Source organism: Saccostrea echinata, unplaced genomic scaffold, assembly GCF_033153115.1.
Source record: "Saccostrea echinata isolate AGI-Se365-2 ecotype Australia unplaced genomic scaffold, CSIRO_AGI_Sech_v1 ptg000049l, whole genome shotgun sequence".
In the NCBI taxonomy this organism is placed as follows: Eukaryota; Metazoa; Mollusca; class Bivalvia; order Ostreida; family Ostreidae; genus Saccostrea; species Saccostrea echinata.
In genome coordinates this window covers 2064065-2136153 of record NW_026889798.1, presented here as the reverse complement: position 1 = coordinate 2136153, position 72089 = coordinate 2064065, and the positions used below count along the sequence as shown (strand labels likewise).

General features: G+C 32.2%; 3 protein-coding genes across 4 annotated transcripts; 1 reads left to right on the top strand and 2 right to left on the bottom strand.

The window, feature by feature from the left end:
• Positions 1 to 22134: 22134 nt before the first annotated feature.
• LOC133203214 (cholecystokinin receptor type A-like) lies at positions 22135 to 23585 on the bottom strand. Its single transcript, XM_061339044.1, has one exon. The coding sequence runs from the start codon at positions 23532 to 23534 to the stop codon at positions 22194 to 22196; it is 1341 nt and encodes a 446-aa protein (XP_061195028.1). The 5' UTR covers positions 23535 to 23585; the 3' UTR covers positions 22135 to 22193.
• A 4908-nt stretch (positions 23586 to 28493) lies between these two features.
• On the bottom strand, positions 28494 to 59263 carry LOC133203285 (inositol polyphosphate 5-phosphatase OCRL-like). The gene is made up of 26 exons (XM_061339102.1): positions 59052 to 59263; positions 56878 to 56957; positions 56163 to 56263; positions 52169 to 52219; positions 51791 to 51898; positions 50340 to 50579; positions 48509 to 48608; positions 47886 to 48071; positions 47267 to 47368; positions 45714 to 45828; positions 44817 to 44939; positions 43955 to 44062; positions 43567 to 43637; positions 43048 to 43159; positions 42438 to 42547; positions 41043 to 41178; positions 38208 to 38318; positions 37444 to 37512; positions 35417 to 35513; positions 34475 to 34599; positions 33842 to 33952; positions 33030 to 33143; positions 32032 to 32116; positions 30997 to 31124; positions 29781 to 29892; positions 28494 to 29037 (listed from the first exon to the last, which is right to left on the bottom strand). Exons 1-26 carry the CDS (start codon positions 59106 to 59108, stop codon positions 28886 to 28888), a joined length of 2904 nt encoding a protein of 967 aa, XP_061195086.1. The 5' UTR covers positions 59109 to 59263; the 3' UTR covers positions 28494 to 28885.
• Positions 59264 to 59468: 205 nt separating this feature from the next.
• On the top strand, positions 59469 to 70706 carry LOC133203275 (CAAX prenyl protease 1 homolog). 2 transcript variants are annotated; one of them, XM_061339093.1, is made up of 11 exons: positions 59469 to 59605; positions 60337 to 60457; positions 60562 to 60587; positions 62130 to 62216; positions 62595 to 62711; positions 63458 to 63610; positions 63922 to 64063; positions 64759 to 64874; positions 67632 to 67808; positions 69339 to 69479; positions 70399 to 70706. In XM_061339093.1, the coding sequence occupies exons 1-11, from the start codon at positions 59519 to 59521 to the stop codon at positions 70615 to 70617; spliced, it is 1386 nt and encodes a 461-aa protein (XP_061195077.1). In that variant the 5' UTR covers positions 59469 to 59518; the 3' UTR covers positions 70618 to 70706. The 2 variants fall into 2 exon arrangements, with proteins under 2 accessions (XP_061195077.1, XP_061195076.1); XM_061339092.1 differs by lacking the exon at positions 60562 to 60587 and having other exon boundaries at positions 59470 to 59605; positions 60337 to 60483.
• Positions 70707 to 72089: the final 1383 nt, after the last annotated feature.

Here is a 72089-nt window from a genome sequence, read left to right as displayed (position 1 = left end):
AAATCTACTGATGAAGAACAATAAAGCAAAATTGACCGAAGTGAGCGTTTTGACCCATGGACTTCTTGTTTAACTAGCACAGACTGTCACTTCTTCGCAAATTCGGTTGCGAAAAGACCGCCAATATTACATCGCCTAGGTCTGCACCACAGTAAAATTTGAAAATTTGAAATGATGGAGAACCCAGAAAGTGCAGTTTTTTCGCCGATGATTAATTAAAAAAGAGAAAAAAAAGGCCAGATGTGAATCTTTGAGTTACGTAAATTGTTTATACATGTAATACCAGTATTCAAAGCAAAAGACAATTTTCTATCGATATACCTGCATCAAAAACAAAAATAAAGTCCTATACTGACAACTGGTTTTCTATTTTAAATAAATCTTGACTGTGTTCGTAAATGATACAAAGATAAAAACGAGGAGCAATAAAAGGGGGAGGGGGGCTGTGGACAGCCTCAGACAGATAAAAATAAAAAAAATGACTTAATTGACAAAACCTGTACATAGATATGAGATCTTGATAAAAAAAAAGTACATACATCTAAAAACAGCTTAACAGAAGAATGATTGCACAAGATGAGTACATTGAATTGCAGATAAAAAATATACAGTAACTTTCCTAAATGTTATTTGACGATGCCTTGATTTCTAACTTTTATGTGTTACAAAAAGTTTGAATGACAGTTTCATCAGCTCTAACCCAATGGCAAAGTCTGCTAAGATTGTATAATTTTGTAAAGGGCTTCAAAGTTGCAAGATTGTTTTCCTTTATTTATAAATGCTTTCTGCAGATTCCGAGTACTCTTGGGCAAATCAACAGAAACACATTGATGAATATTAAATTTGATGCATAAAACATCTTTCTGCGCAGAAATGCATGTTTCCAAAATTTTTTGATATTTTTGATAAAAAAAAAAATAAAATCGTAGAAACGCACATTTATATAATTGCGTATGTTCACAGGAACGTGTGATTATCACCTTAAATGACAGCTAATTAATACTAATTGTTAAAAATTGTTAAGTCATTGGTGTGATGTCATTCGTAAGTTTGCACAGTCCAATCCTACAACAATAAGCTATATATTACGGGTCCGTGAGCTGAATTACATTAAATTCCATTTGTTCATGATTTTTCAAACATTATGAAATATGAAACAGAAATTCACACACAATTACTTCATTTACATCACTACTTAAGTTTCACAATTTGTTCACACATTCCATTAGTTAACCGTTTATATTAGTTAAGTATTGCATAAAAATTGCCCCTCTGTGTACTGAAGTACAATTTAATGTCGTAACATTTGTACTTTTCGTGATTTATAAGAAATTCCGCAACTAGTATGAAATATAAAGATAACGAAGAGTAACCAGGCTCAAAAGTACATTGAACAATACAAATAGTAAGCAGAGCAGACCTGGACCGCTAAAACATCAGAGATGGGATCAGGTGTCATGGAAGAGTAAGCATCTCCTAACAACACGTCGCACCAACTCCACACACTTTGTCATGATTGGGGAAAATCTGCACCGATAGCAAACGAAATATTGCTTTTAAACGAAATTGTTGACATCACTGTATCATCGTATCATCAACTTATTTGTCAATAGCCCACTTCACTTCGAAAACCGTTCGTGCGTAGAAAATATCTGAGAGTCATGTCAGAAACCATTTATATTAAAATCAAAATAATATCATAACACTAACATTAATTACATGTATGCAGATAAGTGATTAAAGTGCTAATTATTTGTAAAATTATTATATGGTTTCAATCTTTGCACAAAAGTCATCATTTTTATTTTCATTTTTTATCTTAAGTTGTTTTTTCCAGAATAAATGCCAGGTTCGGTACAATTATATGCTCCATGATGTTGAATGATTAAGCAGGTACTAAATTACAAAGTTTAAAAATCAATTAGTGAAAGACATGACCAATTCCAAGTCATTATGCATCAATTTTTGTAATGAAAATAACTCATTGTATTTGTGATTTGTGTTATAAACAGGTAAACACACGTAGAACTCTAGCAAATCTCACAAACGAGCCAATGTTAATTATTATCAAACCACAATTCACACCCATTGTTCTTCATTAGATTAAAAATGTATAAAAACAGGAAAATGCTTCTCATTTGTGGTATGTTATTGTTTTTCATGAATCTAATAATCAAATATGTAAGAATATGTGTAAATTATGTTTGGAAGGTAATTATAATAATGTTTCTCTTCGAATTCACATTTATTTTACGTATGTTTACCTATCATTTAAAAATTGATTCATTAAATAACCCATCCTTACAAAATAACTGCCAAAGTTTCTCCAAATTGCTATTAAAATCCTTATTTACAATTTTCAATCTACAATAGCTTAGCTACGAGTCTCAACAGCTCATCCATGACGTCAAAACCTATACATGACACTACGTTACTATAATAAAAGACAGAGTCTAGAAAATGAAAGAAAATATTGTTGGCGTATTCATGCTAAAACTGTCTTATATGTATCAATACTATGAATGAATTACGGAAACTGACACAACTTAAAAAGGTCATTATCTCAATCACTAAAGGATCGGCATAACCCTGTGGCTAAAATTGGAAGGAATATGTTTTTTTTTACATACATGGATTCGGGGATTATAGAAAATCTTATATGTAATAAAATTAAGATTTGGTGTAATAGAAGAGTCTTACTAACAATAATAATTGTGATTTTAAAAATCCAGACAAAAATGAAGAAGAATGTGTTATCTACTATTGCAATGAATTCATTTATTAGTAAACAAATGACTTATTTTGATTTGCATGTATTATATTTAGATTTTCTATTCCTTAATTATTACCTTTTATAATGCTTACTCCTCCATGGCACCGGATTCCAGGTCTGATGTTTTTAGGGGTCCCTATTTGCTCTGCTTCCACTTGGTATTGTTCCAGTGGACCTTTGAGTTTGTTTACTGTTCCTTATCTTTATATGTAATGAGTTAACAGTAATTGGGGGAAAACCCAAACAAACCAAACAAACAAACATACAAACAAAAAAGAAAAAAGGATAAAAAAAAAAACACAAAAAGACAAAACATAGAAATAAAAAAGTTGCAAAAATGATTCATGGCTCAATTTTTTTTTACTTAATTAACTCTTTTTCCTAATGTATAGTTATGGTGACCAAATACATGTTTGTTTGTTTTTTGACCGGTAACCATGTACAGGAAAGGTTGTTAAAGGTCATCATCATTAGTAATATAGTTCATGGCAAGGGTGACATCTAGAACTCCGTGACACAGGGTGAATAAATTTTAGTCACATTGAACAAACCATGTAAATACAGATGTAAAAATGCAAAATTAAATTTCTCTTGGTTTATCAATAACCCACAATGTATTATTTTCCGCTGCAAGTTCAAATTGTCAAAACAGTACTTCCGGGTTTAATTGTTAAAATTCCACAGAAACCGTCTATTTCTTGTCTTGCACTGATATCAATAATGTATCATATCCGACTCATATCAATAATGTTGTTACATGTACTTATTGGTGTTCAAAACTGTTTTGTGAAATTAATTATGATCGTAATGAATAAACAAAGGTTTCCTAGTTTAAATGTCCCTGATAGTTGGTTGTAAAATTAGACTGCAGGGATTGGTTTGTCGATTTACTAATTTGTAACCCGTTTTTTTTTTTTTGGTTTGGAAATGAATGATATGGTTTCTGCAACCCCAATGCAAACTTTTTCTTTTCATGAACAACACCTACCACCTGACAAGACATCTAAGATAAAGTAGAGTTTTTTAAAAAAAAAATGTCCAGGCAAGTTTAAAAAAGGATAAAAATGATATAAATATAGTAAAAGTACACTATTAAGGTACAACAATACTGTATGTGTTACAGCATTTTCACCATATTGAGAAATCTCTCCGGTTATGACTTATCTGTCAAAGAAATCTTAAAATGTTGAATAATTTTCATAAAATGTTATTTGAAATCTAAATTCTAAATTTTAATATCAATGTGTATAATAATAAGACATTGGGTGATTTTTTTTTCTGTTCTCCCTCAGTTCAGAGTTATAAATGGCATATTAGGAGTACGATATGCAGTTTTATTGCCATTTGTAGTAATATCATCGGTTTGAATCAATGATAAACTATTCAATTCAATTCAATTTTATTCACTCAAAAACCATGTAAATGGTACATGAGGTACATAAACATATAAAACATATATACATATAATACAGTGGGTCAAGCAAAAGGTGAGATTAATTCAGCTAGCTAGGGAGAACAGACCATACTATTAATCTTAGTAATAAATGTACATAATTTTTTCAAAGAATGAACGTCATTTTGGCACAAAACTTCATAGTGTTTGGCTTAGATCAAAATTTTTGGTTCCAAAAAATTTTCCTCGGTTGGTTTAAAGCGTTACATTCTAAAATATAACGATATTCATCTCCTATCTGATTACTATCACATAAGCTACAAAATCTTTCATTTCTTTGAGTACCATTCTATCTACCTATTTCAATTGGAAGATAGTGGTTTGTGGTTCTAAATTTAACTTAAGTTTTTCTAAATTTACATGATAACAGTGTTAAATATATTTCGCTCTCAAAATTGGTTTTAAAAATTCTATAATTTAAACTTTTTGAAGATTCTTGAACTTCACTATTCCACTTTTGAATAAACTGATCTTTTAATCTTTGTGTTACTGTAGCAGTTATCCATTTCACATTATAGAAATATTGCTCATACCATATATTTGATAAACCACATCTGTCAAAAATATTTTGTACAAATGAAATCCAGGAGTTTGTCATTTCTCCTTTATCAAATTGTTTACGTAAATACATATATACAATTCTACACAATTTGTTTTCTTTTCCATACACAAGTTTTGCCCAGTATTTTACCATTCTTGAGTAAATATTTATATATAATGGAAACCGTCCAGTTTCTCCATAAATCATATAACATGGAGTAGTACTTTTTAAATTCAATATATGTTTCAGAAAACGCAAATGTACTCGTTCAATAATATCAATATTTTCATAACCCCATATTTCACAGCCATATAACAATACTGGTAAAACTACTTTATCAAACAGATCCAATTGACATTCGAAGGGTAGATTAATTGTCTAATTTTACGTATCACACTATACATTGCCTTTTGTGCTTGTTCACATAGGTGTTTTCTTGCTTTACATAATGAGCCTGTACGAGAAAATACAATTCCCAAATAATTAAAATCTTTGACTACTTCTATGACACTGCCATTATATGTAAAAATATTTTTTGGTTGTCTACCCTTTGAGAAAATAGGTATCTTTGTTTTCTTAATATTCACACACAACTTCCATTTTTCACAATATATGTAAAATTCATTTAATGCTCTTTGAAGATCGTCAGCAGTTTCCGCAAGTATTACAGTATCGTCGGCATAAAATGAGATAAACAACTTCATAAACAAAAACAGCTCATCCTCTATACCTTTGCTAATGCTAGACAAACCGACAATATTCTTTTTTATCAAAAAATCTTCCAAGTCATTGATATACAGTGAGAATAAGAAGGGCGATAAGTTTTCACCTTGTCGTACACCAACGTTACAGTTAAAAAATTCTGAAGACACACCATTCATCTGTATTCTAGATTTGATACCATTATACATATTTCCAATAAAAGTAAAACATTTATCGTTAACCCCACTTCTGAAAAGTTTACACCAAAGACCATTTCGCCATACTGTATCGAATGCTTGTTTGAAATCTATAAATGCACAAAACAATTTTCTTCTGCTGTTAATTAGTGTCTGCGATAAGAATTGTAATTATAAAATATTGTTCAAAGTAGAGTAACCTTTTCTGAACCCAGTCTGGCTTTCTTTAATGAGTGTGACATCTTCTGCATAATTCTCTAGCCGATTACTTAAGATTCTCGTAAAAAGTTTACCCAGACAGCTTAAAAGAGTAATCGGGCGATAATTCTCAGGATGAGTTGGGTCACCCTTATTTTTGTAGATTGGTTTCAGAATACCAATTAACCAATTTTCTGGTACAATACCAGTTTCGAAAATAAGATTGAAAAGGTTTTCATAAATTGGTAAAAGGTTTGGTAAGGTTGTTCTTATATGCTCATTTAGAATATTGTCCAGGCCCGGGGCCTTACTGTTCTTCAAATCATTAACAGACGAGGAAATTTCTTCTCTAGTAATTGGGTAGTCTAGCAACTCATTACTGTTGTTATCATCTACATGTAAATAGTTCGTCCAGTTAACCTCATTATATTCAGTATTACTAGTTTCATTCATGTCTCTAAAAAAATTAAACATCGAGTCTATATCCGCAGAGCATTTATCTGATCTCTTAGTACTATTAAGAATGTCCCAATATTCTTTTGTATTTGTTGTACGTAATTTCTTTAGTTTCTGCGATATATCTTTTCGATACTGTTTTATTGATTTATCCATTATCTTTTTGTAATTTTTACTCGCTTTCTTCAGAATTTCTTTATTTTCACTTGTTTTGTTTCCATTATTTGCGCGCTTTGCTAAATGAATTTTTTTTCTTTGCTGTTCTACAGTTATTGTTAATTTTTTTTTCTTCCAAATGATTTCTCAACAGCATTGAAAAATATCACACATTCTTAACATTATTGATACTTTCTTTATTAACGTTGTTTGAAGTTCTTAAATTTAACAGTTCCTGTTCAATAAAATGGTCAATGGTCAATGTTCTCACGAAAATCTCGTCTGCTTTGTCATTCGACCAAAGCGTCACACGTGATTGGTTACATGTATACAGGTCTGTTACTAACGGTAGATATATTTTGCTCGGTGGCACTAAATGAAACAGGGTTATGTACATCGGAATACATTTCACAAAAATCTAGGATATCAAACTTTCTGAACAATTTGAACATTTCCATACTTGATAGAACATAATCGACTGTACTAGTATTTTTACAAGTGAGTGCTCCTACATGTCTATCGCTACCTACGCGACTATTAACAATATACACATTATTATTTATACAAAAATCTATCATCTTATAATCAAAGTTATCATTCGAAAAATCTTGAACAATCCTGTCAAGAGGAATGTTTACATTCTCAAAAAAAAGTTTCAATATCGTTATTTTCACATTCAGCAACAGCATTACATTGTTTAACATTTGTTAAGCATTCGTCTGTTATAATAAAATCATTCAATTTGCCCACTCTGGAGTTAAAATCTCCCAACAAACAAACATATTTACAATCTTTGGTGATCGATATAAGATCTTGTTCTATTTCAGTAAAACAATCTGGGGATGAATATTTACTATTTTCTGGAGGAATGTATACAACCCCAAAATAGATGTCGTCTTCAAACTTAAATAGCGATTTGTTACACCTGAACCATAATACATATATACAATCTGTTTTAATTATTTTAATATATTTGACAATGGAATCTCTGATTAATAAAGCAATACCACCTGACTTTACTCTAGATAATTTACATCTGTTTTTTAAAAATATTGAAAATCCAGGTATTTGCAACTTATCGGTGTCATAGTAACAAATGAAAAAGTGATAATATCTAATCCATTTTGAGAAATGATAGCAACAATTATGATTCTAATTAACCTGTTAACCTGCATTGTACAAACAAATAAACTTAATTCTACTCTTGCTTGTTACACTTAGATCAAATGATTTAATTTAGGGATGACTCTAATTCTTGGCCAAATTATTCGAGTATAACCTGGTTTGGGTCAGTTTACGCTTTATAATCCGCGAAGCGGATTATAAAACAGCGTAAACTGACCCAAACCAGGTTATACTCGAATAATTTGGCCAAGAATTAGAGTCATTCCTTATAATTTAATTTTAAAATCATTAAACAACTGTGGTTGTAAAATTTCGTTGCTTTTTATTAGTTCAAATTTGCCGCTCAATAATACAACCGTAGTAACGAAAGTGATGGGAAGCGAGGGGAGGTAAAAACTGATACATAGTCCTAGCAGCCATGTTGGTTGATTACATGTCGTAAGATCCGAGTTACTGTTCGAAGTATAAGGTACATTTATTAAATCTGGAATTTTCCATGAATCCCGAGGACTAGAAATGAGATGATTGCATGGATACAGACGATTCAACTGGTTGTCAGGGGGGGGGGGGTGTCCCCATACCAAACCAGGTTATACAGAAATAATTTGTGTTCCTTTTTGGATATTAACCAATCAGAGGCTAGAATACAAACAAAATTAAATTATTTGATAGTATTTGGCTCCAGTCTTTGGCATCCCCTTTTCTCATGCAGCTCTCTAAAGTTCTTCTTCCTTTTTTTCATTTAATTAAGTATTTCGGATTTCCAACGCTTCGGCATGAGCATTACTGAAGAGATATAATTTGTCGAAATGCGCATCTGGTGCATCAAAATTGGTAAGACTTACACAGATATAACGTACATACCGGACTTAGAGTTAATGGAAAACAGAAATGGAATTATCTGCAATGACGACAATTTTCTGAAGGATGATGAAAACGAAAGTAGAATTTACATGAATCGACATTTGAGATAAATTATGTCTGAATTTTATTTTTTAAAGGGAAGTTAATGATTTTATTATCAATTATAGAAATGCCTTTTTAAGTAGATAGTCATTGTTAATGAAATTTAAAAGAATATCAAAAATAAATGAATGAAATAATAAATAAATAGTTAAGAATGAATAATAGACATGAATGAAGATATAAATGAATATATAAATAATTTTATGAATATAACTAAATGAATAATAATCTTCATAGTACATTCCGTATATTGAGTTCAAATGTTGAGACTTTATTTATTTTATCATACATTAACTTATTAATATGTTAATTAAGACCCGATCTTGCTATAGTATATTAAATTAGGCCTGACTTTAGATGATATATAAAATTATATTTGAAATGACATTTGAGGATACGTTATTATGGACCTAATTACTTATATATTAAATTAATTTTAAAATCTACTTTTCACATTCATTACCTGTATTCCGGATCTTTAAATACATTATACTAGTGTATAAAAGCTATTGAGGAACGCGTCATTTGAGAAATATTATTTTCAGCAAATTCAATGCAAACTAACATTAAAATTGACTTCTTACTATATCATAGAAAACGCAATGCTAAATTACTGAAGAAAAAATACGCAATGCAAAGATAAATGTCAGATTTGTTTTAATGCATTTAATAATGGACACATGTCGAGTAAAAACAGATCAAACGTATGGATTTTTTCATTGATTTCCTTAACAATATGAACTTTAGATAGAAAAATGACGTCACATTGGCGTTGATCCTAATGTTTTGGGATCGAATCCCACTATGGAATGCAAAGACATGTCGATGAGAACTAGTAAACCAATTCAAGGCCTCATATAGCAATAGATGCAGGCATGAAAAAATATCTCTAGCTAAAACAGAAGAAGTACAGTTATATGGGGTTCTGTAAATTTGCTACATTATGTGTATATTCTGTAACCCTTTTGCTAATAGAATTGTATGTCCCACTGTTTCAATTCTAATTATTCTAAATGGATGTATAATAGTATAGCAAACGGGTTACAGACTATACACATAAATTTAGCAAATTTACAGACAAGGAAGACGTATTAATGTAAAAATATAATGTGACTACAAACATAACAATACAGACCACAGAAGCAAGACTGTAGTTGAAAATGTAAAATGTCAGACATTTTATATTTAATTACAGTGGTATTTGTATTTTAAAAACATTGCCTTTGTTCAAATAAACAATGTCATATTATTGTATTATAGCAATTGTATCGATAATGTATGTGATTTTTTCTGGATATCATAATATTAGGGGAACGAACTATACAGGGCTACGGACACCAATCATTCATCTATAACTTCTTTTGGTGATAGCATAAAAACTAGATTTATTACTGTTGATAACTTTACTGACAACTGTTAAAATATTAAACAAGAGCATGGTTATTTATATATTCTTTTGTTTAACACATTCTATAATGAAATATATAGGGCTATGGACTATTACAAAATAATGGACCAGTATGTAAAAAATATTAATTACAAAGTGAGCACACATTTAATAGCCATATAACTATTCAATTTTTCTCATCGAACTTTTTCCTTATGTAAAATAGATTTATTAGATAAATGTTCTTTGCTCTTTATTTAAGCAGGAATAGTACATTTATTCCAACATCGATAAATCTTAAATTATATTACAAAGGTACATTCGCATATATTTTTAATCATAATTTGAACATTTCTTAAAATCATTTTCCTTCCGGTAAAAAAAAAAACAAACTAAATTTGAGCTGAATGAGTTCTCTAGCGTAAAGTATTTTTTAATTAGAATGTATGGTTAAAAAGTAATTTTGATAAACTTTTTATCTAATGTGAAAATAGCAAGTGCAAAGTGCAACAGCATAAATCCTAGAAAGTGGTTAGATCGTAGAGTGGAAGTGTAAGGAGTTGATCCTTACGTAGCAGGTTCGAATCCACTGTGTGACGTGAAGACCGTACGTCCTTCGGATGAGACCGTATAAACCGAGGTCCCTTGTTGCAGTAGTTGCTGGCAGAGATCCCTAACAGCTCAATGGTCATAAGTGCCGAGTACAGGTCTAAATATGCAGCCTTCCATCGGCAGGTGGTGGCGTCTCAATATGAGTGAAAAATTCTCGAAAGGACGTTAACAAGGAAACGAACAAGCATAATATTCATTGCTTTACAACGCAACATAAGACATTAAGATAAGATACTACATTACATAACATCATTGACACCTGATCTTGGCTAAGATGATTCGTTAGTTTTCACAGCCCAATCCTAAATGTCGGCTAAATATTAGAATAATGTGAGAAGCACTATCTTAAAATCCATTTCTTCCTGCCTTTCATTTGAAAGACATTCACACATGATTATTTTATTTACATCAGATCTTTACTTTAACCCCTTGTTCAACACATTCCTTCAATTAACTATAGACTGAGGAAATACGTTTGAATGTACCTTATATAATGCTAAGGTCGCCCGCGCGGCGCAGTGGTTATAGCGTTTGATCTAAAGTCGGGGACTAAGGATTTGATCCTTACGTCGCGGGTTCGAATCCTACTAAGGGACATGCAGACCGGTCCTTCGGATGAGACCGTATAAACCGTGCCGAGTATAGGTCTAAAATTTGCAGCCCTCCGCCGGCAAGTGGTGGCGTCTCAATGTGAATGAAAAATTCTCGAAAGGGACGTAAACAAACAAAATATATAAAGCTAAGTATTGCAAAAAAGAAAAAAAGAAAAAAAAAAACTGGACCCATTATATATTGAGTACAATTTTGTGTTATAAATTTTGTATTTTTAGTGTTTTATATGGAGGTTTGGTTCTTTTATCAGAGAGTCATATCAAAAACAATTTATGTTGGTTATATTAAAAAAAAATTATATCATAACGCTAGTAAGATTTACATAGATTAGTGGTTAAAGTTCCAGTTGTTTGTATGAATTTTTGCTGTGTAGTTCAATCCTAGAAAAAACAGCCAACGTACTTTCATTTTTATTTTTACCTTAAATAATTTTCAGCATTAATGTTACGTATTGGCAGTCAATATTTGCTTAAGATAATGCTCGAGTTTTGCTAAACATTAAATAAAGAGAAAAAGGAAAAAAGAAAAAAAGAGAATAAGGGAGAATAAAAAAGAATATAGATCAAAGGAAAGAGAGGTTGAATAGGAGCTAGAACGATAAAATGTGAAGACTAGAAGACATAACATGCAAAGAAAATGCAGCAAAACACAAATTACCTGACCGAAGTATATCAATTGGAAAAGATCACTAATTGTAAAAAATACGAAATAAATGGAGCCTAATAACTATATGTGACAACTACATACAAAGGGTATAGTGGCTCACATGATTTCCATGTGTTTTTCGACAGAACTAAATGTGGAAGTCAGCACAGTAGAATAAAAGAACCAAATTTAGAATCTTCAATACAAATGTCACACATGTGTTGCTGTATTGTTCTGATCAACCGGGAAAGATGAAGAAAGGCTTGATATATTCAACACCAATGTCTTTGGAGAAACCTGAAGATACATCGGCCAGGTGAAATCTCAAATCCACACTACTAAGTATATGAACGAACAAGAATCATCCCACTATCTACAACAAAGAACCATGACGATGGAAACGGAGAGGACTAATTCTCGGAAGAGATATCAACTCAAGCTTAAAATCGACCCTGAAGAATTAAAAAAGAAAAAGAGAGTAAGACCGAAGAAAACCGTTAGACAATGAAGAGTGAGAAAAAGAAGAATTTGGATGGATCGGTTGAATTGAAAGTCGAAGGTGGTGCCATGTGTTTAATGGTCTATTGCGTCCTTAGGAGCACGGAGAGAATGGTAAGTAAGTAAGATCTTTGCAATTCCAAAACATTCCCCATCCATTTTTTATGAGAATAAAAACGTTTTTTTTCTGTTATATGTAATATACAGGTAAATACACGTAATACTACTGTAAATTGCACTATAATGATTATCAAACCTCATTTCCCTCCACCTTTTCTTTATTAAATTAAAATTTATGCAAAACAGGGAAATGCATACTTTTCTTGGTTTGTTCTCCCTTTGCAAAATTTTCATATAAGATACACAAAAATTGTATTTATGTGAATTATTTTTATAGTAATTGTTCGAATTTACTTGTGTTTCACCTGTCACTCATAAATTGATTCCATTGATCATACCTAGGTTTATTTTTAATCATAGTCAAAATTTTAAAGTTTTATTTTGATGACATTTCTTTGATACAGATAACAGCCCTATCAGTAGTTTATCATCAAAATCAGAAGGGGGATAAATGTTAATAAAGATAACTTATTAATTCCACTTTAAAATTTTATAATCTACGCACAAGTTTACCGATGAATAGCAATTTATATAACAGGTTTATAAAGATTATAAATTTTATAAAAGGAGGTATATAAAGAAAATGCTGACTCTGCAATACTATAAATCAAATATGGAGATAACGAACAGTAATCAAGCTCAAAGGTCCAAAGAAAAAATACAAATCTGAAGCAGAGCAAACACGGATCTCTAAAAACATCAGAGGTAGGATTAGGTGTCATGAAGGAGTAAGTATCCCCTGCCGACCGGTCACTCCCGCCGTGTGCTCCTTGTCATGATCGTGAAAACAGAAAAATCCGTGAACAATTCAATATGTAGATAATGGCCTAACAATTGGTATGAAAAACGTCAGTCAACATTTGACTTAATGATAAATTGAATTTGCTGACAAGGCCATTGTAACGTACTTGCGAAATGATGACTTTAAACGAGTCTGTTGATATTCTTGTTTCATCAACTTGTTTGTCAATAGCTTGCCTCGTTTTAGAAATTTTTCTTATGTAGTGTATGTCTTGCATATCCAATCAGCTGGAAGACATAAACCCCACATGCAGGTGGTAAGGGTATACATGATTTATTTAAGGATTAATGACCCTCTGCTCTTTATTTCACAATAGCTTTGAACTTCCGAACAATGATTTTCATTAATGGCTATAACATAAGATTCAAATGAAAAATAGTATGAGGTATGAAGCTCTGCTTATAATTTTTTTTTTTTAGAAATGATTTTTATGTCAGATCATGATATGAAGAAATTTTAACACAGAGAATAGGAAGAGTATTAATTTATTATCACAACATCGAATTGGAAATATGAGGTGGATATGAAAATAATATTTAATGTCATACCTACTAGTATTAAATTCATATCAGAAACATAATAAAGCGCTGCTTCCTAAGTCAGAATATCATAAAGTAAAAAATGGTGCAGGATGGGGAAAAAGTCGTAAGTCCTCGAGTGTAAGTGAAGTGCTTCATGCGTGGTTGTAAGAAAAGAATACGTCCATTAGCAAGAGTTATCTTTCTTATAATCTTTTTTTTAATGGAAAAATTAATACTAAAACAATTCTTCATATGGCAGTTGATACATTAAAGCATTTCTAAAATGGTCCATTAAAAGTTAGAACTTATTTAAATTGTAAGGGCTGGAAAACAGGATTTAAATGTTTTTTGGTAAATATTATGATAAAACAATGTGAAAAGTATAGGGAATAGGAAATAGAAGTTAATTTATGATGAGTCATAAGCCAGGTTTGATCTAACTGACTATTCAAAAGATCTCAAGTTTTAAACTCTGTTGAAGTAAACTTTGAGTAATATTAGGACTTTTTTAATTGGAAAGTTATAATTATTTCTCTTAACAGAGGGTCGGCCCCCCTTAAACTTAGAAAATAATCATCTCAATTATAGAAAGATCGGCATAACCCAGTACTTAAAGTTGGTAAAAATATATAGTTTTAGGATTGCAGACTATAATAGAAAGTTGATATATCATAGTAACACCGTGTATAATTGATGTAACAGAAGGGTCTCACTTCAGATATTAAATGTGGAAAAACGCAGAAAATAAAAGGAGAAGGATGTATTTTTTTTTAACTATTGAGGTGAATTCATTTATGATTAAACAAATGGCATATTTTAATTTCCTGTATTAAGTTTTTTGTTATTATTCCTCGGTCATAACCTTTTTTTTTTTTATATATAATAATTCAATTTATTGAAACAAACAAACAAAAAATACATGTATTACACAAAATGAAAATTAACTTGCCAAAAAAAATAAATAAATGAATTGTGATCCACTTTTAAACCTACTTAACCTCTTTTCCTAATCTGTAGTTGATCGGTGACCAAGTAAAAGGTACTCAAACCAGAGAAAAACAAGTATAGTTCTATGAATATGTATAAATGCTATGTATTACTGGAAGTCATACACTAGACAAAATTGCTAACGCGCCACTTATTATTCTAATTTGTGAATTGATCATTTTCCAGATTGGTACTAGTATATAAATTATACCATCTTTTCCATAACAGTTGGATTGACAAATGTCTTGGTGTCCTTCTTGTGCGAAAACCAATGTCCCGACGTGCACTGCGCACCGTTTTTGCCAAGATATGAAGTTGCGGATTACCGATGGTGGTCCGTGACGCTGCGACGGGAGCAGTCTCCCACTTAAAAATCAAATGATATACCCTGATTGACTACCATATCGCTTAGTAGTCATTCAGTGCCTTGATGTCCCTACCAAATCCATCCAACTTCCGGTTGCCCCAATTTTGTGGAACAATCTTGAAGTTATTGTGTGGTGCTTACTTAACGCGGTCGATATCTATTGTAAACATTTTTATGATCGTTAATTCATTTTCAACAATTTTTCACCAGAGAAATGCATAATCTTTGAATTGTTTAAATTTTTCACAAATTTCTTCAAAGGAACCCCCTGCAGATACCATACTGGCTGCCTTAGCAAGCTCTTCTAGAGTCAAACGCCGCATACGGTGTAACTTTTTTTCTGAGTTTTTAATTAGTACAAACATAAAGAACACAACCACAAAGAAAAAATTAGAAATTTATTCCAGCAAAAAAGTATGGATATGGTTTTAATTTTTTTCTATGAAGTGGTTACGCTTCAGTAAACATTGCTGTTATTTATCGGTTAAAACATTTAAATGTCTCATTTTTTATTAAAGTAACATAATTATATATCAAAAACATCATAAACAAGTTTTGAAAAGAAAAATGTTAATTTATTTAGGTGGTGCGTTAGCAATTTTGTCTAGTGTACTGCTACAGTAACTGCATTTAAAACATATTGAACAATCAATTGAATAATTACGGAAATACGAATGTATATATGGAAAAAATACACTTTTATCTACTGACTTCCTTTGTTAGATGTTCAAATTGTCACCAATAGGTATTGTGTCAATTGATTGTCAAAATTCCACTTAAGGTCAGACGACACGTCCCTCAAAAATATATAATTTTCCCCAACAATTTGTCATTGAACTATAGCTACTTAAACAAGTTTCCTCACCAAAAATTGAAGTACCTTATAAGGCATTTGGGCAAGATAGCAGAGGAGGATATTTCTTACATAATCCTTATGGGTAATCTTTTGAATTACCAATGTCACAATTTTTGGTGTACTAATTTTCTAAAAGCATACTAAAAACAACCTAGAAATCACAAGAGAATGACAATTATGAATAATTATTGGTGTAATACCAAGGTATAAAAACATGTATTTGAGGAACGTGTCGCCTGACCTTAAACTGGCCATTTGTTGTCTTGCACTCAGTGACATATCAATAATGTATCATATCCGATTTGGTTCAGTTTCATTTTAAATTGACGTACATGTATTTGACTGTGATCATAATGAACAAACAGAGATGTACAAGTTCTATATGCCCCTGATACATTAAACCGATTGATAAGTTAGATCACAGGGATTCGTTTGTAGATTTTTTTTTTGGGGGGGGGGGGGTTGGGGGTTGGGGGTTGGGTTATAAACACGAACAACTTGGTTTCAGCTCACCTGAGCCAAAGACTCAAGTGAGCTTTTCTGATCGAAGGGTGTTCGTCATCCGTCTGTTGTCTGTTGTGTACTGTCTGTAAACTTTCACATTTTCGATTTCTTCCAAAGAACCACTAAGCCATTTCAACCAAACTTGCCACAAATCATGCATTCTTGAGTAAAGGGGATTCAGGTTTGTTCGAATGAATGGTCACGCCCTATTTCAAGAAGAGTTATTAAGAATTAGAGAAGGTGAAACTAACATAAAAGTTTCATTTCATAGTGAAGATTCAAGTTTGTTCAGATCATGACCCACGGGGCTAGGGCGGGGCTACATTTGGCATAAAATTTTACATAAGAATATATAGGAAATTATCTTGAAAATTTTTCCTCTCAAGAACAACAGATCCATGATTTGTCATATTTATATGGAAGGTTCCTCAGATAGTGTGAATTCAGTCTTGTTCAAATCATGACCCCCTGGGCTTGGCGCGACTTTGTAAAACGATCAAAGCTTAATATAGATTATATGACAAATAAATCTTTAAAAGCCTTGTTCTGAAAAAGAAAATAGCCCTGGTTAGTCATTTATATATGGATGTGTCAACAGCTAGTGTAGATTCAAGTTTGTTCAAATCATGAGCCCCTGGGGAAGAAAATTAAAAATTTTCCTTATAAGAACGACAAAGTCATGATTAGTTATATTTATACGGAAAAATCCTCAGGTAGAATGGATTTTACTTTATTCAGATCATTGGAGTTAGGGTGGGGCTACATATGAAAAACAAAGTCCTACAAGGGAATACATAGGAAAAAAAATCTTTTTTGCAAACTTCTTCTCAAGAAGAATAGAGAGGGAGATTGAGCAAAATTGACTTAGTTCCAAGATATTTTAATGAATAAATAAAAGTGAAATTAGGTTAAAATATAAAAGCAACAGAAGCCATCGAAGAATACAAAAAAAAACCAGGTGTTAAGTGCAGTCATCTTTAGCATGAAGATGAAAGTGAAAATAAAATTTACAAGAAGCAAACATTGCTGAAGATGAAAACTATATTCTTATAGGGAAATCATTTATAGAGTTATCTTTTTAAGCAGAGGGTCATTGTCCATCAATTGTACAGAATATCAACAACAACAACAACAACAACAAAAAAAAAAAAAAAAAAAAAAAAAAAAAAAAAAAAAATTGGGAATAAATAAGTAATCATCTTTGTATTGTATATTATTTATCAAATCATGAAATTTTATGAACCTATTATTACATTTGTTTAGTTCTGATAAAGTGACCCTAATGACGTACCTTGCGCCAGTGACCTTCATGATGTACTAGTATCATGAACTAGATACTGTCATGACGTATCATGATCAAGTACTATCATGACGTGACATGACTTAGTGACCATCATGACGTATCATGACTTAGTGACCATCATGACGTATCATAACTTAGTGACCATCATGACGTATCATGACTTAGTGACCATCATGACGTATCATGACTCAGTGACCATCGTGACGTATCTTGACTAAGTGACCAACATGACGTATCAGGACTTAGTGACCATCATGACGTATCATTTTTTTTTCACCAAGGATAGCAAAGGTAATGGTCAAAATAATTTGCAATATACTTTCAGTATCTGCGTTATCCTGGTCTTGGCAATTTGAAATATGATTAAGTGCTGTTCATTCCAATAACGATTATTAAGTTATAGACATAATAAAATTCAAGCAAAAACAGACAAACTATTTTATGAGCAGAAACAAGGAACAAACCAATCCATGTGCAGCAAAGAATTTAGAAGAAAAGTATTTATAAAGTATGATGACTTTTAAAGACGTCATAAGAAAAGGATCTATTTTAAAGACATTACAAAGTCTTTTTTTAAATTATATTTCTTACTTAATTCTTATACTTTTTAATCAAAGATTTCAAAATAAGATCGTTAAGATAAATAAATAATATTATTGTGTATTTCCTTATTCTATTAATTATTACTCAAGACAGATAGAAAACAATATACAGGCATGAAATACTAGTAATGGTCCTAAATTGTTGTCAGATACGGTAGAACGTATATTTTTGTTACGTCACCATTTTCATTCCTTCTTTGTACCTGTGCTGTATACCTTGATTACTTGTAAATGACGTCATACGGAGCGTTCAAAATCACCAGAACCACCACACTATAGGTAGCATACGTGCTAAAGGAAAACACATGAACCGAGATGGTGTGTTTTAGAATATAATAACATAATCTCTTTAGCTATTCAAGTTCTACCAATGTTTTGTTTGTATATTTTCACTACTTTTTAAGATTTAAAGTTATGAAAATGTTGTAGTACCATAGGCCTTTATAAATTTTGAAGTGGAATAAATCACTGCACACTCAATGGAAGAATTATTTCTCTTAAAAGTGTACTTGCATAATGTTCAAGTGAAGGGAAGTGGATACTTCCTTATAATGCATGCTCAAGTTATCATGACTTTATCATCTAAGTCATCTAGAGAGAAACGATCGCGATTTCCTTCAAGAAATAAACGGAAGAGGACTAAAGTGTTAATGTATCGTATCTAAATTTTTCCTGATGTGTTTAAACGATTTTAAATTGTGTAAATACATTTATTTTTCCCCCCTCCGAATTCTTATTGTTGTCTAAAATCGTCTGAAAGATAGTTATAAATTCGTTGATTTACAGAACAACTTGAAGTAAGAATCACATATGTATAGCAAAAACTAGATGTTATCATAAGACAGTAAAACTAGCTCGTAAGTACATTAAATTATTTGACTCTGGAAGTATATTTTCTCATACCTGGGTATCTATAGCAAAAAGCCTCAACACCTTCTAAAATTAGAAATGTAATGATTCTCAGAAGTCCATTTAAACAATACAAATTATGATGCAGAGCCAACACGAACCTTTCAAAAACAGAGGCGGGATCAGGTGCCATGGTCGAGAAAGCGTTCTCTGTCGACCGGTCACAACCGCCATGTGCTCCTTGGGCAAACGGAAAAAATCCGTAGACAATTCATGGTGAAGAAAGTAAAATGGTAGAATACTCCAAAAATCATTTAAAGTCTTCCTCGCCCCAAACATTGACTATTTCATTATTTGTGTTAAAACAAAGTAATGACCGATATACATGTGAAAATCCCAGGAGTAATCTCATAGTTAATTGTTCAAAAATCCTATCTGCCAATTTAAACCCAAATCGATAACCACTATACAGTGCAAATACACCTGTATGTATAACTATTGCCCCTGACACCACACATATTAGTCAATTATAGATTGTAATAATATCTGGGGATCACTTTAGGGGGTAGAAAAACGTCGTTTTAATTTTCAACCCCCAACTGTTCGCTTAATTCGTGATGGGAAGGTCCGGGTTTGAGCAGTATCATACCTAAGACGTAAAACATAGATAGTGATTATTCTTTCTCCAAGCGTCCGGCATTAGAATTGAAAGTCATGAGACCCATGAGTCGAATGAGACCGTAAAATCCGAGCTCCCGAGGTATGGTACAGGCGTTGGCACGCTAAAGAACCCTCATTGCTGAATGGCCCTAAGTGCCGAGTATCGGTCTAAATTTAAAGGCCTGCACAGACTTACAGTGACACTTTGTTATGAGTGCAATATTCTCGAATGAGACATAACAACAAAAACTCAATAAATCAATCCACAACAGACACCCAGGATGAAAAAAAACCCCATAAAGTTATCAATAGGTCACCACCAAAAGATAAACTGGCTACTGGTTAAAATGTAAGAGGAGTCTACGAATGAAGAAAGTATGATAGAATAATGGACGGACCAATATAACAAAATTATACCCAAACTTTCTGTACGAAATGCCCTGATCGAAACAATGAAATGCTTTCTTTGGTTGTAAGTATGGGAATTAATGTTGCAGCTGTTGCAGAAAAAATACATAACCCGCCTAAGCGGGTTATATGTATTTATTTTCTAAAATAGCAGCAACGTTAATTTCCTTAATAACAGGCAAGGAAAGCTTTTTATTCAGTGTAATTCCATTATGAATAATCATTTGAAGTAGGATTAAGTCGGTTAAATATTGTATTATTGATATGTACATCATAGTACTTTTCATTAATGGAAGAGACACTGTTCATGAAATCTATTTAGGTGGTATGCTTAGTGGCGTGCAACTGATTGATAAACGACCATGGTTTTCCTAAGATATAAACTTAAGGAGATTTTATTCATTGGACATAAATGTAATGATATTAAAAAAATCACAGTGAAATGTTGGTTATATCCCAAAATTACGCTAAATCTTACTTTGGTTTTATAATTAAATTTTATTTTAAGGATAACCGCTCCTCGACCAGGAAGGAAAACGTAAAATTATTATTTATTTAAAAAAGAGTCAAAAATATATAAGCTTGAAATTCAAATCATATTCATTTCATGCATCTCAATATGATTCAAGGTTCAAAAATGAATATATCTTGAGAAAAATCAAATTTTATTTAATCTAGCCTTAGATACCAATGCTTAATAGCCACGATATGAAATTAGAAGTGATCTGTAATGGTTTGTAATGATGGCACAAGCTTTTATACCATGTTTTATATAATAATTGAAGAAAATATAAAAACTAATATACCATGTAGGTATAAAAAACGCAGTTTTCCCCGAATGCATAGATACCTATAATTCTTTTTATTCTAAAATATATTTGTTGATCAATTTACAATTAGAAAATGCATAGATGGTGCTTTCATTCACGTTTCCTGTATATATATTTTAGATTTGATAATTTTCCCTATATGATATGATTAACTATATTGATGAACTTAGAAGAAATACCATGGGAAAATACATATTACTTTGTGAATATTCAGAGACGTTTTTGTTAGCATTTTCAATTACTTAACTGCTGATGGATCGGGCTACCTTAATGGACCTTATATCCAATGCAAAGAAAGTGCATGAACATTTTTCAATGTACTTCATTAGAACTCGAAATGGGCTTAACATAAAAACAAATCTGTCTAACGTTATATCTAATAAATGACAATTTCATACACTAAACAATACACATGACAGCAAGTAAAGAAACTAAGTAAACAAAAATGTAAATAAAAATCAGATAAATGAAATACGTGTATCTCATTGCTCTCAAGTTAAATCTTTAGGACATGTAGTATACACTATACATGCAAGATCCAGCTTAATTCAACCTATCACAAGCATGAATAATTATGTCTTACGCAAGTACTTTTATTAATTCATTCCATACGTTTCACTGAGTCATAATACGAAAGTACGTTTGTACTTGCACAAAAATATTTTGATGACTCGCAGGAAAGAAAAATCTTGTGGCAATTTTAAGTGAGTAAGGTATTGCGTCCGCATTAGAATGTCTCTGTATTTAGACAAAACCTACTCTTAGAATTGAAAATGTTTTTTCCAAGAATAATTTGGAAGCGATGATCACAAAAAGTTTATTGATTCTTAATTTTTTTTTTTTTTAAAGAAAAATTTGTTGATATTTTTCATGGACATTGGTTTAATTACTATGAAGAGTTCCAATTAAAATACCAGTATAATACAAGCAGCAGAAAATTAAATTCAAAGATTTCTTCTCACGATGGCAGAGATTGTGTGTGTGTGTGTGGGGGGGGGGGGGGGGGGGCTTAAACATCATGCCTCAAAATAAGATAAAAGTTCATTTAACATAATCCCAAAGATTAGTAGTGGTTTCCACTTGTCTTGTCCGACAAACTGTTATTTTCGGTTTTCACCAGACCGCACAACACTTTACGTAGTAATTTCTTCACTTCCCTACGAAAAGATCGATCAAAATAGCCATAAATTATTGGATTAACAATGTGGTTGAAAATATACATCCTGCGCAGAATCAAGAAAATCTGAAGGGCAGAGTATGATTGGTTAATCCAAAAGTATCGTGATCGCGATTCTATAGCAGACACGATCACTGTTGGAATGTACGATATCGCAAAAAAGAATGATATCGATATAAAGATGTAAGAATATCGATGTGTTGAAAAATGGTTCTTTACAGCTTGATAGCTAGCTTTTCTGCCTCGTTTCGTCAGCTGTTTTGATTGAGTATCGATACGGGAGTTTCTCTGACAGACTGAGTCTCGACTTTTTGTACCATCTTCTTTATCGATAATCATAGAGGATCTCGGGTGCCTCTCTTTTGCCAAATGTTCGACCAGGATGAATTGGGAATTTCTTACTTCGAGTCCATTGCTACTTGTTTGGCCTTGGGATGAACTGTTTAAAAGATCCTCGCTGGAAAAATCTCCCGTATTAGCATCGGCCATTTCTCGTAGCTGTTTCCGTCGGCTTTCGCGTTCTTTGAATGTGGCACTTCTTTTCTTCATTGATTTCAAAATGAAAGTATACAAAACTGTCATAGTGACCAGTATGCCAATCGTTGCTAGAAATAAGATACCATTATAAATCGAGAACATAACACTGTGGAGAGCTGTAGGTTTTACAATGCTGCACTCGAACCCCGTGACATTTCTTTCTTCACTGTATACTTCGCTAACGTCGTAAAACGCTGATATAGGAGCAGACAGGCCGGCTCCAGCAGCAAGGCTGATCGCTAACATAATTTTTCGGTGGCGTGCTGTAATTTGTCTCCTCGTCGGTCTACAGACCAATTTGTATCGCTGGATGGAGATATATAACAATACAATCCCCGACGTAACTCCTCCTGTTTGAAGAAGGAAAGAAAATACCTTACATACTGCTCCATCTTTTGGGAGAACAAAATAAAAATTTAGGAACAGAGAATAAGTGACTCCTGCTATCAGAGCACCAAGATCCAGCTCCGCCAGAAACAAGATGAAGTAACGGTTGTCCGTCTGCATGTGCGAGCGAGATTTGTATACGAAAATTACAAGTAAATTTCCTACCACTCCAATGGTCAAATATAAGCATAGTATGACTGTGTTAAGTAGACGATCCGAGGCAATTTGACTATTCCAGTCTTCGAGGTCTCCAACCATAGAACCATTGTAGGTCACGTTTGTTGTTACCTCGCTTTCATTCATGATCCTATGCAATGTCAGAGACGAATAAAATGAAGTCCCGTTTACACCATATCTGATTAAAGCTTTTTTTTTTTCGTCGGAATGCGTAGAAAACTTTCCGGTATGCGCGGGGACCCACTGTGCATTATTGTTTACAACAAGTGTCCTTTTCCCGGAAATGACACAATACTGCTCAGAAGTTAAGATTATTAAGGCGAAAGTTTCATATCACACGACAAATTTCTACTTCAAATGATTTAAAAATAGAAACTAAAAAAAAAAATTAACAAGAGGCGATTTGACGGTTATCTGAGTATCATGAGTTTCTCAGATATGACAACTTTGGTCTAACATGGAACTAAATCTCTGGTTTGATAAGGACGGTATGATTTAAATATTATTCATGCAGCTTGTCTCCTAGAATTCATAGCGTAAAACTGCGAAGATAATATGTACAATACATAATACATTTCAATGTTTGACTGTTCAAACCCACCCTTTCTTGTTCCCTGGAGGATGAATTTTTTTAAATAAAATTTTGTACAGGGTTAGCTGCTCATTATAATCATCCGAACAATTTGCTCACTAAATGTCCATGAGTAATGACGTTTTTTAAAGATGTTACCAGTTTGCCTAATCTTAGCCAAACTCCGTGGCCTGCCTGATGGGTCGGGGTATGAATTACAATTTGGTATAGTGTCAAGCGTTCAATATAAACATGCAAACAGTAAATTTGTCTGCTAGATGTCTATTAGCGAAGATTTTCAATCTGAGGGTGTAATTCATTTCACATATATATCATTTACTCAGTCCCATCCTGGGCCTGAACTCTGGACCAAAGGGACATGACTTTTCAATTTTGGTAAAAAAAAAAAAAAAAATAAAATAAAAAAAATAAATACTTACAATCACGTAATCAATTTTTCCCAAGTAGATCTTCAAAGAAAAAAAAACAACAACAAATAAACAAACAAAATTCAGATACAAGACCGACTTAGCCACATCCTGGGGTCTGAACCATAGGCCCGAAGTCACGACTTTTATTAGTTTGGAAGATGGTTAAGTCTTTATTATAACCATGCAAACAGTTTGCCTGCTAAATTCCAATGAATAAAGAGAAAACTTTCAAAGATATAATGTTTTTTCAATATATGATCAACTAAGCCCAACTCTATGACCTGAACTTTGGATTTAGGGCCAAAAATTGGGGGAAAGAATTTATCCAACGAAAAAGAAACACTATCCATTTTAAAAATTTATTGCCAATCACTTACACTGAACATGTTAGCAAAAAGGCACAAATCAGCAAAAAAAAAAAACATCGAATTATAATTATAACCACTAATCATGATATTTTTCTCATATAGCGGAATAGCATGTATAGTTACCATGCATGGTAAAGGTTTATCTTAAAAGCTCTATTTTAAATAGCCGATGATAATGCAACATAACAAAAAGCTTATTAATAAGTTCCATTTTCACATATATAACACTAAAATGATGTTCAAAGTTTATTTCTAATGACAAGTGTACATAATGTGCATTTCGAACGAAATATCCATTCAATTACACTATATATCCATTATATACATGTATTAGATTATGGATTAACATAAAAGTTGTATGACTATAACAAATACAATGCATGTATTTAAATTTTCCTGATTTAATCACAAAGCATAGGACTTTACACAAGTCACAAATGCTCAAATAACACAAAAACAAAAAGACGTGTACAAGTTAGCCATGTTTGAAAAATAATCTTTATTCAATATCTGATTAGATACCCCCTCCCCCCCCCCCCCCCCAAAAAAAAAAAATCCACTTCGATGAGCTATGCGTTTTAGTGAAGACATAGCGTATTCATAAAACCTTTTCAAGACATACAGAACCAAATAAAGTGTTCATGTCCAATTTATAAAACAATGGCTAAAATTCAGAAGAGTTTTAAGTAGATAGCCTACTGTAATATTACATGACTAGATGCAAGGTTTAACATAGACCGTCCTGCCTTTGTGCTATTTTTACGCTAAGTAGCAAGTATGTCACCTTTTCTGCGAAACAATCTACAAAGGGTTGACTGTATTCACCAATATTTGATTTTTTTTCGCGTTTTTAAGTGACAACAGGTAACATGCTACCACTTTATTTTAAAACTCTCTCTTTCAAATTTTTAAATTCAGCCATCAGGCAAGTTTTTATAGATAATTTCTCAGTTCAGTCCGGTCTGTGCGGGGCTTTGGTCATGGAAATAATTCACAGAGAAACAATTGCGGCAACAAATTTATAGATAGGAAATTTAAAGTTTTATAAAAGAGTGAATACGTTTCTTTTTGATGTTGCAGTACCTGAAAATCATGCAAGAATTTTACAACCATATAGCGCTAGTCTTAATCACAACAGCTCTCTGTGCGGTGGTAATGAAATATCAAGCACAAAAGCTCTGTGTGTGCGTAGGTATGGAGAAGCCTGAAGCACAACAGCTCTGTGTGCGGTGGTAATGAGGTCTCAAGCACAACAGCTCTGTGCGGTGGTAATGAGGTCTCAAGCACAACAGCTCTGTGTGCGGTGGTAATGAGGTCTCAAGCACAACAGCTCTCTGTGCGGTGGTAATGAGGTCTCAAGCACAACAGCTCTCTGTGTGCGTAGGTATAGAGAAGCCTGAACCACAACAGCTCTGTGTGCGGTGGTAATGAGGTCTCAAGCACAACAGCTCTGTGTTGCTGGTAATGAGAATTAAGCCTAAAGCACAGCAGCTCTGTGTGCGGATCAAGGAAGAATATGTATAAAAATATATCCTTTGAAAATTATTAGAGAGGAGCTACAAATTCATGGAAATCTAACTTCCTCTTCCGCGTGGTATAAAGCAGGGGGGCAACAGATAAAAACAATTTAATGTTTAAGGTATCTTGAAAAAAAAAATCACAGTAAAGGAAAGATTTTTCAGAAAGCGAAAGAAAAAACACAGAAAGGCAGTCTGTATTGCAGAGAAAAATAGGATTTTTATGCATAGAAAAGCAGTGTCAATTCACGGAAAAGGGGAACAACTTGATATCTGTACTTCCTTATTCATTAATTAGCTGGTATGGCTCAATAAATTAATAAAGAATGTATACGAAAAAAATAATTAAAATAGCTAGCATGAAGATTGAATTCCAAGAAATATATTTGTGTTCAGCAAAGATTTGAACTATGATGGAATTGATCAAAGGACAGGGGTGGGTGGGGGTAAAAATAAATATTAATACATCTACACAAAATTTAAAATACATATATACGAGAACAAACATAAAATAAATAATGCATTATTACACTAAAGGAATGCAACATAATTCAGAAAAATAGATACATGTACTTTGTCCCATAGTTTAATAATTCACAAGCATTTCCATAAAATCAAACGGTGTATGGCAACATTTTCTCTAAACTTTATTTCATAAGTACTAAAAATATTAGAATCTGATAGATAACTGCAAATTTTGCAGTAAAATAAATAATTTTCCAGGTAGACGACTTTATGGTGAAATGTTAAAATGCACATTAAAGGTACTGTTTAAAATTCCAGGAAATACAAAAAAATTACAAATAAAGTTGAACATCATTACCTCGAATAAAAAGGTCAAAGTGATTTGGAGGTCCACAGTACTTTACTTTTTGTTTTTTAACCTCATTATCTCGAATCCTGGGATATCTCGAAGTTTAATCTCAGCCCCGACGAGTTCGAGATATCTCGAAGTTAAATCTCAGTCCCGACGAGTTTGAGATAATGAGGTTTCACATTTTAGTATTTTATTTGAATGGTCCCTAACAATATCCAAGGATCAAAAGATCATTACACTGAAATGTAAATACATATTTTCATCTCTTTTAATCAAAAATAGAGACTTCAATATTATAGACAAATTACTGTTGAAGATCTAAAAATACAAAGAATCACATATATAAAAGAGAGCTCAGGTCATGCAATCAACATCATACATATACTATGTTTGGCAGTGTAATATTGATATGTGTTAGTACTCAGTTACAGTTTAAAAAGAAAGTAAAGTAAAGAAATTAGGGCCCCCTAATATAAAAGACAAATACCAAAAATTTTAGCCGTTTCTAAGTTTGTTTAAAATAGCTCATCTTAAATTCTCTTGTACCCCTGATTAATGTAAAGAGGAAAATAATTTGCCAAAAAATATTTTGGTCTTGGTTACACTTCTTTTTGTACATGTATAGCAGACTCCTGGTGATCAAATTAGTGAACCCTTAAATCATAGAGAAAAACCATTTCTTATTATTGTCTTGTCTTGTCTGCATATTCTGTCAAGTTTGAAAATTTTATGTTTTGAATAAAACCTCATGTACTTACCATTAATTATGGATATTAAGTCACTCAGTACATATAAAATATGAAATGACAGAATTCAGATTTTTTTTTAAATTTAAAATTCATTTACGTGGAATCTATTCCACATATAGCGATCATTCTTTTGGCATAAATTTAAATAATCATTTTATTAATCTTAATTATAATTAAATAATAATAACGGTAAAAATTCTTTTTTAATAAATGATTCATAAGGTATACATCTGAAATATTTTGTTCAACAGAAGTCATCATAAGACAAAGTTTGAGAAAAAAAAAATAACTTACAGAACAATTAAAATCTAACTAAGAAATAGTTAAGAAACTAAGAAATATATTTCACATATTAAAATAAACACTGACCTATAACTACTTTACAATACCTATCTTAGTAGGACAAAAAATATGAAGTTTTATTGAAAAAGTGTACATATTCTTAAACAATGTTTAATGTCAGCATAATGCTTTACATTAAATGTCATACAAACATATCAATGGTATTCCCAGTATCAGCTATTTACCATGTAAACCTGGTGTGCTGGTGTGTACATGTGTACTTCACAATGTCTCTCTGTGGAACAGCAGTGGGGGGGGGGGGGGGATTAAATAGCATATTAATCAGATTTTAAAGACTGTTTCACAAAAAATTATGCTGAGCTAATTTTGTCTTGGTTTTGTACATTCTATCCATGTGCATGTTTTTTTCCCTTTTTACTTTTAAATTTAAACCCGCTCTTTTGTTGACTTGTAGAAAACATGCATTCTTGATGATCCTTCTTGCTTAGCTTCTCCCTCTTGTAACATTTTTCCAAGAAAGTGCCTAGCAGATACAAACACAAACCAACAAACAATACTTTCACACATATCCCAGAATCCTCAGCTTGTTTCATCAAACAATAAATGCAATTATCCATCACAGATCCATAAGTCAAAAATGGCTTCACAGCACCGAGGATATTTTTATCCTCTATCCTAATATTCTCTAATCTACATAACAGTTGGCTAATATATGGCTTCATTATTCATCAAACTCGTTAGCCAGGAAGTGGGCAACAAAGGCAGCCCGCTTTATCTCCTCCTCCTTTTGTTTGGCTTTCTGGGCCGGGGAGGATATAGATCTTGCAAGGGTGTTGGGCGGGGGGCGTAAGAAGATTTCTCCAAATATAGAGGCTACAAAATACAATTATTTTATAAAATTAATTTAATACAAAGATGTGTTACTATCATGCTCTACAAGAAAGACACATTACTATTCATAAAATTTCAAAATGAATTTTAAAGGAAGTATCATAATATTAAATTGATTCACTTTTAATTTGATATAGCATACACACACTATTTGTTGTAAATCTGTCATGAGAACTTTGTATTGCATAATTTTTATGAGTTGTCTCCACTCAAAACTAAAAATCTTATGAATAATGACAGGAAATAAAGCTTATATACCCTATTGTATAGAGAGGTATGAAAAATATATATTATCTAGTAAATAAATATAATTGTTATAATCACACACACAAAAAAGTCATGTGAACATAAAATTATTGAGTTCAAATCTAATTTGTTTTCTTTTTCATTATCATGCATCATCTTTTCACCCTTACAAGAATACCCCCCCCCTCCCCAAAGAAATATATTTGCATGTAATTTGCAATATGAATTATCACAAAGTTTCATGAAGTTATATTTTACCATGACTCTACTATAAACCCTTTTTGCGTGCATAATGATTTTCATTTGTATAGAAGGAATCAAATTTTATAGATTTCGAATAACAAATAATAAGGGACAATACTTGTTCATCCAAACAGAATTTCTATTGCATGTTACTAAACTCTGTAAGCAGATACATGTAGATGCACAATGCAGGATAAAATGTAAGAAGGGATATGACTCATCATAGCTACACTTACATAGTATGTTAATGTCTAGATTGTTGTGTTGGGAATGGTTGAGGAGTTCCCTCAAGAATGCACATAAATAGCGGAACAGGTTCTTGTGATGTTCTGGGATCTGAGAAATCACCTACAGAGGAAAAAACAGACTGATACAAGCAGGTCAACATATTGAGAAAACTGCCTCTCTAAGGGAAAAACATGATCAGAAATGTCATATTTATCAGCACATTGAAATGTTTTGCAATTTGTTTTGTTATGCCCCCGGATCAAAAAATCCCGGGGGTATATTGTTTTTTGTCCTGTTTGTCTGTTTATCTGTTTGTCTGTCTGTCTTTTGTCAACTTTAACCTTGCCCATAACTTTTGATTGGTTGGAGCTATGACTTTCATATTTCACATGTGTATTCCTTGTGACAAGACCTTTCCTTGGGTACCATCATATTTGACCTCTTGACCTTGACCTTGGAGTTTGACCCACTTTTGCAAAATTCTATGAGACTTTAACCTTGGCCATTACTTCTGAACAGTTGGTGCTTGGGGTTTCAAACTTCGCATGTGTATTCTTTGTGACAAGGCCTTCCTTTGGATACCAACAACTTTGACCTTTTGACCTTGGAGTTTGACCTACTTTTAAAAAACTTAAACCTAGGCCATAACTTTTGAACAGTTGGTGCTTAGGGTTTCAAAATTCACATGTGTATTCCTTGTGACAAGACCTTCCCCTGGATATCAACCACTCTGACCCTTTGACCTTGACCTAGGAGTTTGACCTACTTTTGAAAAACTTTAACCTTGGCCATAACTTTTGAATGGTTGGAGCTAGGGCTTTCATACTTTACATATGTAATCCTTGTGACAAGATCTTCCTTTGGATACCAACCACTTTGACCTTGACCTTGACATTTGACTTTTATTTAAAAAACTTTAACCTTCACCATAACTTTTGAACAGTTGTATCTAGGTCTTTCAAATTTCACAGGTGTATTCCTCGAGACAAGACCTTTCTTTGGGTATCAACATTTTTTATCTTTTGGCCTGGATTTTGACTTGCATTTGAGAAACTTTAACCTTCGCCATAAGCTGCCATACGGGGGCATCAGTGTTTCACAAACACATCTTGTTTTTGTTTTTAAGTAACCTTGAAATATACTTAAGTTTATAAAAAAGTCAATATAAACATTTTGAAAAAAAATTAAGTAAAATAAAAAAATATATTAAAGTTGTCAACATACCTGTTTACACACCATGTAGTTAGCGGAACATTCTAAACATCTATAGTAAACCCTGCTGGGAATGACTGGGTCTGGGAGACATTCTAAAAATAGTAACAAGGCCTCGGCCACAGAATGAATACTGCCAGCTGATGGAAGATTAAGGAACTATAAAATATTCTAATATTTATTTGTAATCACTTACTTTCCAAAACATGTTATCCAAGACCAGGGGACCTGATGATTGTTATCTGTGAGTAAGACAAAGTCCCATAAAAATAGAATGTTCAATAATAGTGTAAATCACCTTTTATTTGACCTTTATTTTCCCAAAGATACTTTTGTTTAGTACTAACAATTATATACATATAAAACAATCACCAGGATTGGTGAAAATTTTATCTTGCTTATAAATACCAAATAATTTTCTCAAGAAAATACGGTGTTGCAAAAATGTAAACATTTGAAAGGGCAGTGATTCAGTCAAACCTCTATCTAGAACTCAATGGGACAGAGAAAAAATTATCCAGGGTAAAATACTTAAAGAATAAGTGTTTCGGAATTCCAAATCACTTCGGCATATCCATGGTATTCAAGATATTAGTGTTCAAGATACCGAAGTTCAACTGTATTTACAAACACAAAAAAAAAAAATCTTACAAATCAAGTATAAATTATCTTAACTGTAGGTTTATATTTTAACATATCAAAGCGTAGCATTTCCTGAAAACTATTTTTTTTAACATGAGGAATGAATAACAGGTGATTTTGATGCATTATGCCATGCATGTTGTAGTTCTAAAATTTTTTTTTTCTCAATATAGTCAAACCTCGTTATCTTCAACTTCATGGGACCAAGAAAATACTTCAAGATATCTGCGGATTCAAGATATCTAGGGTGAAATACTTAAGAAATAAGTGCTTGGGACTTTGAAATCAGTTCAGCATATCCATGGTATTCGAGATATCTGTGTTCATGATACCAAAGTTCAACTGTATCACATATTCATCACTTTTTCATTCATTCATTCGTTTTGATTTTTATTTGAAGGATACGGATCTTATCAGGTACACCTGTGTCTAGGCAATCTCTGATGGCCTGCAGCTCTTTAGTTAATCCTGCTTGTTGGAACAACTCACTCTGCAAGTAACAGATGAAAAGAAATTGAAAAAGTACAAATGTTACTATGTAATAAGAAGTTCTAATCAAACAGTACTGTGAATGGTTTACACATTTTATGTGATTGTATTTTCATTGAGACATGATTGTGTACACTTTTTGTGTATCTTTGGTACAATTGTACTGTAAGTGTTCAGTTAATCTCTTATCATTGGTCTCCTACAAGGGAAACTGGAAGGGACTGTCTATGGGTTTCCTCTTTGTCTGTCTCTCTGTCTGTCAGTCTGTCCCACTTGGTTTTACACATTTTTTCTGCATGCTTGTAAATATTGAGCTGATTTCTTAGTATGCAAGTCTGCCATGTTGAGTTTCAACTGCTTCAACAATTTCTTTAATGAATTTACAGCATTTTAAAATATTTTAGGGAACAAGTATTTATTTGCCAGTAAGGGACTAGTATTGCTGATGCAATACTCCCAGAATGCTTTTTCAAGGTAAGGCTTTCTTTTCCCATCATTAATTTTGCAAAATTTAATGTATATAAAGGTCTGGCACATGTACTTTACTGTAAATACAAAATGTAGCACAACAATGCGGAGCTCCATGTTACAGCTCATTATCATTATTACAACATTACCTGTACTTCTTACATAAATCTATTAATTATTCAAAAATCTTCTATTATTTTTTATGACCTTGATCTTCATATTTTATACTTCCTATATATGTACCTAAATCGAAATTAAATGTATAAACTCATTATTTTCATCCACTGTCCATGTCTGTAAGTGTTTACTGCTAACCATGCAATGACTTTTGCCACCCTCCCCCTCCCTCTTTCCAAGTAAAAATTCCACCGAAACAGTATTTTCACAAAAAAATTGTCTCCTTTAATCTCAAGTAATAAATCTTAAGATATTATATCATAGTCTACCTTGTCTCTCCCATAATGCCATATATGGTCAACAAGCCTCCATACTTCCTTAGGTACAGCATACAGTCTGCCTCCCTGTGTTAAATCTCTAGACATCAGACTGCCTGGCTGCTCCTGAAATATATTGAATTGCAAATTGAAATTCTTTGTTATAATTGATGAATTTGCAATTTGATTAATCTTAGACTCCATTTAATCACACTTGCTCAGATTCTAAGTAAATGGAATCCAGTTTTGAGTGTCCCATCAAAATGTTGAGTTGTAAGGGTCTCTCTAACTGAAAACATTAATGTACTCACTATCTCCATATTCAGCTTTTTGTAAGTTAAGAGTTTTTCTGATTGGTCAGTTTACTGTATAACACTAGTGCACTCACTATAAGAGTTTCTCTGATTGGTTTGTTTATTGTTTAATTAGTGCACTCATTATCTCTATCAGCTGATCTGTAAGAGCCTCTCTGATTGGTCTGTTTATCAATTAGTGTACTCACTATCTCTATCAACCGATCTGTAAGAGCCTCTCTGATTGGTCTGTTTATTGTTTAATTAGTGTACTCACTATCTCTATCAGCTAATCTGTAAGAGCCTCTCTGATTGGTCTGTTTATTGTTTATTTAGTGTACTCACTATCTCTATCAGCTGAGCTGTAAGAGCCTCTCTGATTGGTCTGTTTATTGTTTATTAGTGTACTCACTATCTCTATCAGCTGAGCTGTAAGAGTCTTATAATATTAGAATACTCACTATTTATATCAACTGAGCTGTGAGAGTCTCTCTGATTGGTGTGTTCATTGTATAATATTAGAGTACTTACTATCTCTATCAGCTGAGCTGTAGGAGTCTCTCTTATTGGTCCATGCATCTGAACGAGGGCCTCTAAGGAACAACCAAAGCTGGATGGGATGAAGTTTCCATTCACAGTTACCTACACATATGGTTAGGGAAGATAGACTCTGGTTTTAGAATCTTATTTGAAACTCTTTATTAGGTCTAGTGTCATGGTTATCTAGTAAGTCTTATAGAAAGGAGCTGTCATACTTACATATATAGGAATCATTCAAGAACAATATTCAAGGTAGATTTATATCATATGAGACCTATTCCAAAGTATCAGAATGTTCGGATGCCAATACTGATATTCAAATACAAGTGGAAAATATAGACTTCTTTTCTGACAGCCCCTCAAGTTAAACAGTAAACTAAATACATGTATATGCCTCACTATATAACTAGTTATAGTTTGAATTTGTTACTAATATAGCAAATGATAACATCACAACCCCTCCCCCTATTTAGTATATGTAGGTAATTATTTAAGGGAAATCATAAAAGGATTTTTTTTTAAATCACATTTGACAAAACATGTTTTATATATTACACAGTGGACACACAACAGGATTTAACTAAGCCAGTCAATTTTTCCACACACAACATACACAAAGGATACAAAGAAATCCTTTCCACCATTAAGATGTAGGACCAGGATATCATCTAACACGTGATTGGACGCATCTAATGCCGCTACACAAGTCTTTTCTACCAGCACGTCTAAATGGATTTCACAGCTTGATCCTACAACAAAACATTAAAGTTTGAATCTTTCTAGCTACATTTTGTACATGTATCTATAATCTTTTTCATTACTTAGAAATCATAACACTTTGAAAATGAAACTATGTAACCTTAGCCTCTACATGTAAGAATACTCAAATCATTAATTTTATAGCAGCTGCTAAATCTTATACCTTGTATCACATTATCATTTTTCTATATTGATGTACAGCAAAAAAGACCCCACAGATATTTTTTTAAAGTAGATTTTTATTTCCGATCCCTAAATAATTTTTGTATTAATTTCAATTGGGCTTATCTCATATTTAAAAGGCAATTTGTAAAGTGAAATTTTGTTGTTGAGAATATTGAAGATTTTCATGAATTCAGGGTTAACTTAAACTTATCTTTTAAGCAGTAAAAAAGGTTTAAACTGGCAATCAATGCTTCTAATCAATTTTGTTGGATTAAACAGCATCAACATTGGAGAATACTTTAGAAATATAAAGATATATTTAGGGACCAACTTGAAGATAATTTGACAAAATATCCAACATATGGATCATTACTTTTACAATTGTACTGTATGTACCTTTTTGGTTATTTTTAGTTTTCCCTTGTGACAGGTGTACATGTAACATATAATACTGAATCAGATGTATATTTATGTTGTTTTTACTTGCATTGGCATTTGTAATAAATGCTCTTTTTCAATTCAAAGTATGTTGCTATTATCTTTTGGCAAAAAACAGAACAGAGTAGATTCTGGTAGAAAAATGAAGAGAGGGTATTTGAAGTTAAAATAGACCATGGTATAACATGGAATAATTATAATTACCTGGGGTTATCACAGATTTGTAAGGTGAAATTTTGAGCCATGGTTGACAATAACTCTTCTCTTCTAGTTTGTTTATAAATTCAAACTCCACAGGAACCTGTTCAATTATTATTAAATATTAATAAATTACACATAAATTAATACAGTCATATAACAAAAGCAGCTAAAAGAATGATACATTGTACATTTACAGTGGTGTGAATCTATTTTTTGACATAAATTATAGCCATGCGGAAGTACTTCAGTCTTGAGATAAAAGAATTAAAAGTGCTGCTGAATTAAACTAAATAAAGAGAAAATTTTGCTTCTTTAAAAATTCACAACATATTTTCTGTTTGTATAACCCTTTTTTTCTTTCATCTGAATTCTTGACTTAAAGACAAACACAAATTATTGATGCCCAAAAATTCCTCAATTTTTGGTTACTTGTTTTATTCTTGGAATTTCTTTCAACATTTGTACAAAAACAAATATTTGACCTTGAGGTTCTGAATTTTGGTTCACACCATAAAATAAACTCCATGAACTAAGGGTTTTAGAACCTTGTTCACAAATATCATCCTTAAATTTCTATTTATAGTATGTAGCAATTTGTCCCATACCTGGACTGTGTACCATTTAGAGTGAATTTGCCCCTTACCTGGCCTGTGTTCAGAATCTCTATAAACATCACATCTTACCTGACCTGTGTTACATACAGTCAGAATTTCTATAAACATCACATCTTACCTGACCTGTGTTACATACAGTCAGAATCTCTATAAACATCACATCTTACCTGACCTGTGTTACATACAGTCAGAATTTATAAACATCACATCTTACCTGACTTGTGTTGCAGACAGTCAGAATCTCTATAAACATCACATCTTACCTGACCTGTGTTACAGACAGTCAGAATTTCTATAAACATCACATCTTACCTGACCTGTGTTACATACAGTCAGAATTTCTATAAACATCACATCTTACCTGACCTGTGTTACAAACAGTCAGAATTTATAAACATCACATCTTACCTGACCTGTGTTACATACAGTCAGAATTTCTATAAACATCACATCTTACCTGACCTGTGTTACATACAGTCAGAATCTCTATAAACATCACATCTTACCTGACCTGTGTTACAGACAGTCAGAATCTTTCAAACATCATATCTTACCTGACCTGTGTTACATACAGTCAGAATTGTAAACATCATATCTTACCTGACCTGTGTTACATACAGTCAGAATTTATAAACATCACATCTTACCTGACTTGTGTTACATACAGTCAGAATTTCTATAAACATCACATCATACCTGACCTGTGTTACATACAGTCAGAATTTATAAACATCACATCTTACCTGACCTGTGTTACATACAGTCAGAATCTCTATAAACATCACATCTTACCTGACCAGTGTTAAAGACAGTCAGAATCTCTATAAACATCATATCTTACCTGACCTGTGTTACATACAGTCAGAATCTCTATAAACATCATATCTTACCTGACCTGTGTTACATACAGTCAGAATTTGTAAACATCACATCTTACCTGACCTGTGTTACAGACAGTCAGAATCTCTATATACATCATATCTTACCTGACCTGTGTTACATACAGTCAGAATTTATAAACATCACATCTTACCTGACCTGTGTTACATACAGTCAGAATTTGTAAACATCACATCTTACCTGACCTGTGTTACAGACAGTCAGAATCTCTATATACATCATATCTTACCTGACCTGTGTTACATACAGTCAGAATTTATAAACATCACATCTTACCTGACCTGTGTTACATACAGTCAGAATTGTAAACATCACATCTTACCTGACCTGTGTTACATACAGTCAGAATCTCTATAAACATCACATCTTACCTGACCTGTGTTACATACAGTCAGAATTTCTATAAACATCACATCTTACCTGACCTGTGTTACATACAGTCAGAATCTCTATAAACATCACATCTTACCTGACCTGTGTTACATACAGTCAGAATTTGTAAACATCACATCTTACCTGACCTGTGTTGCAGACAGTCAGAATTTCTGATCTCATCTCTATAAACATCACATCTTTAAACAGGAACTGTAAAAAATATAAATCAAAATTGATACTTTTTATGTTCCTTAAACATCATCCCATATAAAGAACTTTAATAACAGCATTAATTAGGGATTTCTGTACATTTCCTTTTTTAGAATTAGAATTATAGTATTCTTTTGACTATTCTTATTGATCTTGATCAATTACATGAACATGTATCATGCAATTCTCCTACCATTTTTGATTTGACTTGTTCATACTGCATAAATAATACCTACACATACTGAGTATATCATTAAAAAATCTACCTTCTTATAAAATATATTCTGTAAGTTATATAAATCATAGATGATCTATCTTATAATTAAAATGCACTGTTTTACGTGTTTTGTAAATATGACGCTCTGTCTAGTTTGAAATTAAGATACACTTCAGTAATTTTGGATGTGATGTGGACATAACCTCTGTATCATCTATCTTGACCTAAGCTTCTATCAACAACAACATAAGGTAAATGTAGAAATGACTTCAATCTTTGTAAATCTTTTTCCCTTGAACTTGACTTATAACTAACTTGAAGTTGAGTAATAAATGACTTATAATAAGTTTTGTTCAACTTGACAGAGGATTAGCTTGACCTTATACCTCTGTTTTGTCTAATTTGACTTGAAATTTACAGTTTAATTTTGTGTAACTTGCATGTCTTGAGACAAACCTGAATACGAGTTTACACTAACCTCTGTTTTGTCTAACTTGACTTGAGGTAGGTAGTCATTTTCTAGTCGGTCCAGCTTTTTCATTACGTCTTCATACACCTTATTGGATTTTTCTTTATCAATCACTTTTACCTACATCAAAAATTAATTTAGATTTAATTCATACAATGTAAATAACCTTTGTAATCAGTCTCAAACTGATGAAGAGGATAATATTATAAATGTAAAAAAGAAATTTCAAATGATGCCAACAGTCTATCTGAAAACCTCAAAGGTATTCAGTAGGTGTTGCTAAATAAAGTCTGTCTACAGGGTGTTAAATACAACTTTATGAAAATGGAAAATAAAAATCCCACAGACAACATTAATTCATTAACAAGTAATATATATATCCACTGGAGAGACTTATTGCTAAAAATAACTATTCATAAAGTACATGCAATGACATTATAAAGAGCTGTTTCCTCATCCATAACTAAAAGTTTTCTTTTACATGTTTTATCTTTAACTTGTTGATGTATAAAACTTAACACAGACTATGCAGCCATTTCTTACATGAAGCACATCATAATAGCTGAAATACCTTATCAACAAGCAATATATCTGCCATCTCTATAACAATTCTCCCTATATTTACATGACATTTCCTTCATTTCACTCAGAACAACCCAATCCATACAAAGTCACATTATTTCTATATCAAGATTAGCCTGATTGCAATAAGGAAATATAATCTGAATTCTGACTGCATACACAAGTTCCTTTAATCCTGTACATGAAGTACTTTCTGCAAGTGTATTTCTGTGATCAGAAATAGTGTATAATTTATCTATCAATGAGGACATTCCTGTCAAATAGAGGAATCAAGTAATAAATAGAGTTAAGTGTGGGAATTGTCATTGATATTAAGTGGTTTCATTGGATCTACATCTACAGACGCACATCGCAAATGGGTCCTGAGTATGTGGACAGTGTTGGAATGCAGAGCAACATATCAATCTTATAAATGGCTGTTTTCCTCAAAGTGTGGTGTATTTTGATAAAAACAAGGACACTGGCAATAGACCATAATTAATGTCTCATATGAAATTTGCAAATACTGAATTATTTTTTTCATAATACATGTATTACAATTATAAGGCAGGAGTATTTTTATACAATTGAAATTTAAAATGTTTTTGAAAACAATCTTGCTAACATAATTGTTCACATGAAGTCCAGTTAGGGTTTTATTCAAAGAGCCATGCAAACTTACTGTAAAATCACATATTTTCACGGGGTCAAATTTTCATGGATTGAGGAAAAAATATGGGTATGTGGGTATTTGGTTTTATGAATAAAGATTTGTTCGATAGTTATATATTGTAATTTACTAAATTCACAAATGACCATGTGAACTAATGAAAAGTCAAACATAAAAGAGACCAAAAAATTTGACTCTTAAAAAATATAACACCTTTCTCTGGAATAGCAAACTAAACGTGAAATTTAATAGTATAACAAATTTAATTTGTTAAAATGTACAATCATTTTCTGTCTTAATGCTGCACTATATCAGACATTCTTCATAAATGTTTCTGTCTATCATATAGCATTCAAAATAGAAATGGAGAAAATGAAATAAACAGAGAGGAAATATTAATTTTATTTTAAAAATTGCACAAAAATTGAAAAAAAAAATTAAACTATCTTATAATTAAAAAGAAAAAAAACTATCTCCTATAACATGTATAAGTCTTAGATTTTTTTTGTAAAATAAATGATTTGCAACTCACCTATTTTTTTTTTCAAACAAGCTATATACCATGCAGCAGTAAACAAGGCTACGGTTACTATGCCAGTTATCTATCAGGAAGAAATTTCTTTAAGGAATGTTCAATCCATGCTATTTTTATATTTTAATTTTAGAGGAATCATAAACGCCTTTGTGACCAAACTAGACACATCACAATAAGGAAATAGCCTGCAGTGATTGGCACGCCAGGAATGAGTTCTATATTACTCCAGCACTGATAATCAGGAATTGCAAACATGTGTTTGACAGAAAGTCATTGTTGACCACTTTTTGTTCATATAAAAATAACTATAATTTATCAAACTTTATAAATGTCTACATTGAACATGTAAATGACAACATATATAACTTAATGAATAATTATTCTAAAAATGTGGATAATTCCTAATTGGGATATTTCTTTTTAGATGTTTTACTTTTTTGACAAGATAACCTTGACTAAAGATAGACTTGACCTTGACCCTTATTGCAACTAAACTAAATATCCAAAAACAGGATTAAATTATGCATATTTTAGCATATAGAATGCAAACAAGAAAACATTTAACACTTTCATTTAGTGACAAAAAAATTGTCAATTACACTTTGGTCATTTCAAAATAATAAAAATTTAAAAAAAACAACACCTAAGTATATTGTATTCAAGTACATTTTTGACTTGTGTTTGTTCACTTTTTATAAAGGAACATCACCTCTTTATACAACACAGGTGTGTAAAGTAGATAACATAAAAGTGGAGAATGAATCACAAATGACCTTGACATTAACCATGACTTCCTCCATCTTGAACACTGAGGAGAAAGCAATGAATACAGAAGGTCAAGGACAGATGGACTTGAAATGACCATATGAAAGAGTCATCTCTATTTGGAACAGCATGAAGATAGATTTTTGTTGATAAATACAGAAATGTCAAGGCCAATTGAGACTGGAAATGACCTTGACCTGATGAATGACTCACCTCTATCTGGAACAGTGAGGACACAGATTTGTGTTGATAAATACAGAAATGTCAAGGTCAATTGAGACTGGAAATGACCTTGACCTGATGAATGACTCACCTCTATCTGGAACAGTGAGGACACAGGTTTGTGGTCGCTGATAAGTAGGTCAGGATGGGAGGTATAGTGAATTTGTTCTATCCCCTCCCCTTTATACAGAATCCTGTCACACCAGGCCGGAATTCTATTCTTTTCACTGAAAAAAAAATCACTTTCAAAACTCAAGTTATCTTAAATTAAATGTTTTCATCTGAAATTGTTTCAATCATTTTTTTTCCCCTTGCATGTTCTTACATGTGAATGAAACTCAGCTAAAACAATCAAGTTCTGAAAAATTTAAACGTGTACCTTAAATAGCAAATGAAATATCACAGAATAATCCAGATACTCAGTAATGCTCAAAAAATTTTTGTCACTTAGACTTGAAAAGACTGTGATTAAAAGATTGATAACACGTCCATAAAAGTAACAAGGACTGAGGAAGGAAATGTCTGTGTGCATTAAACAAATACACGGCCACATACTTCTGATCATTATCAACATCAAAGTGACACTGTACAGGTAAAATTATCAAAAAGGAAACTGGTGGTGGATGGCTTTGTGCGTAAAAGAGTACTGTAAATATCAATGTGGATAGAAAAGGGTTTGTGGATATTATATATACTAAGCAGTATTCAAGATTCTCAGAAAGTATTTTTTACAAGGTGACTTCTTCAAGAATATACATGTTGCTATATATACATGTACATTCATTACATGACTTCAATAAATATGTAAAATTTAAATTTGACAAGTAATTCATGAAATATAGGCATTGGAAAAAAGTCAAATAATGTACATGTGTTAAAAAATAATTGTATTTAAATTATTTCATGACAAGTGGTTGTATACATAATATTTGACAGGATGTCTTTCTAAGATATCCAACTTCAATTGTAGGAAACTATTGTCATTGAACATACATGGGGACAATGGAAACGAGGAGGGGATGGGGCATGAGGGGACTTCCAGATTTCAAGTAAAGGTAGGATTAACATCAGTAAACTGTTTCAAAATTGAATGTTTGGTGAATTACCTAGAGACCCACTCATTAATTTCTGTGTTGTATTTATATGTTGGCATTAGATTGTATATTTACTAAAGACCCACTCATTAATTCCTGTGTTGTATTTATACATTGGCATTAAGATTGTATATTTACCGAGAGTCCCACTCATTAGTCCCTGTGTTGTATATATATATGTGGGCGTTAGATTGTATATTTACCTAGAGTCCCACTCATTGGTTCCTGTGTTGTATTTATATGTGGGCATTAGATTGTATATTTACCTAGAGTCCCACTCATTGGTTCCTGTGTTGTATATTTATGTGGGTGTTAGATTGTATATTTACCTAGAGTCCCACTCATTGGTTCCTGTGTTGTATTTATATGTGGGTGTTAGATTGTATATTTACCTAGAGTCCCACTCATTGGTTCCTGTGTTGTATTTATATGTGGGCTTGAAGTTTATCTGGCCTTCCCTGTAGCCCTTAAACACATCAGATCTGTATAATTGTTGATGAAGCTGAAAAAAAAATGATCAAAATTTATTACACTGCAGTGATATCAATATTTTACATGTACATAAAATAAAAACAAACAACATTGAAAACATGCTTTCTAAATCTCAAGCAGCCTTTTGATAATCTTTGCAAGGTACACAGTGTTTTCATTCAGAATCCCAATAAAACTATTATTGGTCACTGGTGTGATTCAGATGTGTTAAAAGTTAACAAAATATATACAGAAGGAAAAAGTATCCTAATGCACAAACAAGAGTAGGAACAAATTTTAAAACTAAAACCATTATGTGCACTGAAAACTTTTTGTTACATACGAGAAATATAACAGGTTTTCTGATTTCTTTTAGAGGTAAATATTTCTTGCCATAAACAATTCACTTCATTGTTAATTTATGCAGAATTATTCTTCAGTTGCAAAAAATTAATAATCGCAAAAAGTTGTCAAAAATAATAGTTTGTTTAAGATACATGTTAAGATTTTTAGAAGCCATGTAAAACTTGCCTGATCATAGCTGAGAAGATCTGGGTATTTCCCCTTGTCAATCATGGTCTTCACCTTCTCAATGTCCAGCCCATTTATTCTGTAGTTCAGATCACCAATCCAAAATATTTGACTGAAATATTAAATTTTAAACAACTGAAATTGCACTTGCCTTCAGAACCCTGCAGTAGTTTAATGGAGTGAACCTGTAATGACCCCCTAATTATAGGCCAGAAGTTGAGAAATTATCATTTTGTTATCTTAAATTCTTGCCAAAACTTCTGGACAATTGTCAAAAACATAAATCATATTGTTTTTAGGTTACAGATATTTAGAACTAATTGAATCTTTTACCTCAGTATGTACTGTACAATACAAAAGAAAGATGTACAGATCAAGTCTCTACTTACACATAAATGAGAAATTTACAACTAAACTCTAATAAACATAACAATTTCTAGATATAATTCAGGAGGGATTTAAAGCCATTTTGTTAATCAATGGAATATTGATTATGATAATTATTTTCTGTTGACTTACTCGTGTTCTGATATTGATAGTGGAGGCAGGAACTGTTTAAACCTCATCTTGCCTTCCACATCTCTGTAATCCTACAAGTAAACATGTCCAAATATAGTCAAGACTAGATGTCTCAATGATGACAGGGCTGTTATAATACAAGATATCCAACTGTATTTCCATATTAACAGCATAATATATATTCTGAATTCAAATAAACCATAAAGAAAGGCATATTTTGAAGTATGAAGGGAGGGGGGGGGGTGTTTTTTTTTAAAGATTTCTTTTAATGAGCATAAATTACCCCCAACAGGTAAATTTTCAATCTTAAAGTAAAGCATGGTTACGGAGTACTGAATGACAAAATCTTTAGAACTCTGAAGTTTTTCTGAAATGAGCAAACATGTACCTGGTTTCTTCGTTCATACTCCTCTTGGTGAGCTGCTAAGTGGGTGTTAACAAAACACAGGGAGGTATTGTGGAGGGTCATCCTTACCCCCACCCCTCCTTTGTTACCCTACAAAACATGCAAAACAAGATTGTCAATATAGAATTTTAACATAACTAATTGAATGATGAATTATTCATATTTGAAAAGAAAATCAAGTTACAATGAAAAGCAACATGTAATATACTCTGTATCAAGGTAATTGATATGTCAATGTAAGTGGTACAGGCATTAAAATTTCATCTGATCAAGAATGTAAAAAGTATATTCATTTAATTTAATGCTATGTAACCACTAATATTTTTCTCTGAAGTTAATATGGATTGGGCAAGTTGTCTCCCTTGAATAACCTTAAACATTTGTATGCTTTAAATCATTTTCAATAAAATATTCAGTAATTATTAAATATTTTAAATTTTTTTTTAATTATGTGATCTGTGTTGGAGAATTAAAATTATAGCCAAAAGCCAAGACTAAAGAAGAGGCGAGGCACTAACATATTTTACAAAGAAACTCTGACAGAAACCAGAATATATATATAGTGTTAAGTGTGTTAATTCTAGCACAATTTTAGCAGTATTTGGGCCCCAAACTTTCGTGTGGAATCAATTTTGTGGAAATAATAATAAAATATATAAAATTTATATTGAATAAGGCTAATGAAATTTCTCTTGAAAAAGATTACTCATAGAGAAAAACACTGCATTTTTTCACAGAAAAACACAAAGTTTTCCCCCTTGCAAACATTTTCATATCCTTAGTACAACAAATAATACAATGTCAGAATAAATGCTCAAAGTGATCAATGACCCTATAACCTCACCATAATTCCCATGATGCCTGTGGGCACAGAGTCTGCGTCTATGAGGTGAGGGGGAACATCTGGGGCGAGGGAATCTTTGACGTATACCAATAACATTATTCCCACCATACGAATCAGCTTCACCTGTTAAATTATCAAATATCAGAAATTAGTGATCAAAATATTAACTTATAAATAGCATTGCAATTCTGTGGTCCATAATTTACTATAGGGGGGTTATAATGAGACTGAGAGAAGCCGAGTGTAAAAATTTAGCTGCAGTTTCCATCAATTACTCTGCTTATATGCTGAAGTTTATTCATATCCTTTGAGTATAAATACATGTAATTAATCCAATATAATATTTGACACTCAAAATTCCAATCTAGAACATGTAAAGGAAGATAACTCTTTTCAATCACATAGAAATCAAAATCTGGAAATTGGTGAATCTGTATACATGTATATGGATGACTGACCCTTCTGTATTTGTGTATGTATGACTGACCTTTTCTATATTTAGATGACCGATCTTTCTGTATTTTTGTATGGATGACTGACTTTAAAGTATTTGTGTATGGATGACTGGACTTTCTTTGTAAAGATGACCGACTTTTCTATATTTTTGTGTGGATGACTGACTTTTCTGCATGAATGATTCACCTTTCTGTATGTGTGACTGACTTTTCTTTCTTTATGGATGACTAACCTTCCTGTATGTTGATATTTGTGTATGGATGACTGGTTTTTCTGTATGAATGATTCACCTTTCTGTATGTGTGACTGACTTTTCTTTCTGTATGGATGACTGACCTTTCTGTATGAATGATTGACCTTTCTGTATGGATGACTGACCTTTCTGTATGGATGACTGACCTTTCTGTATGGATGACTGACCTTTCTGTATGGATGACTGACCTTTCTATATCGGACTTTTCCAGGCAGACTCTTCCTGACAGCGTTGTTCCACTGTTCTTCCTTCACAGAATCACTGAACACATAGGCCTGGTTACTAAGATCTAGCTCCTGAAATCTGTCAAGTACAAAACAAACTGGCATTGTTACTATCTAAATACACTGAGTAGGTGCTATGTTACATGTACATGTGAATTCTAATCCAGAGTTATACTTTTAACATTCCGTCATTGACAACAAACTACAATGCAAACAAGTCAGTGTGAGAATTGCTCAATGGCTAATGGGAGATTTATACTGAAACAAATTAGAAGCATAACAGCAAGAATAAAAGAAATTTATACTATGCTTCATGTATAATTTAAGAAATGAATTTATTTTTGAGAGTTCATGAGGACATGAACTACAACGCTTCAGGCCAGCATATTTCATGATAAATATGCTGGCGTGAAGTGTCGTAGTTCATGTACCTCATGAATTCTCAAGAATTAAATTCATTCCTTATATTTACATTATTTTTTGATGATTTGCCAATATTTTTGTCATTCAATGATCATCTTTAAAAAAAAAGGTTGCACTAGCTATTTTTTGACTTCAGTTAGGTCATAATGGAAATATTCTTACTCATCCCATAGTAGTTCATGAGAACATGAACTTTTTCTAATTTGCAAAGTATCATAAGGAAAAATATTTGGAAAGGTAAATACTTATCACTCAGCTTGCACTATATTTCAAAGGAAGCAAAATTTCCTTCCAAAAACACAATGCCCAAACAGAAACATACTCTATTTCATCACAGAAATTAATGTAAGTCCACTTCTTGAACTTAAATCTTGGTGGCATAAAAAATACATGGAAGCAAAACCATGTCACTTACCCTATGACATATATGTATATATCTGGTGGAGTATCACGTCTAACTAATGCTTCAGTAACAACTTACCCTAACATATATATCTGGTGGAGTGTCCAGTCTGTTTACTTACCCTACGACATATATATCTGGTGGAGTGTCTAGTCTGTTTAATTAACTTATATGAAATATATATCTGGTGGAGTGTCTAGTTTACTTACCCTATGACATATATATCTGGTGGAGTGTCCGGTCTGTACTTACCCTATGATATATATATCTGGTGGAGTGTCCAGTCTGTTTACTTACCCTATATGAAATATATATCTGGTGGAGTGTCTAGTCTGTACATACCCTATGACATATACATCTGGTGGAGTGTGGAGTTAACTTACCCAATGACATATATATCTGGTGGAGTGTCTAGTTTACTTACCCTATGACATATGTATCTGGTGGAGTATCCAGTCTGTACTTACCCTATGACATACATGTATATATCTGGTGGAGTGTCCAGTCTGTACTTACCCTATGACATATATATCTGGTGGAGTGTCTAGTCTGTACATATCCTATGACATATATATCTGGTGGAATGTCTAGTTTATTTACCCTATGACATATACGGTATATCTGGTGGAGTATCCAGTCTGTACTTACCCTATGACATATATATCTGGTGGACTGTCTAGTCTGTACATACCCTATGACATATATATCTGGTGGAGTATCCAGTCTGTTTAACCAATGCTTCAGCGTTACTGGAGGACTCTGGCCATTCACATTCCAAGTTCCACAAAACACACTGAAATCGTTTAGAAATATTCCTATGAAAAACCAGTATTTCACTTTTTCCTTATACTGTATGGCTAATAACATGGCTGTGGTACCATTTTAGTTCTGAAGTGCTTTATTTGTAGTACTTTCATTAATGGAGAAATGATACCATTTGGTATATTTATGGTGCCTATCATAACCATGTTCACTATAATCATTTTAATATCAGACCTAAAAACATGAAGTGTGTATGTACGTATTTACTTTAGCAATCATGAATTAGCAATACTCACTTCTGCATTGTGTATTGTTTTCAAGAATGATTCAATGGTATTCATGAATTTAGCGCATTGTTGTCCATGACAAAGCCACTAAATTTTGAAGCTCGCTTTTTTAAGTACACATACAGAACCTTGGGGTGCAAAATTTGACAGGAATTGCCCTTTCTACTTGACATTTTTTAAGGGAATAATAGTCATTGTAACTCCAATGAAAGTAATCTCTTTTTTCAGATGGTCCATGAACCTTAAAGTGACAGTCCTTACGTAAAGTATTTCTTATAGGTGAACTCCTCCTCCCTCATTCTCATGTAATGCCTGACCACATGTTCCCGAGCTGTGGTAGGTTTAAGGTTGTTGACCAGTTCGACCCCTGACCCCGGGATCCCCAGCTGATTGGTGATCATTTTCAGGGAATCAGGAAATGCCCCGTTGTCTTCCTCACGGTAGTATCTATTGAACAAATCCAGTTATTAGCAATATTCTTATAAAATACTATTTGAGATCTACTGTAAACTTGGGTATTTATCATGATTAAGTATTTTTGAGAACAACCATAAATAGCTATTGAACAAAAAACTTCAAGAAAAAATACATAAATACTTTTTAAAATTCAGTAGGAAACAATTTGAACAATGCAAATGCATTCAAAACTGGGAATTAATTTAATTTGGAATAATTCTTAATCACATATGAAGTAATTTTGAAAATAAAAGTAAAGTTATTCTGAATATAAAGCTATTTTGAATATATGAAAAAAAAAAATTTGGCAATGTATTTTTATGTTAGTTCATTTTTTGATAATACTTTTTTGAAGATCCTTTGTACGTGTCATAGTATACAATGAATAACTCTGTTATGAGAGATAAGTACAGTTCAGAGACACTTACTCTTCTAACAGATCTAGAGAGTCTCTACTCTCAGCCTTACGTAGACCAGGTGTCGAGTCTGTCATATTGTCCTCAACCATCGGGCTCGGCTTCTGTCTCACTATAGAATAAAAGAATTCAAAATGAATCAAAGAAAATAAAGAAAAGAAAATACTCAGTCTCTACAATTCTTATTAACAGACATCCTTTAAATGAAAAGTTGATCACCTTTCCATAAAAAAGACAGCCCCCCCCCCCCCCTAAAAAAGTTAAAAATTATTTAATGTAAATTGAATTTATTATACTATTTACTATTTTGCTCTCTTTAATATGTTTTCAGGAAGTTCCCTATTGAAAACTGCTTTTGTACACACTATATACATGTAATGATTCTCTTTTTTTACAGAGGATAAAACGTCTTCTAGTTTACACCAGTATTTCAGAAATGGACAATTTTCAATGACCCAGCTGACAACCAATATGACACAACAATTACCAATGTACATAGGTAATACCTATGAAGTTTCCATATCAATTTCTGATTCACTAAATTCTACAATAAATGAGTGAAAAGATTCAGAAAATGAGAGAAACACACCAACACAGATCCCATTTTTCATTTTCCAACCTGTGTCAGAATGTGATATAATTTTTTTGTCCTTCATGTATACATGTAAATCATCTTTCTCATTGACACATTTCTCTCCTTGAAATTCTAAAACGATTGATTTTATGATCAGAATTAATGAAGCATGACGTAAGAAGAATAACATTGATCACTATATACACAGCTGTTACAGTCATGCAACAGTGATGGTCAAGTGAGCGTTTAACCTGGTGACATCTGTTGCAATTACATGCATAAGAGGGAACTTATAAAATGACAATAATAAAAGTGAACAATTGTGTTTGTAAAATCATTGATGCTTAAAGACATTCTCTCATAAAATTTTATCAATGCATGAAAATATGACTCTCTGTTTTAAGGAAAAAACATTAAGAATAAAAGAGCAAATCAATACACTGTAGATCAAATATTAAACAGGATTTCTTTTTGTAATTTATATTTCCTGTATGTTTACTTAAATCTAATATGTTGTGATAATTTAATGAGATTTTTATTTAGTTAGTATGCTTTTTAGAGTAAAATTTTTCATTGGCCTATTAATTTGAAAACAAATTAATATTTTTTTTGCTAAAAGCAAATTTAATAAGAATTTTGATTTGTATAAACTTTTGTTTTTGTTACTGAATAAACATGAACTTTTTTTCTACCCATAATCTGTTCAAAAATTGTCAACATTATAAGAAAAAAAAACAGTTGGCTGATATGAGCACAGGGCCATTCTTCATGTTCATAATTACAATGAATAAGAAGACAACAAAATTGTAGGAAGACTAAATGGTTTGCATTAAAATCCACATTAATGACAAGATTTCTTAAGATTGAATTAGAATTTTTCAGGAGATGATTATTCATGCAAAAATGCTATGGACAAAGTGCAGATCACATGGACATCAGAACAGAAGAGGAATTTTGTGTACAAGCGAAGTAACCAAGTTTAAAGAAAAGATGTATATGATAAACCAACTATCCTTTGTGCTAATACTTTCTTCAAGTTTTTCACAAAAGAAATATGCAGAATATTTTCTGCTTGTGGACCAAGTGGTTTAATTATTCTGTCATAAGTAGACAATAATTTTAAGTTACAGAAAAAATACTCAGTACATTTTTCATTTTTTCATTTCAAAACAACTTCTGGAATTTCAATTATTGTAAATCCTTGTAGAACCTGAGAAAGTCGCACAAAAAAAAAGTTGGTTCGACTTCTGTGAAAATAATTTTACACACTCTCAACATGGTCTGTTGCCACAACGTTCTCGCCATCCGAAATATTCATGTATTTCAGTGGGTCAAAAACATCCTCCTGAAATGGATTTTGTGACCTCTCTGGTTGAAACGTGTCAATCCCAAAAGGATTGTCCAAATCGTGTACTTTCGAGACGTACAGGCATTCGGACTGGGAGTGGCGGTACCTGTCTGTCCAAGCAAAGGAGGAGGGAAGGCCCTGGGGGGCACCTTGTGGGAGTTCTGCAAGGAGAATACATGGGTGGATCTAGGATAATAATAACGTAAAATATGCACCTAGATTTAATATATTTTGTCAACATCACAAGGAGATTGGGAAGAAGTTCTTATAAGCATTCTTTCTCTAATGGATATTAAGGTTATAGAATAAGCAAAGCATTCATATACACAGTCATGTATAAATATATATATCTGGAAGAGATAGGAATTTTAGTGGGAGTTTTTAGTGGAAGCAGAAAAAAATTTTCTTTTGTAAAATTCTGTATTCCACAACACTTGCTGAATGTTCAATACAAAAATAAATAAATGTATCTAAATCCACAGCTTATAAAACTACTGTCTCCAAGGTTACATAATTTTGATACTTATATAAAATTTGTAAAAAAATATCTTCACAGGTAAAAATTGGCCTTTGCTTCTAATTACTATAATTTATATGTGTAGACTGCTTAACTAGTGTCTTAATTAAACTCCTTCAACTGGCTGTCTATTGTTTCCTTAGTCCCCATGAAATCCCAGTTTTCAGATATCAGTTGATAAAAAAAATTTTTTTTTTCTTTTTACATGATATATAAAGCAGGATACAATATATTTACTTCCAAGTTTTATACAGATACCACTTGAAATCCCAGGCATATACAATCTGAGGTTGCTACAGAAAGAAGCATTACCATCACTCATAGCTTCCTACGGATAACAATCAGATCTAACATTATGAGCTTTCACATGATTTTAACTGATTAAATTTTACAACTTTGAGACTTCCCTACTGATATCAGATGACTGAGTTTTCTGTAGATTGTGGCTGTTAATTACAATGTTGCTATATATATCTTTTAATATCAGATGACACCGATACATTCCTGAGCTTTCTGTAGATTGTGCTTGATAAGTACAATGTTGAGATATCTACTGATATCTATGATATTTGCTACTCTGAGCTTTCTGTAGATTGTGGTTGATAAGTACAATGTTGAGATATCTACTGATATCTATGACATTTGCTACTCTGAGCTTTCTGTAGATTGTGTTTGATATTTACAATGTTGACATATCTACTGATATCATGTGACATTTACTAATCTGAGCTCTCTGTAGATAGATAATTATTGATTTGGATGCCATACATGTAGCATCTTTTAATAATACTCTGATAAAATTTTACAACTTTGGAGATTTCTCTACTGATATCAAGGATATCAGCTGAAACTTACGACTCTGGGCTTTCTGTAGATAGGTAATTAATGATTTGGCTGCCACAGCATCTTTCAGTAATACCCTGACGTTCTTGCCTCCCACAAAAAGATCAACCACCTGCTCAGCTGAAATCAGAAAAATAACATTTTGATTGAAACATTTTAATATTTTAACAAGGTAAAATTTTTAAAGGAATTTTATTCAAAGTAGAGAAAGGAAGACCTTTAACCAAGTGAAACAAAGTTTTCTGTAACAAAAAATAAAGACTTAGATAGATCTATAACAATTAAATATATGATATTTATAAAAGAATTATACACTTTAAAGATACATAACTATAAATAATAGATTGATTACATACATAATAAAGAATACACATGAAATGAGTAACATACTGTTTTTCAGAGGATCAAAGTCATCAAGAGAGGATTGTCTGTTGACATTGTCTGTAAAACAGCCAAAAAAAAAAAGATTACATTGTCTATAAAACAGAGAGAGAGAGAGAGAGAGAGAGAGAGATGGGGAGAGAGACATAAATATGGACATTTTTTCAATGGTAGATGCATGCAATCACAGCTCCAGTTATAATCTTTTAGTGCAAAGTGTATTTTAATTTTACTCCATGGTTTTCAATTCAATGCAGATTTTAATTTGCATCTGAGCAAAAAGCATAACATATTTTGCTGTTTAAATGTAAAACGAAAATCAAACACTGAGCTTACCTAAATTCACATTTAATATTAGATATGTTGAACTTGTACTAGTGGTATTAAATTTGTTGCACACATACCGGTAACTTTCAGAGTATAACTCATATTTACAATTGCTAATGCATAATTGTATGCCCAATTTCAAATTTTAATGTGTATTTTATAAATGCATATTTCTTTAAATATACACATTATCTGGACTGGCTTTGAGTCTCGATAAATAAAACCAATACAATAATATTTATAAATACAAATTTAAGTTTACACAACAACAAAGTATGTGAATCCCCTTTTTTTTCTCTCTGGATAAGATTTTAAAACAAGGAAGAAATTTTCTCTCATCTCTTTGTCCAGACAAACAAGTAAATGTGGTAGACATACTCATAAAGAGCTAAAAACATAATTGGGTAAACATGGTATAGAGATCACGTATCCCCCAAACTTCATCAGATTGTTATTAATAATAGTATTAGTACACACAATAAATATGTACTTGATCATGAGTCACATGCTCCTTATAACATGTTATTATCTCACATGATAATTCACAATTATATATATTATATTTAAGGACATATGAAACATAGTTTTGAAATTTATTTTCATACTCCTAGAATAATCAAACAGTTGCAATAATCAAGGGTCCTTTGTGCAATTTAAAGATGAATGGTAATGCTGTGTACGTTTTCTAAGTCAAATTTTGGAGAAATTCCTGCTGAAACATTTTTTAACTTAATTTTTCTTTGAAAAATACAAGGGCATTCATTATTTGATATCTGTTCAAAAGTTCTGGAAATGAATGCTGATTTTTTTTGTTTAAGAACATGTGATTGCATTTTGATTTTTAATTAAGAATATCTCGGAAAATTATCAGTGGGTAAAGTACAATGTAAAAAACATGTACATGTATGTTGCATAAGTCCTTAATTATTAATTAATATTCCACTCATCTTTAACGTTCACTGATTGAAATTTAAAGATCATGGAGATCAAAATATTAGTTCACCACTGTTCACATGAATAAATAATTTTTGATTTAACATTAAGAAATAATGAGACCATTGATATAAATGACATTCTTGGTTTACCTTTTTCTGAAAAGATCGAGAAAGAAATGCATGGTAATAAAGTCTTTGTGAGTTCATCAACCAAAGAAGAGAGATAATGAGCCCACTAATGCATCCTCAATCAATAATGCAGATTCTTAGATCATCTATGTTTATATAATATGGTACAACAACTTTACTAACACAGAGCTGCATTGATTGACTTAAAGCTTATCTAACAATAACAGTGCTGCCTTGAGATATGAAAACTTCTTAACTTGAATGAAGACAATACCAGTTTAAGAACAACTTCTCCTGTAATTTTTCTGAAGTTGGGAGAGGTCATTTAATGCTGATGATTCTAATACTTTGCTGTTGGTATTTTTTTCAAATTAGTATATTTTCTCAAAAGATGTTTAAGCTGTTCGTCAAAAATTTAAAAATGCAGTTTGGCACTGAGCCTCCATGGATACAAGTTCAGTCACTAGCTTACGGTTATTTAGGAATGGACTTGCTCCAAAAACCTTAACCTTTCATTCATTTCGAAAATTAATGTCAAATCCAGCATCTGAAGTAAGTATGATAGTGTGCATCCCTATATCTATGCCTAGATTTATGCATCAAGTTAAGTCACCATGGGGCTTAAAGTTACTTGGGAATGGACTTACTCCATAAACTTTAACAGGGCACTCAACTGGAAAAGCAGGTTAGATCCAGCATCTGAGGCATCCCAAGATCTATGCATCATCCATGCAAGATTGGATACCAAAGAATTTACAGTTACTTTGGAGTGTACCTGTTTCAAAAACTTTAAACTGGTCACTTTAATATCCAGATAATCAATGAGGTCAGATCCAGCATCTGAAGCAAGTCTTGTTGTGATTATTCCTTCTCATGATACATTATCCATGCAAGTTTGGTCTAGGTACAGCTTATAGTTAGTCGGGAATGGACTTGCTCCTTAAACTTTAACAGGAACACCAACGCTAATAACAAGTCAGGGGTGTAGCATAAACTCCTCTTGACTTTGCTGATGTAAACTAAAAATGCTAGAAATATTTTCTAAGCTCTGCTCTAGACAGAGAGGGACTGTTCAAGACCAAGTGACCATTGAAGAAAATCAAGATATTGTGTATCTGTCAGCCTGTTTGTGCTTTGTACAATTTCTGTGAAATTCTTACTTTGTGACATGAAGAGATGTCTGTATGTGTCTCATTTTGCTCTGAGCTTTTTACTGAAAGGAACATTACCCGTGTGTCTAGCTGTCTGTCTGTGTCTTGTCTTGAGTTTCTTTGTTGACCCTGATAGGAACATTACCAGTATGTCTAGTTGTCTGTCTGTCTGTCTGTGTCTTGCTCTCAGATTCTTTGTTGATGTTGAGAGGAACATTATCAATGTGTCTAGCTGTCTGTCTACGCAGTATTGTCTTGCTCTGAACTTATTTTGTTGATCTGAGAGGAAGGTTATCAGTGTATCTAGCTGTCTGTGTCTCATCTTGCTCTGGTTTTACTCTGAGAGGAACATTACCAGTGAGTCTGTTTATCTGCAGCTCACACTCACTGTTCTAAATGATAAGAAGCTCTTTGTGTGTGTGTGTCTGTCTGATGTAAAGAAATATTTATGTCTGTATCAGTCTGATATGAACCTCGTGTTTTTTAGATATAGAGGCCCATTGTCTGTGTTTGTCTTTCATTGCTTATTTTTCTGTCTGCCTTGTGCTCTTTGTATTCTCACTTTCCATCACTGGGAAAGTCATATTGTCTGCCTGTTTGTGTTTAAAGATATAAAACAGATCACCAACACTTCGTGAGAATGCAGCAGTGTATTTATTTTGTTGACCGGTTTCGACCAGAGACGGTCGTCATCAGAACAATCAATCATGTAAATTTATCTATTGAAGTAAAATATGTGGATGACGTTGCTATAAACAAAATAAAATGTGGACTGTTTTGTACATATGCGGACATGCTTAACAACGGTATTTTATACAAGATGTAATCAGTTTACGTTGTCTCTAAGGCTTTTTCTGACTTAAGATTTAGTAAGTAAATTAAATAATTGTTTTTTATGATTAATAAAATAGTCCATAAATTCTGTGGATCGTTATTCTTCTGTTTTGTCATCCTTGTAGCAGTTCAGGCTGTTTCGGTATAGACGCGTGACGTCACAATGTAAAAAATATGGGAGGTTTGTACATACAGATTGCTTCAAAATTAAACAAGAGGAAATTAGGTTACATTTCCTATGAAATTTGGGAAAACATAAAATATAGTATGGTTTCATTAAATTCTACTTCTGTATAGTCCTACTTTGCGGCGAAGAATAATTGTTCCCCTTAATTACATTAAATTAATTAATACACATTAGGGTACAAGAAAAGATAATTCCTAAGGGATGTTCACAAGTTCAAAATAGTTGCCTGTTTGTGTGTTGTGCTATTATTTATATTCTTCCCTGACCGGGAAAGTCCTATCATCTGTCTGTTTTCAACTTGCTTACTTTCCCTGGCTGGGAAAGTTATATTGCCTGTCTGTTTGTGTGTTGTGCTGTTTGAGATTCTTACTTTCCCTGACTGGGAAAGTAATACCATCTGTCTGTTTGTGTGTTGTGCAGTGCTTTGACTGGTGTCTTACTTTGTCGGAAATGAAAATCCTCGTTTACTTTTATCACATCCTCCACAGATAAATCATTCTCACTGGTGCAGGGGATTCCCCGGGAAGAGAACAGGAATAACCTAAAAATCATACCAGAAATTAGTCAAGTTTTGTCATCTTTGGTTATTTTTTATTTTCTAAATGTTTAACTATATACAAGATCTGCAGGAACTCTTCTACTGAAAAAAAATTTATCATGACATAAATTTTAGAAACAACACAGGACTATAGAGATTTACTTCAGTTCAAATTGTCAAAGACAAAGGTCAATATTAATTACGGATTTACTGATCATATTACTAGCACTAACATAGAAAATTAACACAGTATATACATGTATATAAAAAAATATACATATTCCAATTACTTTCTTTTGCAATCACGTTATCCCTATAGCTATTGTAATAAATAAATGATGCTTTACAATTATTTTGTTTACTTATCACTGCTTTTGTATTTTAAGTCATAGTTTTCTTTAAAAGTTTCCTTGATTTATTGAGTATCATGTACAGCAATACCACAGTATCATGATTCTGCAAAGATCTGACTTAATTTATATGTATAAATTTATTTCCTGTAGGAGTGACTGGAGTATATGCACCTAGTTCATAATTCTACTTCAAATATTTTCTTTGAAATCTAAATATTGTTTCTACTTTTTTTTTTAATAATTAAATCTACATCTCATACTCACGCAGTATCTGCCTGTTTCTGTACGACAGCGATGTACCTCTCTGCTTGGATATTGTCTTCTATGATCCGGCCCAGAATACAGTACAGTAATTAAGGAAGCTCATACAATTAACTATTACTTGACCAATAGTATCCAAAGTCATATATTTAAAGTCAATTACAAGTACAACTATCGCTAATTATTCAATCCTATAATTTTTGAAGCTGTTGTTAGAGCTCTATAGTATGTATAATCAATAAAAATCTTGCATTTATTATACAATATTTACATTTGCAAATGTTTTCCTTTATATAACACTATTAAAAGCAATGTGTATCTATATCCGTATAAACACGGGTTCCTCGCGTCATAAACGTTCGACGTAATTTCTCAGTGACGTCATAAAGGGTCGACGCGCAATCAATAGATCAAACTTCTGCCGTTGAGTTTGAAAAAATAAAACAATTCACGCGTTAAAGGTTATAATCAGGCTAATAAATAATATGAATAAGTCACAAATGTAAATATAAGTAATAAGGTATCATTTTAAAACATCTATCGGGATATAAATACGGGTTGGTGCGAGATCAAATTTACCATAAAGCCCTTCGGGCTTTATGGAATTTGATCTCGTGACCAACCCGTATTTATATCCCGATAGATGTTTAAAAATGATACCTTATTTCTTAAATATGTAATATCCACAAATCATAATGACAGTTATTGTTTATATAACACTGCTGCAAATATATATAACAAAAAAAAATTGCATAATATACATTTAATATTTAAAAAAAAAATTGAATTAATTTGTGAAAAATAAAAATCTTAGTTAAGTATACCGATATACATTTATATGTCCTAAAAGTAAACTATATTGAATATCTTTATATAATTATTAATTATGAAAATTATTGATAACTGCTTTTATCCTAAAATATTTACATTTGCAAATGTTTTCTTTTATATAACACTATTAAAAGCAACGCGTATCTATATCCGTATAAACACAGATTCCTCGCGTCATAAACGTTCGACGTAATTTCTCAGTGACGTCATAAAGGATCGACGCGCAATCAATAGATCAAACTCGTGCCGTTGAGTTTGAAAAAATAAAACATTTCACGCGTTAAAGTTATAATCAGGCTAATATATAATATGAAGAAGTCACAAATGTAAATATAAGTAATAAGGTATCATTTTAAAACATCTATCGGGATATAAATACGGGTTGGTACGAGATCAAATTTACCATAAAGCCCTTCGGGCTTTATGGAATTTGATCTCGTGACCAACCCGTATTTATATCCCGATAGATGTTTAAAAATGATACCTTATTTCTTAAAGAATTTTGCAATATGTTCTAACTTAATTAATTTTCTGATTCAATTATTTTGTCGTAAACAATATTAAATTGAGTAACTGACCATGCTGAAAGTGCTTTCATTCCTTAGTTACTATAACAATCATTGTATATAATTAATTACTTAAAGCATCTATTTAAAGTAAATGTGTCACTGAACATGATCTAATATGTTCAGAAGTTACATAAAGTAGCATATACGTACAGTGAATAAGCTTCCTAGAGAACAACCTACTAATCAGGACCTCAGGAAGTGAACGACTGACTTCCTTTTACAACTCAATGTTTAAAATACTACACGCGTACACCACTGTTGTACCGGTAACCAAGAGATTGATTAGAATTAGTGATTATATTGATTGTCTTTCACCTTTAATCTATGTTTAGGCAATATATGTAAAATCTGTCTATAAAAGAAACTGGGATAATTATTTATAATCAATTAGAATGATTCAGTCAGAATTTCTAAAAATAAAAATACTTGTGCATTTATCATGTTTATTTCACCTGTTTACAAATAATAATGAATAATAATGAATAAATCAATAAATACAAAGTATGTGACAGGATTTTTAAAGGTTAGTGTAATTAGTAAAATATGCATCATGCATTGAAAATAGAGTCAGTTCAAAGGGCCTACTTGAGGCAAATTATGACAAACCACCAAGTGTTTTTTCAATCACTTTTTCAATATGAAGAATAAATGGGACACTGAAAAATTAAAATGTTATCATTCTGGTTTGCAGAAATACAAGCAAAATATACTGTTACCATGATCATGGATCATAATACCAAACCATAGCTGCCAATAGACCTGAATGTCAAAGGATATGTACAGTACTTTTTCGTCTGCTCTCAATCGTCTCTTCACAAATGGCGTGACCTCCATTCCGCGTGCAACATTATCAATTTAATTCCATTCAAGCGTATCTTTGATTTATATCTATCAGGAATTCACCTGGAGTTTAGATCAAGTTTCTTACTTGTATTCGCATTCAATTTTTGTTTTCGCAGGAAATTGAATTTGTCATAGTTGCAGTTTCTACATCTTGAACCCGATCATTGAGAGGTATTTTAATAGCAAAGGTCGAAATTTCTTAGGTTTAGTAAATATATGCTATTACTATGTATATTTCAATATTTAAATATCAACATTGGTCAAATTAATCAAATATTTTAAGAGAAATATTAATGGTTTCCATGCAGCATGGACATAAATGCTGACTATATTTCAATCGGAATCGGAGTTCACTTTATCTAATTTCCAACGCGGCGATAAAAAGTAGAAGACTGAGAAATATGTTCAGCGAGGAGGAAATCTTTTATTCTGTCTTAATTTTCCTTTGGATCGTCTATTTCTGGGAGTCTTATCTTTCCTCAAGACAGGTGTTACTGATCTACAATTTGTTTTATTGTTTTCTTTTCTGAATAATCAATATGGGTATTTTTTTTCCAGTCTAACAGCAAGATGCCTGATAGAACATTGAAATCACTATCCCGTCCAAGAGAGAGAGAGAGAGAACTACATACACCTGTCAGATGACTTAGCTATCTTCTTTATCTTGCATAGCAATATTGAGATTACTGCTTACAATTATTAACCCTTTTAATTGGTAATGAAAAAGTTGAAAAAGAGGAGAATTCATGGAAATGGTTTTGTCACCTTAACTTTAATGTAATCAGCATACCAAACTGTTTTTTCAGAAAGATGGATTTTTTTAATGAAACAATTATGTTTTTTTATATTGGCCCTACATGGCTTATTTTATAATTCACATAATTACAAATTTGTGAACGATACGGATCTTATTAATGCATCTGTAAGTGGTTGTCATTGTTAGCCTCCATGCAAGGGCACCAAGTACTTCCTGTTTTAACATCTGTGTCTTTTAATGTTAACTGTATAGTAAAAAAAAAAATACAGTTACTGTAAATTATTAGATGCCTTGTACTGACAAAAAATGAAATCCAACTTTATTATGTAAGCAAGTGTACAATTTTACAATATACAGAGTTTTCTGGTATGTAAACCTGATAGGGTAAATAGGCATTTTTGTCCTAAGAAAACTTTGAACAAACTTGAAAAATTGTAATATTTATTTATTTTATATTTGCAGAGGTACCTTGCAAAAACAGTAACAGATGTTCCAGCAGAGCTAGAAAAAGTACTGGACCAAGAAACATTCACCAAAGCTAGGCTTTACTCTCTAGACAAGAGTACCTTTGGCTTCTGGTCAGGTGTTTACCATCAGCTAGAGTCTACGGTAAGAAAGGTTTGGCTTCTGGTCGGGTGTTTGCCACCAGTTAGAGTCTACAGTAAGAAGGGTTTGGCTTCTGGTCAGGTGTTTACCACCAGCTAGAGTCTACGGTAAGAAGGGTTTGGCTTCTGGTCAGGTGTTTACCACCAGCTAGAGTCTACGGAAAAGTTTGGCTTCTGGTCAGGTGTTTACCACCAGATAGAATCTACGGTAAGAAATATTTGGCTTCTGGTCAGGTGTTAACCACCAGCTAGAGTCTATGGTAAGAAAGGTGATCTCTGGCTGCATTAAGATATTAATGACATTGTAATGATAAATGAGATGTGGTAGAGTCTATATATAGTAAGAGGAGTGTCTGTGATCTCAGGGATTGTATTGAGATATTGTAATGATTAATGAGATGTGGTAGAGTCTATATATAGTAAGAGGAGTGTCTGTGATCTCAGGGATTGTATTGAGATATTGTAATGACTAATGAGATGTGGTAGAGTCTATATATAGTAAGAGGTGTGTCTGTGATCTCAGGGATTATATTGAGATATTGTAATGACTAATGAGATATGGTAGAGTCTATGTATAGTAAGAGGTGTGTCTATGATCTCAGGGATTATATTGAGATATTGTAATGACTAATGAGATGTGGTAGAGTCTATATATAGTAAGAGGAGTGTCTGGGATCTCAGGGATTGTATTGAGATATTAATGATATTGTAATTAGATATGGTGTGTCAACTCAACAGCAGAATGAGATAGCATTATATCATTATTGACTTGTATGAGGCCAGTGTTGTCATCTGTGTAGCTAACTGAACAGAAAATATTCTCCAAATCAGAGGGTTGACATGAATATACAGTTGAACTTTAGAACCTTGAATATTAGTATCTGAAAATATTATGAATTTGTTGAAGTGAATTGGAAGTCCCAACTACTCTAACTTTCTCTACGTATTTTAACCTTGATATTTGAGTCATTACAATACATGTCTCAAAGTTTTTTTTTTCTCTGTCCCATCAAGTTCAAGATAACAAGGTATGACTGTAGTTATTTGAGAGTAGCTAAAGTGTTTTTCAATTCTACAGTTAGTTAATATTCAGAAACTGCACCAAGATCAATAAGTTTCAAATATTAGGATTCAACAATATTAAATACATTCTAACTTTCATAGTATTTTTAGGCAATATATGTACAATGGATCCATTATAAAATTAGAATAATGCAGCTGTTAGATCACATTTCTTGGCAAAAAATGGATATTCAGTTGGAACATTGTCTGAGGCAGTAAACTTAAACATTGCAAACTTTCATTTGTATAAAACCAGACAGAGAGTCCTAAGTTAGGAAACTAGTTCTTATTCTGTTGTATAGGGATAAAACTGCCTACCAGCAGGAAAGCTGAAACAGCTACTAGGGCTGATAAAATGTTTAATAATAAGGATTTTTTTTTTTTTTTTTTTTTTTTTAAAAATGACTTCATTGTAATAGTATGTTTTTCAACAAGTTCTATTCTCTAATTCAATTCCAGTGATTCATTTAAACTACAAATTTGATAGGTTTCAAATAAAATTTTCATGATTATAGTTTTTTATGAAGATTACTAAGGTAGTATTCATTTTGTTTCAATATGCATTTATCATTATGTCAATTTTTCCAGGTAATTCTGTGTATTGGTGCCCTGCCATTTGTATGGAAACTGGCTGGCAGGATAAATGGGCATTTTGGATATGACACTGAATATGAGGTCACTATATTTTTAACAATTAAAATTGTATATAAGTGCAGAATGTTTAAGTTGATTATGATTTATACATATATTTTGATATCCTCATTTTAAGAAGTTTTAAAACTTCACTTATTTTGTTAATGTGAATTCTTATAATTTTTCTTTTTGTGTGAAAAAAGAGAACTTTGTTTAGAGAGCATGTAATTCTGAGTGAAATAAACTATTCAACAGAAATAACAGAGGTAAATAGTGCTCCAAACAAATTGAGATTCAAGGGAGAGAATTCAACGTATCAACATTGAACATGGCAAACAAATAAATGAACCATGAAAATATTTTCAACTCTATAATGTATGTACATGTAAATGAACTGTGAGAGTTTCTTTTTATTTCTAGATTTTGCAGTCCATCACATTTATTCTGATATTTTTACTGTATTCCACTATTACCTCCCTTCCCTGGAGTTTGTATCACACATTTGTTCTGGAGGAGAAGCATGGGTTTAATAAACAGGTATGGAGTAAACTGAATAATTTCAATACACAAAAAGACAGCATAAAAATTAATCAAGTAATGAAATGAATAATTTCAAATAATCAATGTCTCACTATTTACAACCCCAACTTTTAATTCGTTGATCTGAAATTATGTCATTGTTGGACGATGACGATTTACTTTAGCTAGATATATATTATTTATTGTTTTCTTCCGATTAATGTATTTTAAGATCTGCCATTCAGTAAGAAAGTGATTTCCTGTTCTCATTCCTTGATAATTGATCATTTTTCTTTGCATCAGTTTCACAAAGAAAACTTAAAATCTGTTTTTACATAAATGTAAGATTTTTAGTAAAGCATTACACAGGGAAAAGTGGCTCACATGATGTTCACATGATATTCATGGGATTTTCTTTCCATATGAAAAGTATGCGAAAATCATGAAAAAATTCTATACTTTTTTCCATGCGGATCTCATGTGAATTGGTTGGCATGATATTCACATAATATTTTTTTTTAGAGGTTTCATGTGAAATTTTCTTTGCTGGATATTTATGCCATATGTTCTCCATCTAAAATTCATATGAATTTTATGTCAAAATCACATAAAGCTTTCGCATAAATTTTATGAGTCTTGTTTTTCATCTCTTTTTCATGTGAAGAATTCACATGAAATTCATGCAAATTTGATATAAACTTTATGTGAGCCACTTTTGCCTGGGTATTTCTTACCCTTTCCAATGAATTTTTCTTTAATTTCAGACACTGCCATTTTTTATTAAGGACACAATAAAGAAAATGATTGTAGGCATGGCTCTATCTCTGCCGATTGTCTCCCTTCTCATCTACATTATCAAGATCGGGGGCGACTATTTCTTCATATACGCCTGGGGATTTATGTTGGCTGTGTCACTGGTATTTTGCCAATTTCTTTAAGAATGGTTTAAAGATTTCACTTTATCAAGTTTCACACTGGATTTTGGTTTAGTTTTATGTAATTTTATCAGTCCTTTGAATATGTTGATGAATTGATGAATGAAATAAAAACGAATTTGGAGTAGTGAAAATGTGGATATACTCTTTCCTCTTTATTTGAAGTGTACAAGAAAGACAATATGCAAAGATTTTCAATTCACCACAAATTAAGATTCAAAATCTATTTCAGTATTTTTTCAAGTCAAACTACATATATTTTAACACTTTATTTTCTGTCTCTAATCCCTTAGTTTCTGATCACCATTTATGCTGATTTCATTGCTCCACTGTTTGACAAGTTCACTCCGCTGCCTGATGGGGAACTCAGGACCAAGATCGAACAGCTGGCAGCAAGCATTGAATTCCCTCTCACTAAACTTTATGTTGTTGAAGGTAAGGAGAGATATATGTCAGCTACCAATAAATACATAAATATGTTAAAGCAGTATAGCAGATGAAAATTTAGCTCACCTTACCAATAGTGTGTAGATTCCTAAACATGCACCAAGAAATTAATTATCGTGTAATTTATGAGAAGCATATGAATCTCAAATTAAAATTACTCACTTTTATTTTTCTGAAACTGAAATACATATTAAAACTCCTTATCAACAGTCCACTTGTGAATGCATATTCTTCCTTTTTTTATTTCTAAGAGTCATTTCGCAGTATTAATTACTCACATAAAAGAAGGAATCTACAGTATTTGCCAAAGCATCCAATGAAGAAGGGCATTCAAGTTTTACCAGAGCAAAGATTTAGCTCATTTTTTGCTTGCAGATAATGAAGGAAGAGCAGAAATAGTTTTAGATCTTTCAAATCTTAAATAATGGTAGTTGTTCAAGATTTTTAAAAATTCTTTTATAGTAAAGGTTTAAACAATAAATCTTCACAAATTTTCCCAAGAAAAAAAAATGTCATAATATACATTTATTGTGCATAATATATAATCATGAGTTAGAGTTTACAAGTTATCATTATTTAAAATTGTGTGCTAAATAAATATATGAAAAGACTCATAAATTGATTTTACCTAAGTACATGTATACATGTACATTTGTTGACCTAAAATTATTTCTCAATTTCAGGATCTAAGCGTTCAGCACATAGCAATGCTTATTTTTACGGATTCTTTAAGAATAAGAGGATTGTACTGTATGACACACTTATCGAAGACTACTCTCCAGAAAAGGAGGAGGAAAAGGTATGTACCTGTGTATCATCAGATCTTTCTTTTTGGTTAGGCCATTATAAAAGAATCCCTAGATTGTCATCCCTGCCCGCCTCAATTTTTTAACTGCCGCTTTGTTTTTTTATTTCTAATTTTACAAATTGATTTGTCTTAATTCTGATAGGAATCAGTATTCAGCTAAACCATTTTTTTATTCCACAATTGTCGGTGTAATTTTGACATCTGACATGAAGGTGTTTCAATCAGAGTATCAAACAAGGATCAGTGGTTGTTAAAGATTGGAGAGGTTGCACAGTTGCATAGTAAGAGATATGTGCATAAAATGGAACTCTACAATGACATAGGGTTTTAATAGAAAAAGCTATAAAGACTGATGAGGAAAAAAAGATATATACATGAAATGGAACTTTACCACTTTTATTTGAATATACAATGTAACACTGTAAACCAACTTTTATTCGCGGCGACTTCATTTCGTGATTTACCGGGGATAAACTAGATCGCGGCGATTAATTTTCGTGATCAAGCCTTTTTTGATCTGTTGTTAATAGAAAGAAAGACTTTAAGAACCGGTTCGCGGCGAGAAATATTCGCAATGACAAGGCTCTCGCGAACCTCACGAAAATTTCTCGCACGCGAATAAAAGTTGGTTTTCAGTACATGTAGATAAATCAGCACCAATCAATGAGGTCAACAAAAATATCTGTACAGTGAATAAATATAATAAAATTTACCCACCTGCCATGATTTAAAAAGAAATTGGATGAGAATCTAGGAATTTTTCATTATGGCCTTATACAGTGCCCACTGTCCAATCCGACAACTGTGCAATCCGGCACACTGGACTTTCTGACCTCATTTTTTATTCCCAAAAAATTCTTTATAATTTATATAGAATAAAACACTCTATATTCGACCACTGCACATTCAGAATTCCAGCGCTTTTATGTCAACAAAACTAGATAATTACATTATGATTTCACCTGGGTAATCCGAAAAATTAACTCTGATGTACCATAATAAGCCGCTGGCCAGGTGACACAATTGTCACGTTTGGCCACAAGATTGGTCTACTTAGAGAGTAGTTAATTACATGTACGAGTTTGAAAGTGTTTATGTAAGCAATTAATGATGAGTTTTTGAATTTAAAAATTAGGCAATCAGTTCTCTTTGTTGTTATCAATTTTATTCTCGCAATGAAAAAAAAGCATCCACGTGACAGAAAATAAAAAGAGTACAAGATATTAATATCGTCTTTTCATTACAGAATAAAAAATACTAGGATTTTAAGCTTGAAATTAAAACCAAACAGGCATTCAGAGTTCTTCATAAAGCCATGTAGCACAAAAAAAATGAGTACGGCGAACTACTGTGTAACATGTAGACAATATACAATTTGAAAGCAACATGTTGTCTAATAGAAAATGTTTCATTTCTGGGTTAATATACACTGAATTAAGCGAGGCTGTGCACTTAAAAGATTTGCTGGGAGCAAAAAATACCACTTTAAGTTGCTCATTTAATCTTAAAATATATCTTTGTTTGATTAGAATTCAATCGCTATTGCAATGTTTTAGAGTTACGTCTCCCATTTGTATGAAAAGTCATGTGACGGTATTAATCGCACAGTTTTTGTTGAGAAGTAAATGATGGATAAAAATCGGAGAGAAATGTAGCGTTGGAAATAATAATACCACTGTGTTTAGAAGGTATAGACGAAATATTTACTTTTATTTCTACTATTAGTAATAAAATGCTAAAAATTAAATTGCAACATATTGAAGTGATTGACAGTTCCATCTGTTTTGTCCAGTTAAAAAAATCGTTGTATATTACTACAGAGTCTACTAATGTTATCACAAGCACTGTTTTTCAAAGAAATGCTAATCAGCCGAAGGTATATTTTATACAACAAAGAAACACACAATTATATGCAAACACTTGGACAATTAATTTCAAGTGTACTCTTAACCTAATGAAAAATGATTTTTTTATGAAGTCATCTGACACTAATCATAATGCTCAGAAATATTCAACACACTATCTAATCCAACATCGATTTTATTTCCCGCAGCATGTCTGATATTAAGACAGGTTTCACTGTACATGAAAGGCTATATATGTAAGTTGAACTTAAAAATTTTGTTACTGAATTCTTTTGCGTTGGATAATTTTGCAGAAATAATTGTAATAGATCACATATTATACACTGTACTTATTGTACAAGCCTTTTAAAAGAAAACTTATTTTGAATGGGTTTTAATTTTGCCCTTTTTTACTCCTTATATGCAAAATTTGTAAAGATTATCCATTTCCAGGGTTGTCTAAAGACCTGGGAGCAGGGAAATTTCTCAGCCTCTAATGACATAATTCCCCGGTTATTCTGGTATTCCTTCTAACCCCCTCTTACATGTAGGGGAGGAACTTTGACCAGAAGGTTCATTTCAAAGTGCCAATAGATAAAATTGTGAAACAGCAGAGTATGTACCTGTTTATTGGAAATTTTAATTGCTTGGGGTCATCAAAGCACATACTCAATTGAAATGATTGAAATCCTTTGTACTGTGTCAGTAAAACCAGTTTTTTATTGCTGAAATAGTGAGATATTTATTCTTGTAACCATTTTAATGCCTATTCACATTTTTGTATGTCATTCATTTTCATGTCTATTCACATTTTTGTATGTCGTTCAGAGTTAGAGCTGTCAGACTGAGCACATGTTCAAACTTATATGTTTTGCCAACATATTTTTCTGACATTCCTTTACAGACTGACTCAAAAGAAGAGAAGGAAGTGACAGAAGAGCCAAAATCTGACGAAAAGCCAGCAGAGGAGAAGCCAAAGAAAAAGACAGGATGTAATACAGAGGAAATTCTGGCTGTGTTAGCCCATGAGCTAGGACACTGGAAACTAAACCATGTTCTAAAGAACTTCTTTATTAGTCAGGTAAAACTCATTATATCATTTCGAGGGAAAACTATCAATTATTGAATTTTTTGTGTATGTTATAAATTTTCTCTATGTTTAATGACATACTTGTGACAAAGTTAAATTCTAGATAAGAAGATTTTAAGATTGTTTACTTTTGAATATATATCCTTGTAATGTATAATATGAAGTCAAATGGATTTAAAAACATAGTGAATTGGTCTAGCCTTTAGGAAACAAAATAATCTTTATTAGCTCACCTGAGCTGAAAGCTTAAGTGAGCTTAGCTGATCACATTTTGTCCGTTGTCCATCCATCTGTAAATTTTTCACATTTTTGACTTCTCCAGAACCACTGGGCCAATTTCAACCAAACTTGCCACAAAGCATCCTTAGGTGAAGGGGATTCAAGTTTTTTCAAATGAAGGGCCACCCTTTTTTCAAGGGGAGATAATTGAGAATTAGTGAAAATTTGGTGTTATCTTATAAAAAAATTCTTCTCAAGAACCACTTGGCCAAAAAAGTTGAAACTTATAAACCTTCTTTACATAGTATAGATTCAAGTTTATTCAAATCATGACCCCTGAGGGTAGGATGGGGACACAACGGGGGATCAAAATTTTACATAGGAATATGTAGGAAAAAATCTTCAAAAATCTTCTTCTCAAGAACAGCAGAGCCATGATTTGTCACATTGATATTGAAGTATCTTTAGGTAGTGTAGATTGAAGTTTGTTCAAATCATGACCCTTAGGGGTAGGATGGGGCAACAATGGGGAGTCAAAGTTTCACATAGGGATATATATGTAGGAAAAAATCTTCAAAAATCTTCTTCTCAAGAACAGCAAAGCCATGATTAGTCTTATTGATATGAAACCATCCTAAGGTAGTGTAGGTTCAAGTTTGTTCAAATCATGACCCTGGGGTTAGGGTAGGGTGGGGCCCAATTGGGGATCAAAGTTTTACATAGGAATATATAGGGACAAATCTTTAAAAATCATCTTCACAAGAACAGCAAAGCCATTATAAGTCATATTGATATACTGTAGGTAGTGTAGATTCAAATTCATTCAAATCATGACCCCCTGGGGTAGGGTGGGGTCATGATGCTCTATCAGAGTTTAACATGTGGATGTATAGGAAAAAAATCCCTGAAAACTATTTTTCAAGAACAGCAAAGCAATGTTTAGTCACATTGATACTGAAGTATCTTGAGGTACATGTAGTGTAGATTCAAATTTGTTCAAATCATGACACTTAGGGGTGGGGTTGGGTTACATCAATAAAAATCATGACATTTGGGTGTAGGGTAGGGTTACAATTTAGGGATTAATGTTTTACATAGGAATATATATAATAGAAAAAATCTGCTGATGAAGAAAAGCAGGACATGCTGACTCAGGTAAACGCTGTGGCCCATGGTCCTCTCATTTCTTCAGTGATTAAATTACAATATTTCCAGCTGATTGAATGAAATATTATGAATGTAATTTACACATGAAATGGAACATTTACAATAAGTAAAAAAAGATTTTTTTTTATTTTCCAGCTAAACTTGTTCCTTTGTTTCATGGTGTTTGCCATGTTATCAAAGAAAGTGGTAATTTACCGAGCGTTCGGATTTGACACGGAGCCAACACTTATCGGTCTCATGATCATATTCCAGTTCATCTTTCAACCTTATCACGAGGTATGTAGTAATTTGTGAAGAGTATCCAAATGCTGATAGAGGTTTTGAAGCAAGGCATGGTCAGAAATGAATCCATGTCCTTACATGTACCAATTTGAAATGATGGATCAACTAGTTAAAGGACAGATAATACAAATAAAAGAAATGGATGATATGATTGATATATATTTTTGGCCTTATTTTGTTTGTGAATAAAATAGATATAAAAATTTTAAAATTTTAAGAAATTCTGAACTTTCTATGCTGTTCAAAATTCTATATTTTGCCGCCACTCTTATAAATCTTTCCAACTTTTAAATCACATTTTAAGAATTCATTGTGAAACATTGTGAATAAAAATTAAAATCTACCTGGCTAAACTTTTTCATTTCATATGCATGTAGTAAACATGGTTTTAATAGTTTTACTCATGATTTTTGGAGAAAGTTTGTATTACCTGTCCTTAATGTGTTCTTTATTTGGGCAAAAAGTCTGTGTTTAAGAGGTGAAAAACTGGGGGAGGGAGTGAATGTCATTTAATTATCACATTAAAATGAAAAAGAATTCAGAAAAGATAGCAATTGCCAAAATTGGCAATTGCAAAAAGTTACAACAATAATATGATAGAGCTCGATGTAGGTACATGTATTATATTTGGTTAAAAAAAATCTTTTTAGAATTTATTTTGGATCAAGAAACATTTTTATAGACTATATGCATTGTTTCTACATAAAGTACTAATTAAAATTAAACCAAAGAAAGTATCTAGATTAATATGGTTGATCAAAAATAAGTTGATTATCGGGTTTCATGCTACTTTTAAGGATGGAAAAAGTTTATTTTAGCAGGAAAAACAGAAATACAAATACATGTAATTGTTTAAATTTTGAATAAGAAATGCCTAAATTATGTAAAAACCTCTGAAAAATCTTCATTCCAGGTCCTGGGTTTCCTAATGATAATCTACAGCCGACATTGTGAGTTCCAGGCCGATTTCTTTGCGAAATCTCTGAGACATGCAAAGGAACTGAAATCAGCTCTAATCAAACTAAATAAAGACAATCTAGGATTCCCCGTCACAGACTGGCTGTACTCCATGTTTAACTTCTCCCACCCTCCTCTGTTAGAGAGAATGAAGGCACTAGAAAAGACAGACTAGCTTAACATTTTGATTTAAAATTGTCTCCAGATTTTTTTTTACTGTACTAATGAAAAGGTGAACGAATAAACTTTTGTGTTAACTGGTGATTTAGTTTTTGAAAAGATGAAAGAACAATTAGCCTTTTCAGGATAACTGCGGTACTGCTCTTTTGAAGGGCAAAATGATAAAGTTTGGTGAAATATGACGTAAAAGCAATTGTTTTATATACATAATTTAATTATCTCTTAATAAATTTTCCCCAAACTTTATTAATATGCCCTGCAAAAGAGTAAGTACCACAGTTATAGTGAAAGGGCTAATTCGTGCTAACTATTAAAAAAGCACAAAGCAAAAATTAGCTCAAGTTGTTATTATTTTTATTCAGGATTTCTTTAAGATTTATTTTTAGGACACAAGCTAAAATGTAAGCCACTCTGTCCTTTTACCAACACTTAAATCTCATTACAGACTTCATTTTTTTCATATATACTAAGTCATATTCATGGTTTTGACCTCCTTGGGGCCTACGAAATGTGGATTTGGACTTCGAATTTTTTAAGACCATGATGAAAATTTAAGTAAGTAAACTTAATCTTTTATGTAGAATGGGTTTTCGTACCAAATTTTTGCAAGTGTAAAAAAGAAACATCTTTCCATTGCCTTTCATTATTCGTCCTCCAAAATGGAGCGATGGCACACTCTATTAAAGAAATATACTTCAAGCATCCAATTTATGTCGGATTTTGTGAAAATTTTGTGTGTTGCCATTTTGTTGTGTTTATAATCAATTTCGCAGTTACTGTATGCACGCATTATCAATTTTGTATGCAATTGGTAATAAACATTACCTAAATTTAACAAAACGTGGAATTAATGTGTGAGAAATAAATTTATTGATTTTTTTTATCCGTCGTTATGTTAGCATATGGTTCGGCTTATCCTCCCAGTTTCTTTGCTGGAAGAATGGCATGAGCGCTTTGGATATAGATTCGGCAGACATTTGCACAATTGAAATATATAAAAAAAATTATTTAGCCTTCAAGTGATATTTTAGCATCTTAATGATACATGGGGTTTTTGTGTTATAGAGAGAGAAAAAACGTTATTTTCCTCATACTGTTTTTTGAATTGCTAAAATCTGCCATGAGATATATGAATGGCTAAAGGTAGATGCGTCATTTAATTTGTACGAATTATTACATTTTCCGATATGTTTTTCTATTAATTTGCTTTCTGTGGGTCATCTCTCTACGAAATTAAAACATAATCTTTGTGCATTATAGCTCAACAAAACTACCGAAAACTTTTAAAAAAAATGAGAGAAGACCCAGAGACCATAAAATATGAAATCCCCCCCCCCCCCCCCCCAAAAAAAAATCACAAGCTGTAAATGCAATACTTCGTCAGTGGTTTAAAACCGTTATTTTTTGTGTAACCTGTCTATGACGGTTGTAACTGGAATTTTTTAGTTCAGTCCTCCCAGTGAGCAT

What these genes read in the sequence shown, in the direction of transcription:
- LOC133203214 (XM_061339044.1), bottom strand. Translation starts at nt 23,534, where the DNA reads ATGAATGAAAGCGAGGTAACAACAAACGTGACCTACAATGGTTCTATG.
- LOC133203285 (XM_061339102.1), bottom strand. Translation starts at nt 59,108, where the DNA reads ATGGAGGTCACGCCATTTGTGAAGAGACGATTGAGAGCAGACGAAAAA. An exon ending in GAAAAGTCCGATATAGAAAG is followed by an intron (nt 44,940 to 45,713) that starts GTCAGTCATCCA and finishes ATAATTTAACAG; the next exon opens with GTGAAGCTGATTCGTATGGT. An exon ending in CAGGCATCATGGGAATTATG is followed by an intron (nt 44,063 to 44,816) that starts GTGAGGTTATAG and finishes CATGTTTTGTAG; the next exon opens with GGTAACAAAGGAGGGGTGGG.
- LOC133203275 (XM_061339093.1), top strand. Translation starts at nt 59,519, where the DNA reads ATGTTCAGCGAGGAGGAAATCTTTTATTCTGTCTTAATTTTCCTTTGG. An exon ending in TTATGTTGGCTGTGTCACTG is followed by an intron (nt 63,611 to 63,921) that starts GTATTTTGCCAA and finishes CTAATCCCTTAG; the next exon opens with TTTCTGATCACCATTTATGC. An exon ending in CAGAAAAGGAGGAGGAAAAG is followed by an intron (nt 64,875 to 67,631) that starts GTATGTACCTGT and finishes ATTCCTTTACAG; the next exon opens with ACTGACTCAAAAGAAGAGAA.